Raw genomic sequence first — 72,089 nt, forward strand, 5'->3', positions numbered from 1 at the left:
GGCAATTGGGCACTTGACATTTTGCCAAGCTAAACCAAAACAGCCCTCAAATGTACTTTTGCAGAATGTCTTGTTGCTTTATTCCAGCTGATGGGATGTTGTGTTTCTTACTGTTCTTGTAGGGTTTTGTCTTTGATTTTTGGATTTAAGGAATGTGTAAGACAATGGAGTAGACAAGGAGGTGGGTGAAGAGTTGGGATCCAAGTTTTCGTCAGTGTTGGGTTTCTGTGGCCAGGTTTTGATAGCAGGGGAGTCCAGGGATGGCTTCTATGAGAAGCTTCCAGAAGCTTCCCCACGTCTGGCAGAGCCAATGCTGGCTGCTGACTCCAGGGTGGACCTGCTGCTGGCCAAGGCCAAGCCAGTCAGGAATGACAGTAACACCACTCTGGTAACATATTTAAGAAGAGGGAAGAAAATTACTGGGCAGATGAAAATTGCAGCCAGAGGAGAGCGGAGTGAGAACATGTGGACAACAATGCAGACAGCCAGGCCAGTGCAGAAGGAGGGGCAGGAGGTGCTCCCAGCACCAGAGCTGAGGTTCCCCTGCAGCCTGGGGTGCAGCCCATGGTGCAGCAGCTGTGCCCATGGAGCACCACGGGGGTGCAGAGATCCACCTGCAGCCCAAGGAGGAGCCCACACTGGAGCAGAGGGGTGCCCAAAGGAGGCTGTGACCCCCTGGGAGGCCCCTGCTGGAGCAGGGTCCTGGCAGGACTTGTAGAGAGAGGATTCCACACTGGAGCAGGTTATCCTTGTAGGACTTGTGAGGGTCCCAGCTGGAGCAGCCTGTGCCTGAAGGACTGTACCCAGTGGAGGAGTGACCCACGGGAGAGCAGTTTCGTGAGGAACTGTTGCACATTGGATGGACTTATGCTGGAGAAGTTCATGAAGGACTGTCTCCTGTGGGAGGGACCCCATGGGAAGCAGGGGAAGGACTCCTCTCCCTGACAGCAGCAGAAACAACCTGTGATGAATTGACCATGACCCCATTTCCACCTCCCTGTGCCCTTGGAGGGGAGGAGGTAGAGCTTGGGAAGGAGGGAGGGGTGGGAGGAAGGTGTTTTTAAGATTTGACTTTTCATTATCCTGCTCTGATTTTGTCAGGAATAAATTTAGTTAATATCCCCACTCTGAGTCTGTTTTGCCCATGACAGTAACCAGTGAGTTACTCTCTTCAGTCCTTATCACAACTCGTGAACCCTTCATTGTATTTTCTCTTCTCTGTCCAGGTGCAGAGGGGAGTGAGAGCGGCTTTGGGTCCAGCCAGGGTCAACCCACCACCATCAGGAGCACTGAGTTCCATGTATCCTGTGCTTGCTGACACCCATCTGTCAAGGAGCAATCATTTTACCCCTTTCAGTTTGTGTGACTTAAATAGAATTGAAGCTGTTTTGTGCCAGGATGATTTCTTACTGAGCTGTACAGAGTTTTTGTCTGATGTACAAGGCCCTTGGAGCATAAATTGTGCCTTGATTATAAAATGGCCAACACTGTTGCTTGATTAGTAAGAGAACCACAGCCTTTTCTCCTTCACAATATGAAGTAGTGAAAATTATCTGGTTTTTGTTTGAATGGTTTAATTTAAAAAGAGAAGATTATAAACACATAACTTTACTATTAGAGAGGTTGAAGGTCCTGGCCAACAGTATGACTTGCAAACAAAGTAGGGCCAGAATTGTCTTGCAGAATTAAACCCTTACTGCTAAAATCTAATCTTCATTGTTGAGCCCATGTTGGACTAGGTTTTGGCCAAGCAGGCCTTGATTCAATTCCTGTCTTAAGTAAACTGTTGCGAAGCTGCTTTGCTTTTACAGAGTACTTTCTGTGGGCAATTAATCAGTATCTCCTGGAGAGCTTCAGCACAGGCTGTGGTTGTAGTTGCACAATCACTGGGGTTGCCAAATAATCACAGGCATTTGTTTTGTTTGGGATAACTTTCAGTGATGATTTGTTTAAAAAAACATAACCAAAACAACCACAAGACCAATCACGGGGGGTGGGAGTGAGGGTAGGGGTGGGATGTAGGACCAGAACCCCCCAAAAACCCCTTTCAGAATCCAGATGAGTATAAGTGAGCAACTTGTAAACCACTGGGTGACTGACAGCTAATTTACTGTAATAATTCTGTGAGACTAGTGAGCTTTTCTGGTGTGCAGGGGAAGGAGAAGAGACTTCCCTGTGCCAGAAGCACACTTACCTGGTGCCTGAGGTAACCCAGACCAGTAGGGTGCAGTTCCTCTGGTGCTGGCACCCGCAGTGCCCCCAGTCCCTTAGAGACAGCAGGTGCAAAGGGTGCCCATCATCCTGGAGAGCAGGGACAGGACACACATTTCAGGTCAGATCCTTCTCCCAGAATTTCTGGAAGAAGCTGCCCAGCTGTCTGTGGAGCTGTGCTCGGTGCTTGCGCTGTGCCTGGCGGCGGCTTAGGGAACACTTCCAGTGAGAAGGTGATCTTAGCAGGGGAGGAAGAATCCTGGGCCAAGGCTCATGACCAGGAGCAGCCTTTTCAAGAGAAAAAGAAGGCAGCTGGGCTTGAGAGAGTTTGAAAGAAGAAAACTTAGAGGTGAACAGAGAGGTGGGGACTGCACACCAGCAGTGCTTTGCCTTCAAACAACTGGTAGGTCCTGACATAGATTCTGTTCTGTGGATTATGTGGAAATGCTTCACTGGACAAACCTACAGGCTCACAGATACCACAACCAGTGAACCAGAACTGCATTTTATGCAGTCCAGTGATTGTATCTTGCTAGACTTATGATCTTAGCCCAATATTTAGTATCCTTCCCTCTGCTTTCCACTTGGACTTAGTTTAATGCCCAGTTGTAATCATCTTTGCTGTCAACTCCCTGGTCAGCTCTCTCATGATGCTGTTAATTGCTACAAATGCAGACACTGCTTCTATTAACAGTTAAGAAGATGCATTTTTATGATCTCTTTTTAAAAATTGGTAGATCTGACATGAGTAAAATGAGCTAGTGTTACATCTTTGGGGTATAGGAGAAAAGGTTCAGCAGGGCTGGTTATTGCATAACCAATAGAGCTCTTTTTCTGAAAGCAGAAACCCAATTGCGTCTTCACCTGGAGATGGCAATTTTCATCAACACATGGAATATAATTTCTTGTATATGCTCTAAGTAGCTCATGGAATATGGTTAGCCGAAAAACAAAGGCAACTTAAACATCAACGCTGTGAGCAGGATTCAAGTGCTGGGATTTTTGAGGGCCTTGGGAGAGGAGAATCCACACCTAATCTTGGGAATAATGGTTAGAAATATGTTACTTGGTGATTTCTTTTTTTTTTAACAAAAGCAGTTGATAACAGTAATTTGACAACTCAAATGCTACTATATAACTTCATATTGACCTGTGATGCTGAGAGCTGTAAAAGGGGAGGCTCTTGTCACTTTAGTTAAATGAACTGTAGCCATGATGAATGCCAAGTGGGAAAGAATTATTTTGAAAGCAAGCTGGAGTTGCATAGAATAGCAAAGAAAGTTATCTTGGAAAACAGTCATGTAGAGCATGCCAAGAGTAAGTTAAAAACCCAGCTAAGGAATCAGGGGAGGACAAATCTAAATTTAAAGCAAACACCTTAAATTGAAGGTATCAAGATAGTGATAATCTAGTGCATTTTGACAGACTACAGACTCCTTTACTTGCTGTCTGCTTCACAGGAGTTACTTCCATTAACACAGTTGTATCTGAGCAGCAGAGCATCAAGCTCCTGTATCCAGTATTGCCACCTTGTTTGGTCCCCACTCTTGTTTGGCCTGGGGCTTTCTCTAAACCTCACCTGCAAGAATGGGAGCAACTAACTCTTCAGTGTGCTGGGGGTTTTCTGTTTTTATATCCTTGGTTGGGGGTTTCTGTTGGGTTGTTTGCTGTTTTAAGTGTTCAGCCCCTGAGGCTGCAGTGAAAAGTCTGTCTGAAGGACAGTTCCCCAGAGGTACAAAGCCAGAAAAGCAAATAAAAATGAACCAGAATTTACTGTGTGTCAGAATTTCCAATTCGAACCTTCTGGGTTCGGGTTTTGCTGGACTCATCTCATGTGTTTGAATGGTTAAGATGGAAAATGAGCAGGGAGACAGCACAGCTCCAGGTGATGAGTGGAACAGCATGTGTGCATTTCTCTTCCTTTATGGTGGTTCCAGATTCAAGGCAGTTGTCTCCCCTGGGCTCACAGCACAAGCAGCAGCTGAAGAGAATTGAGGGAGGGGAGGGGACTGACACCTGAGGCTGAGAGGCAGAAACCCTTGAATAGAGCAAAGGAGACAAGGAGAAGGAATGTGGATTACAGATACAGAAATACAATGTTTTGGAGAAACTCCTGAAGTCTCCAGAAGCAGAAAAATCAAGAAGGAAAAACAAAAAGATGAAATAAATCTGTATGAAATGATTACCAATTTGATAAAATGAGAATTTGAAAAGTGGTACTTAAAAATATTAATTGGAGACGTTGGGAGACATTTTTCTCAAGATTTTCATGATGTGTGTTGCTGGTTTGTTTTTCCCACACAGATGTATTTCCTGCATCAGATCTTACAGCTCACATATCTAAATTTAAAATGCTAATTAAATGGGTTACTTTAAGTGCCATATTGAGAAAATTCCCATGTTGATTTCCAAATTTCTTTTCCAAAGATGAATCAGTCTAATACTGTCATCAGGGAAAAAAATAGCACAGAAATTTAGAGTTGGATCAATTACATTCCTAACTTTTCCCCTACCACGAAAAAAGCAAGACAAGATTCATTAACTAAAAGTTGAAGAAAACTTCATTTAAATAGGAAATAAGGTGTGAATTTTTAATAACGCCAAGTAATGGCAAATCAGTAGAGTAATGCAAATGATTTGAACTTCTAGCAGGTCTGGCTATCTAGACATTAGTGTTTCTAGGACACTGCTGGAACAGGAGGTTTGGCCTGTTCCACCAATGCAGTTTGAGGCTGGGTGTCAATGCCCTATCAAAAACCAATCCATGTATTTAAAGTTTGGTGAACCAAGAGACACCTGTTAATGCTCCTTCTGTCCTGGGACAGCTGTGCTGTGCCTTCACATGGATGTGCCCGGGCCTGGCAGAGCAGAGGGACAGCACGGTTTGTGTGCAGCACAATTATGTGCTAATACAGAATTGGGGCACATTTTATTTCCTGTTATGTGGCCAGGTGATTTGGGTGAATTTTGGTTATCTTCAGACATCTAAAAGTTAGCAGTCTAGACACCCTGTACAGGCCCATGGACTGGCATCCCCAGAGGGCAAACCATCCCATACCAAGGTAATTATCCAAGGCAGGGGGGATGAGTCACTTTGAGGAACCTGTTTCTGGCTGTTGCCTGAGGAGGGTGTAAATGTCTAGACACCCAGCATTTGGATAGTCAAGTGAGGGATCCCACCCAGCACAACAGGAGCTCAGACATTTTCTTTGTTATTAATTTGAATTATTTTCCAATTTCAAAGTAATTTTCCCCTCTCTTTCCTCCCAAGAACAACCAGTAGGATCAAGTTTACATGAACCTTGATCATACGGAGCAAGTGAAAGGGAGATTTCTAAGAACAGGCATGGCAACAATCTACCAGTTCCCTTCTTATTTTTGCTTTTATGAATTTTTTTGTTACATTTAGAGGGTTTTTTCCACTTTGTATTTTAGGTCTTCTACTTCAGCAATTGCCAACAGCAAATTTTGTTCACAGTGTCAGCTAAATTTAAGGATTACTTCTTGTGGATCTGTGAAAGTACCTGGCAAATAGTGTCTGGGAAATCAAGGTGGAGCTCTGGGAGGGCCTGGGGTGAGCACACAAAGACAGCACAGGACTGCCCTTCCTCAGTGCCCGTGCTGACGGTGTGGGGGTCTCAGGCTGGCACGTGTGAGCCTGAGCTGTTCCAGTGCCTGCACTGGGGGCTGTAGGAAGCCCAGTCCAGTGTTTCCAGGGTCTAATTCCTCAGCTGCTGGCTATGTGTTTTACTGCACAAGGAACAGCTGCATTACCAGGATTCAACTCAGTCTTTAGTGTCTGAGGGGTTCCTTATGTAAAGATGAAATCCAAAGCTCTTATGATGCCAGAAATAACAGTGTTATGTGGATTTCTATTGTTTAATCCAAGGAGCATCCTATTTCTAAAGTAAGAGGGAAAGGAAGAGTTTGAATCAGTATTTGCTCTTACAAACCAGATTAAGTTTGTAGAGTCTTCAAGATTATGTAAAATATTAAATCAGTTACATTGGCTCACTTCTGAATTGATTTCTCCTTCAGTCCTTCATGAAGGTTGCTATGGAATTTGCACTGGCAATTCCATAGGGATAGCTGATAGAATAGCCTATTTGTACTTATACAAGTGATGTGTTTTATCAGAGACATTCCAACCCCTGAACTGCTGCAGTCCATGTGCTCCCACTGCTTCCAATGTGCCTCTGCAGGTTTCACCTATTGCAGGTGTGTGCCGGCCTGCAGAGAAGGGGGCGGTTTGGGGTGCTCCTGCATTAGGGGCCCTCCCTGCATTGTGTAGCTGCAGAGATACTGATCTAACAGAATTTATGAATGGCCTTTCATCACAGCTAAATACCTCATGGTCTTGAAAATTACATTACATCAATTCTATAGATGGAAAACTATGGGAAATTGGAGGTAACCATGGAAACATTCACTGGAGCAGGAAATGAAACTGCTGTGTCGATAGAGTGAGCCATCTGTTATCTGCAGCCCAAAAAGTGCAGTGCACCTCCCCTGCCCCTCCTGGCCTCTCCTGCAGCCTGGCTGGGGCGCTCTCTGCTTTAAAGGTGTTCTTTGTATGAGCTCACAGGGCTGTTCTAAGATGGCAGCTGCGCCCCAGTGTGGCTCCTGGTCAGTACTGGGAAGGGGGTTAGTGTCGATGCTTCTACTGTTACTCAGAAACTGAAATATTAACTCAGTGAGCAACCTAAGCTTAAAATAATACAGAAAAGCCCTGGGCCTTAAGTCCTTCCCCTGCTTTATGTCTGTGGGAAGGAATGCAGGGCTGGCCTAACACACGTGCCTGGTGCCTTGTTTGTTACTCTGCTGTGGAGGCAACTGCTCTCCAAACAGCAGCTGGGAACTGGTTCTCCAGCGTTGGATTTGGTGATGTCACCTATCCCAGAATCACAGTGGTGGTGCAGCACCACAGGAATCGGCCAAGTTCATTGCCCCAGAAGGCAAATTCCCAGTACAAAAGTGTGTTAGACTTTGGGTTTGTAATTTGACTATTATATAGGAGAATGTTGAGGGATGTTCATTCCAACGAAGTGTATTTTAAGCAGACACCACGGCCCCTGAGCTGAGGCAGATGAGAGCCCTGGCTCAGAGCAGGAAACAGCCCCTCCCACACTGAACTCTCACCTTGTGTAACTTAGCATTGTTGTCAACATCTAATTCAAAGCTGCGAGGTTCTTCTCCAGGAAAGGCCAGGCACTCAGCATTCTACACTCCAAAGTGATGAACTCTTCAGCTGCCCATGAGAATAAGCAGTCATTCCTTACAGAGTTAAACAAAATCACCACAGAAATGCAGAGCAAGCCTTCTCCCATATTTAACTCCATGTACTTGCTAACTTTTCCTTCACTTCTCCAATTTCACTTTGTCCTACCAAACCCATCCCTTTTCTAACAGAACAAACTCTATAAACTTCATCCTCCATACACTTTATGAAACCAGTTAAAGATTGCTTTTCCTTTCACAAACGTGTTTTGCATAGCTTCTTAGATAACAAAATTCTGGGAATACTTCACACATCATGTCCATCAGGCACTTCCACTGCTAACATAAACAAAAACTAAATATAAGATTGACGTTGTTCTAAACTGCAAAATATTTGAAGATAAAAATCCCACTCAGATGGCTGCTTTCCTCACTCCAGCCATGTATTTATGCCAAGTGCAACTGTTGCCATGGTTGCTTCGTCAACTCATTAAAAATAACAGTTCCCTGGTCTCCAGCTCCCCTCTGTTAAAGGAAATGGATGTGGGCGCTCTCTAAATTGAATCCAGACAAGCCTGTGTCCCTTTGCATCATGACTTGAGTACCACATTATTCAAGGAACTCCTACCTAAAAAGTCTTACCTAGTCCCTGACTCTCAGGTAAAGGCCTGGTTCTGTTTTAGAGAATTCCTGGTCATTTAGAGGTGAAGCTTATTCTGGAATGCCTGGATGAGAGTGCATCCAGGGAGATACTGAACTGTCTTTTACTAAAGAACAAATGCAGCTATTTTTGAAGCAGTGGAAGCTTTCTTGGGTATCTTGTCCTGGAAGCAGATGTAGAACCACTGTGCAGAAACTTAAAGCCCATATCGATACAGTGTCCTTTCAATTACTGTTAGACCCTGATGTCTCCAACTCTAACTGTGCTTTTTCCTTTCCTGTTGCAGTGCACAGCTCACACCCAGCTGCAGAGGCTGTTCCTGGTTTGCTTTTGAAGATACATCTGAGGAACTGCTCCAGTCCATAGATGCACCTTTAATGATATCTTACCTCTCTGAACTGAGCCTCCATCTGCCTTTGAGGCAACACTACTGCTGAGACTTCTGCTCTCTGGCCAACATGATTCCAGATAAAGAGCAGCAACACAGCTACAGGATTTGGCAATTCATGTGAGGTGAGGGGAAACGCAGTGTATGACAACCTGACCCCTTCTACCACTACTCTTGATGAACTCTAACTGCCATTTCCCACATTCACTCACAGCCCTTGAAATAAACACTGTAGCAGCCAGTCAGTAAGAGGAGGTTCTCAGGCGCCTGTAAGGATAAGCTCCCCCCTTCACTGCACTGCACCAGCTCTCTGGGAACTCATTTTCGAGAATTAAGCATGAATTGGCAATAAACTCATTTTTCATCAGTCACTGCAGCTGCCAGCCTGGACTGCAACATAAGCTCTGATAACTCATGTTTCAGATGTATTTTAAAAATTTGTATCAACTATTCAGGACTGCTGAAATGATCAAGTAGGCTGGATTTATCCATTGCTATGGGGAAAAAAACCCTCCAACTCCAAACAGCATTCAGATGGAAGCTTCCATATAATAAAAAAGATCAGCTCTGTCCCACTCAAAGATTTTGTTCTGTACTCAACACCTGCACCCAAACCTCAGGCAGCTTCTTCCTGCGATTTTTCCCTCAAAAACGCCTGTGCGAAATTATGTTTTGACTTCTAGGAACTGATGTGATTGGAATGCCTTTCCCAGGAGGAGAAGCTGAGAGTTGAGGTTGTTCAACCTGTGAGGTTCTTCTACAAGAGAAGCAGAGGGACTTTCGATCCTGGGCAGGTAATGGCAGAACAAGGGGTAACAGCTTCAAACTGAGAGTAGGATTGGGTTAGAGAAAAAAGAAATCCTTCACTGTGAAGGTTGTACAACACTGGCACAGGTTGACCAGACGTGGTTTCCCCAACCCTACAGTGTTGCAAGGCCAGGATGGATGGAGCTTTGAGCAACCTGGTTGAGTGGGAGGTGCCCCTGCTCTGGCCAGAGGGCTTGGAACTCTCTGACCTTTCTAAGGTCCCTTCCAATCCAAACCATTCCATGATTCTATGATTGGAACATGTTCCTGAAATACCCAGATTTAATACCAAAGCACCCCTGAACTTGAAAAGGAGAGTGTCTTCAACTGGTATAAACACTGATAAGGCAGCAGCTGTCCACCTATGCCACTCATTAGGAGCAGGTGAGAATTCACCATGACAGGTCATTTTCAATAACCAACCCACAGCTTGACAGGGTGAAGGTACCTGTGTGGTAACTGCCACCTAGTTCAGAATTTCAAAGCTAAACTGAATTGCTGTAACGGGCATGAAATGTGCTTAATATGAACTTTCCTTCCCTCCTCCTGCCAATAGTTACACCTAACATTCAAAAAATATCACTATCAATAAAAGCCATTATCACTGATCAGTTATGATGGTTTAATTTTGACTGTGACTTTGCTATTGGAGTAGGCTTTACACTGAAGTACAATGCAACTTGTAGGCTAAAGAACACAGAAGTGAGACCAACCCACTACCCATCCCATTCCAGATTACTTAAGCCAACAGCACTGCCCTTGAACACTAAAAAATTTCATAAGCAGCTGGAGATCTCCTAAGGCAATACCACTTTGATGTACACCATAAGCACCATTTTTATACCGGTTTCAAGAACCCAAGTCTGCTCACACTAACTACATATAAATTTTGCAAGTGTTTCATGATGGCAGTAAATCATCCCACAGCTTAGGGGTATTTTCTACTGTTTATGTTCTCTTTTGTATGTTTAGTTGTTCTATCCTATAGGAATTCTAACAGAATTCCCAACACAGCCATGAGTTACAAACAAGCCAAGCAGCAAAGCCTCCATGCTAAAGTACATAAGATTGTAGGAATTACATTTTAGATTGGACAATACAAAGCTTGGTTACACTATTCAAACAGCCCACTGCTGCCAGCTCAATAGCCAAAACCAGGCAGAAAAGCTCAGGTGCAGGTTGTGGATCTACTCTGAATTTTTGACTAGAAATTGTTTTACTTATACATCCTTCTATTGCCTTTTTCTCTCACCTCTAGAGTGAATTTGGTTGGAAGCTGCAGGTTTGCACTACTCTTTCATGACTTATGGTTCCTCAGTCTTCAGCATTGCAGCACATGGGCATGAAGTGCACTGTTTATCTAACAAAAGTTGTATTGTAACAGCACACACCACTCAACCCATCAGCTGTGACAGCAAAGTTTAACAAACCTGAAGGAACACAACCCTATTACTGAAACGTGTAATTTCACTTCACTTTTATACACTGAAACTGCAATTCTGAGACAGGATTAGTTTTGAATTAATAAAGAATAAATTAGTCTTGTAACTACTTATGTTCCTCCACCCTGTTAAAGGGTATTTTAACTGCAGAGCCTTGAGTATGGCAGACATCCATCTGAGACACATTCTCATCTCTCTGAGACCCCACGAGTGAGGAGTGAACTCTGCAACCCCCAAAGTTTAACACTGACATTCCTCTAGAGACAGGACATACCGTTGTGAACTTCCCATTATTATCATGACTGGGATGTACGATAGACCATTAATATATTTTGGAAGCCCCAGGATATCAGCGATTCCGTCACACAGAGTTGCAGCTGCATCACAAGCAGCCAGCTCTGAACCATCAGCCCTTGAAGTGCAATTGGAGCTTTCCTGTCTCAACTGAGAGAGTCCACAGAAATATCCTGCTACGTGCACCAATCTCTGAAAGGCAGGGTCATGGAATTTTCAGCAGCAATTCATGTTGAACACCCTCTGTGTGGGTCACTCACTTATGGCAGCACAGCACCTTCCATTACTGGGCTTATACAGCAGGATACAGAGGCACCTGAAGAATTAACTTCCCTGACAGGCCCTGCCCTGGCCTAGTGTGCAAAGGCCAGGGATCCAGACTGTCCTTGGGAAGCCCTGAATTGCAAACCAGGACCTGCTCTCCCAGGCACAGCTTACAAGATGCACAAACTTGAGCTATCCCTTTCCTCAAAGCAAGCCCATTTATCAGTTCTAGCCCATTTCTCTTGCTCCACTTTTTCATCTCCAGTGGTGCAGAAGAGTTTACAGGCTAAAACACTTTCATCACTGCCAAACCCAGGAGGCCACAAAAACATGACCATTCAACAGGTTAAGTCTTTAGTATCAACCAGGACAAAAAAAATTCACTAGGGACAAGGTTCTAGGAAGTAAGGTATTTTGAGTATTTAATAGATGACATTTCAAGCCTGTACAATGCAACAACATTGAACTCTTCTGTAGGGATTTTTTTGCCAATTTGATTTGACCAACAGGCAGCTAATAGACTGTGCCACTTGATTTGAAAACATGCATGTGGCCTGGGGGAAGCTCAAAGCATTACCAAGGTAAAAAGCACATACTCACTGATAAAGCATACATTGGACCACAAGGCAAACCCCTACCACTTCAGCAGAATTACATCATTTATCTTCTCTCATAAACATATCTGTAGTGTCTAATCTTGTCCATGACCTTAACTAGAATTCATGTTCAGACAATGAATATAAAACTTCAGGATGGTCCCAGTCTCAGTCACCTCCCATTGGTATTACCTTTCTTAAACAAACTAGTCATCAGACAAAGCTTTTCTACTGGGAAACATTCAGAAACAAGTCAAGTATCACAATGTTTATTGATAGATACAAGTATATAAAATCAGGGCATGAACATGTCTTGATAAATTAAGTAGACTTAATTTCAGTACTGTAAGAGGGACCAATTCAAATTTCTCACCATGTCATGTTTCACACCCACAAAAACCTCTTCCAAAGGGCATTAAACCATCTCTTCAGCCGATCAGTTTTTGTGCAAGTAAACTGTTCCTTTTTAAAAAGACTCGTGCACTTGCCCAGGCTCAAGGATATTAAAACCTAGCACATAAAGCCCATTACTAGAGGTAGAAATACAGGCAATATACTATTACGGCAACAACCAACCATCGATTACAGTTAAGGATTCTCTGTAACAACCAAATGGATAATCAAATATTGCAACAACTCAAGTATTACACTGAGCAAAGTGCATTTCTACAGTATTCAGTGTTGCTATTCAGTTTTTTCTAACTTAAAAACAGCCTATGATAACTGGCAGCAAAGAAGACCCTTGCAACAGACTGCTTCTGCTCGAGAACTTATGATGTAATTATTGCATGCTGCTAATACACTGTTATCTAAACATTAAAGATACTCTAAAATATTTTTATTGTAGACTATTAAGACATACTACAAAAACCTTTTGCAGAGGATATCCTACTGACATACTTCTGCTTTAAATATTGTGAAACATTACAGCGGAATGGATTTTCGCAGTGGTTAGGTCAAATGCAGTTACATCATAGCAACAGTATGTTTGCACAATTTAAGGCTTTGGCTGGTTCTTTAGTCAGCTTCTTCTTCAGATTCTTCTTCTTCAGCAGTTTCCAGCCAGGTTAACCACTGGTTTACCTGCAGTCACAGAAAACTGGTTTAAGGGAGCAGGAATTATTTTGCCACTAGGTACTTCTGCAGAACACAGCTTTGCCCCCCACCTTGTTTTTATAATCTTTCAGCCCCACTTGCACTACACACAGGCCTCTAGTAAGTAAGATGTTTGATTCATATTGCTTAACTCTTCCTAGTGAAATACTCCATGAAGTTTCTGAACATTAAGAACTCTTAGCACTTTGAAAGTGTTCTCAGGCACTCCAGTCCAGCAGAGATCACAAAACCAAATCCCTACTCTCATGTTAGCAAATTTACCTGGAATAATGCTTTGCCTTTCCCTGGAAACTCTTGAGTAATATCTTCTTTCCATGCCAAGAAAGCTTCTTCTTCAATGATCTCCATGTCATAGAAATGAACAAAGAAGCGCAGTAACATGCCTGTGAAAGTACAGTAGAACTTTCAGCTTTAGAACCTTCTAAGAGCTTACCTGACCATAAGAAATGCAGTGACAAGCCTAAAAGCCACACACAAGTTCTCTTCCCTTAAGATCTTGATGCACTTACCTTTTGGGAAGTTATTGTTGTAGCAGTGCACCTGGAGCGCATATAAAGCGCTCACTTGCAGATCAACATGGTCATGGAGAAACTTCTGCATTACTGGCTTGAAGGAAAGAAGCAGCTGTTTTTCCTGCTCTAGCTGCTCTTTAGATGGAGCAGATGAAGAATCCGATTCATCGCTAGGCGGGTTTACTTCACTAGAAATATACTGCAAGAAACTGGACAGAAAAAAGCAAAGCTAAGTTCTGCAAACTAAGAAATCTAGCACTTTAGCTTTAAAGTTCAGCCTGCTAGTACTACAAATACCCTCCTGCTCCCATCAATAGTCAGATACATACATATGGTTTGCACTGTGGTTGATGGTGCACAATAAAAATCCTTGTTTTGCCTCTACAACGTTTTAGAAAAACACACAGGTCTAGATTTCTTCCCCAAGAAAAGATCTTACATTGATATAAGCCTGGAGACTTGACCTTCTTTTAAATACAATGGGATTTTAAGAAAGGAGGTTCACTTGGAACCATCTGTTTCCCTGTGTACTGCACAGAGCTGCATGCCAGGCTTTACACAGCGACTGACTTGGTAGCTTTACCAAACAGGTACTACATCAAAACCGCATCTCACCTGGTCATCAATATATTAACAAATCCCTTATCTACATGAAGTTTGGGTGAAATGTTATCTTTAATCCACTTATAGATGGTTTGAGGGGATGGATCCGATTTTATTTGCTTTAGCAGTTCCTTCTCCAGTTTCAGAAGCGGGAACAAGAAGCTAAGCCCCTTCCCTTCCAAAATCTCCAGCATGCGGTCCTTGTTCTGGTCAATTTCTGGCAAGTGAAGAGTAGAAGACACAGGTTAAAGTCCTTGTGCTACTCAAGAGCTGCAATCAATGTTTCGTGGCTCTCGCCACCTCTCAGGAAATGCCATTCCTAACAATGCTGACAGCTGACTCCGCCAAGGTAACCTGGCAGTATTTCATTTTACTATGGCATTAACTAGAAGGGAAACATCTCACATGCACTGGGATCAGGTGTCAAGAGAATTACATGGCGACTCTTACCTGGTAACATTTTCTGCATATTCACTTTGCTTTGTTGGAACAATTCTGTCAGCCATTCACGGTCTTGTAACTTAGCTAACTGCTGAAGACAGAGCAGGAAGAGAGGGAAATGGGTGCCACTTTCCAGTGGTTGAGCCAGTTCGGAAATGCTCACCAGGTCTGAAATAATGGCACGGGCTGCAAACTGTGCTAAGTAGGATTTCACCAATGGGATGTCCACCTCCAGTTTGGGGCACTGGTCCAATACATTCAGGAATGCCTAAGGAACAGTACATACACAAGCTGAGGTTCTGAAGTGATTTTGTTCCTGTTGACAGTAAATATTACTTGTACCACACAGCAGCCTGAAGTTTCTTTTCTGCATCAAACACTTGCAAAGAGGCTCGTGGTTTCCAGTTTCCCAAATACTACATTTCTTCCTTTTAACACTTCATTTGCCCCTCACAGATTTAAACATTATTTTTGCCGCCTCAGATCAGTGTGACTTGTACAATGACTTTACACAAGCTACACACCACAAAGAGCCAAGAAACATGGACTGCAAGACTGTAAAACCACAGTACCTGCATGAAGTTGTCACTGGTGGCTACTCCCTCCTGCTTGAGCAAGCTGATCAAAGTGCTTGCTTTCTCTTTGTCTTCATCTGATCTATCCAGGGACTGAATGATGACTTTGCTCAGCATTTCAGGAATGAAGTGTTTCGGAGCTCTCATTTCTTTCACAGTATTGACAGCATCATTAGCGTTTCCATTGTTCAGATACTCAGTCACAACAGCCTCCTGGAAATGAAAAAAGTGTAATTAATGTTCTTTATAAAGAGCACATACAAGGCTTTAATAACCACTGTTACACACAAACTTACGGTTTGTTTAAGTAGCTCTTCTTTAGAAGGTGGTGGTTTCTTGGTTGTCTTTGCAGGCTTCTCTTGTATAAGTGGTGGATTTGTTTTAAGACCAAGTTGAGGTGGCTGAAAAAAGAGATACCAAAATTTGTCTTTGCAGCACATCTACCTACAGTTTTATCATTTAACATAACACATACAAAAGCAGATGAAGTCAAATGAGGTTTGTTTTCATACATTCTCTCCTTAAGTCATGCTCTGTGTAATTTGAAAACCTCTCTCCCTTCCCACATTAGCAATTAAGTTTTGCAAGCATGAGGAGGTAAGTATAGCCAATAACATGCCCATGTTTATATTTACCTGTCCCAAAGGCGGTGTCTGAGTGCGTGGTGGTTGAGCACTGGGAGGAATCATAGTTATCTGGGGCTGAAGCTTTGGCACTTGGTTTTTATTCATTAGAAAAGTCTGAGCAGGTCTCAGGCTAATCTGTAAACAGATAAGTCAGAAAAAACTCAAACTGTTTTCAAGTATTCTGACCAACGAAACACTGCCATGGACTCAAACTAACTGATCTCACTGAAACGTGACTTTGTTTCTACAGTGTTAATACTCAAACACAGTGTAAGCCACATGTGTCCTGAAATTCCCCCAAAAGCAAGTTACTGGTAATTAGTTCCACTGGTAGTAAGAACTGGAAATGCTCCTTTTAGATGCAGTATGTTAGAGACCCAAGAAGATAATCAGCATCTTTGCTGATGTATTTTACAGCAAAGATAAGACTCTACCAATTGCTCAGAGATCAGGATACAAGTCTGGCTAACACTCAAAATCACAATGCAATTTATTTTGCATTTGAAATTTTGCCTATTAGCCAGTTCTAAACAAAAGAAACAAAAAAAAAGTTGCCTGGTCCAGCACTTTAGGGTTTTTAAAGTTCAAGATTCTCTGAAGTTTCAATTAAATGTATTTATCACTATGATGCATGGGAACTGATGTCAGAGTAGTGTTCTTGTACATGTGGGGGAAGGAAGTGACACCCAAAAAAATTGCCCTCATATCTCAGTCTTGCTCATAGGACGCTGGATACCCTAAGGAAAGTGAGAGAGGGTAGGGTGAAAGACAAAGGGACAAAGGAGGAGCAGGAGAAGGAAGAGGAAGAGAAAGAGTTCCAGCATTAGTCCTCATAATAACGCGTCTTGCTATAATCATTGGGCAATATTTAGAATAGGCTTTAAGTAATGTAGGCATGTCATGTACCTCATCTGCATTAAGCTGTCCTTTCTTAGAAAACCGAGGTGGCATATCCTTCGACTGTCCTTGTTGCTGGGATAAGAGTCCCTGATTCTGGGTATGGTAGAGCTGGCTTTGCCCCTATTTCAGAAAGGGAGATATAGAGAAAGAAGTGCAGATGATGGAGTGGCGTACATCATATGGTAGGTAGTACCAGAGGGACCAGAGGAACAAAGATTCTATCTGCCAGGAAGGGAAAAAGAAGGAGCAGGGGTGGTGGGAGAGTAGCAACTATCCCTAAAAAAACAGGGCTATCTTTTAAATAAAACACACCATTCTGACCCACCAAAGCCACATGCACCTTTTCTTGCAGTTTAAAAAAAAAGTGTATTCCTTGCATCTTCTGCACAATTCAAAAAGGGGTTTAGAAGTTTTGTATCAGCTGAGCATCAGTTCTTATGAGAACCAAATCTAAGTTTTTTTAACATAAGCAGACTACAATCCATAACATACGCATCTGAGGAAGAGCTTCTAAACAAGCAGAAGTCACTGTGGGAGTATCTTCCTTACCTGACTTTTCAGAAAAGATTTGCCTAGGTCTCCAAACTGGGATTGAGCAGAAGGCATGAGGTGACCCCCATGGCCATTGAAGAGTTGGTTTGAACGATGGCGTCCCATGGTGGGTGAAAATCTATCCTGAATAACCCCTGGACCAGTACCAATTCCGCTACCTGTGTAAGAGGAAGGACAAGTTTAGTTCCCATTCAGTACAGCACAGCCATCCCACCACACTTGCCACTGCAGCCTACCTGGCATTTGTCCAAACATATCAGCAAGCCCTCCGAGTGGGTCCCTGTCCAGTTTCATCCTGGGTGGCATAAAGGGTCCCTCCAGAAAGAAGTCGCTTCTCATCCCTTGAGACATAGGAGCAGGAATAAAAACTCCCAGATCCTTGAAAACAGGAATTGTAAATTTTCATCAGTATGGAGTAATAGTCCCTGAAAAAGTAAAGTTTTTAGCCCTCAACTACAGAAATACATCTTAACCCTTAACCCAACTGTCAGACTCTGCTGTGAGAACTACTCACAAGTGCAGCGTAGGTTTTGTGACACAGAGCAAAGCCAAGCACAAGACCTCACAAGCAACACTTACTTTTACTGCATCTTGACGGATTTGATTGATAGTCTTTGGTCCATTGTCAAGAAAAGCTTTGCGAGGAACCCAGTTGTGTTCTCTCAACTCCACAGTATCCTTGGAGCATAACAGATTATTAGTAAAGGACCCAGGACAACCTCACAAGAGAAAAGCAACAGTACAAGCCATTTTATCATCATACCTGCAGCAGGAAACGAATCCTTGCTGGCAATTCCTTACTTGACATCAAGGAGCGCATACGGGCAAAGTACTGATCCATTAAGGACTGGGGGAACAAAAGTTACAAGTTGGAGTAATTGTATCAGTGCTTCCAGTATTTTCATTCAGGACACCTAAGGTCAATAGAACAGGCTGCCCTTTCCTGCCTTCTCTATCCTCCTTTGACAGCAGTCAAGTGTAAAGAAAGCTAACGCATCAGGACATCTGAGTCAGAGATAAAAACCCCAGCCGAAGTGCATTAGTTTGACACTGTTCCAAGTTTACATTCAGAACTCCCATCTGTAAAATCAGCTGTGTTCAGATAGTTCACTTGTTTTCAAGGGGTGTTTAGAGAAGCCACAGTCTTGCATTTATGACTTCCTGATGGCTCTAACTACATCTTGGGAAGATGTTTAAAACTGTTGCAAAAACTGGCTGCCTAAACTATCAATTGCTGCAGGAGCCATAGCTGGCACACCCCTCTGAAAATCAAACCTGTTTTGTACTTATGAATACAGTACACAGAAGGTTCAGCCACTCAAAGTGCTAGCCACATAATCTAATTAGGTTAATTGACTGCATTGGATGGACACATACCTTGGCTTTCGCATGATCTAATCTAGGCCCCACTGTCCTCATTATCTGACAGAGGCACTCCAAATCCTCCCCCATATCTTTGAGTTGGACTCTCTTCTTCTTTTCCAAAAGCTGAAAGGAAATTAAGGATTTTAACATGCCATAAATGACAACTCCTGAGCAACAAACTGTACACTGGCACATGCAGAAACATTTCACCTTGTTCTTAAACTAATTTTCAAGTCTTTTTGCCTTCAGAACTGCTAATTCAAGCACTTATTCCTCTTACGTGTAGGTACGTTGAAGTACCTTTGGTATTTCTCTCTAGGCCAAACTTTATCTCTTGGAGACAATTCCCACAGCTTTAAACAAACCCAATTTTACTTCTTAATCATACCAAAAGACTGATCACTTTCAACAGTGGGGTACAGGTGATTGTCAGGAAATATTTCTGTGGTATCTTATGCTCCAGAATTCCCAAAGCAGCATAACCATTTGCACTCTTTTGCTCCTAGCTCTGCCCTAGTGTGAATACTTACTGTTTTGATGCACTTATGAAGGATAGATTCATGAATAAGATCAAGCTTGCCAAGTTCTCCAATGAATTTGATGTTCCCCAGCATCTTGATCTTGGCAATGGCTCTCTGTTCCTCCTCCTCGGGGAGGAGGGGACGATCATGCTTATCATAGACTGGAAAACAAAGAAACCTGTTTAACATGGCTGTGGAAAAGACGACAAACTCTGTATTAAAGTGGTTTTAAAACTTACTATCAACATTTCTGGTTCGGTTTTCAAATTCATCTTGAAGTTTAGATATTAGGAGGCGTCTGAATGTCTAAGAAAAGAGAACAAATAAAACAATGAATCTTATCAGTGCAACTACATATGCCAGCAAAAGTTATCATTCCAAAGTGAGATACTGACTGTGCTTTGCTTCTGTCCTGGATGACTCTCTGCTGATGGGCCATCAAAATTGGGTGCATCTTCTGCCAGTCGCAGACATAGTTGAGCGTACAGCGAGCTATACTTGGGCTCTTCAAGGGCTTTGTCTACGATCTGAAGAGATGCATTTTGAGTAAGGCAGCACCGCAGGGGGATGCAACTGCCATTAGCAAAAGTGGGATGCAAGACTAAAGGCATTACTTCTACCGTAAGTATTTTTGCTAAATCAAACCCAGAAATAATGTAGTTTAAGACTAGTCTTAACACTGAAAGAAAAAAGGTGTTCTATGCTATTGAAGAGCCTCTATAATCATTGGCCAACAAAACTGAAGTTGGTAATTAGAACACCTATGTTAGTATTGCCAACCTGATCTCAGACTAAATGAAGTGACATAACAGCTACATCAGTGTCCCAGGAGGTCACCTGTGGAAGCCTTTCCAAGACCAAGACGCTTTCTCCTCAGGAAAATGGGAATGGTGGGGGGCAGTGAAGAGGCACAGAACTAGTACTGCTAACTAGCATCTTAGATTTATTAAAAACACCTGATAGAATCCTCTATCATATATAATGATTCTTAAAACTTGAGGAAGTTAAAGCATTAAACCTACTTACTCCTTAGTATACCCTTCTCACATAGAAAGCAGGTGTGAGGTGGTGTTTGATAATCCAGAGAAAGACCATGACTAAAATGCTTTTGTGTATCATCCCCCAACCTTCTGATTTTTAACATGCAAGAAAACTGTAGTTTCAGTAAATGCAGCCATCTTACCAGCAGTATGACCCCTTTTAGGATGAGCTTAGATTCTACACCCACATTGAGGAGCTCAAGGCATAGCTTGTCAAACTTTTCAGGAGTAAGCTTATTTAGTATGCTAAAGAGGAACAAACAAAAACAAAAATCCAGAATACAGATATTGTAACCATGGTTCAAGCAGTTTTAGACTCAAGTTTATCTTTACTTTTGAAGTCTACTAAAAAGAGAGAAGTGCAATTTTCCTTTTAACTATTTTTGGGAGATCTTCAGAACACATTGTTGGAAATACTAATCCTCTTAGAAGAATTAGTGTGTTTCAAGTGTTTGCTGCTTTTAGATGAAGTTTGTCTTCTCCTCTCCAAAGGACACGCCTCCCCCAAACTCAGCCCATGTCTTCCTTCCCTCCAGCCCATTTATCAGAGATACACATTGCTAATGACAGCAGTAAGGAAAGAAGTAATCTGGTGAAGAACTTACCCTCTTACTTTCCTGAAGATTGCATCATGTCGTTCTTTGTCGTTTGCGGAGTCGTCATCTCGTCTAGTGCTTCGTGAAGGAATCCATTTCTGAGCGTTTTGCCCTGGGTTTTTCCCCAGGAACTCGCTGTGAAGTTTTCAGTAGGATTGTTAAGCAGGAACAGGTGATTTAAAGAACTGGCCTCTTAACCTTTCAGTTTTGCCTAATTCAGCCCAATTCTGCCACTTACAGCAACATGTGCCGCTTAGTAAAGTACCCACTCAACAACACTGAAACCCCACACACCAAGGGAAACCCTTCAAACTTTTTAAGTAAAATGCATGAGCAAGCAGGTTTGTGCATGTCCTATCACCCATGACACACACTTTCAACAGCCACAGACTGGAAGCTATTAATTAAAGGGTATCAGCTCAATTGTACAACTTCAAAGCAGCCTTATTTTCAATTCTGTGTTCACCATCAAGCGTGTTCTGCCTTTAAAATCACGCCAAAGTGAAGGGCAAACTTACCTGTTGCTGGCAGTCTTGGGATAGTGCTGAGGTGCACCCCTACCACCTCCTCCGCCTGAAGAAGCACTGTCAAAAAAACCCCACGAAATCCTGGGTAAGTTCAAAACCGCAACGCTTTCAATTACGTCTCAGTGCTTGTATAAACATTGCAATGATTTACATTCTGCTAAAGGAGTTTCCACTGCTAACTGTTCATCAAACAAAGGCATTAATACCTGAAACGAGAAGCACCCCCTTCTGCAATCGCACTCTCCACTTTGGCGGCTTGACAACGAAGAATCTTCAAAAGAATAAAATTAAATTGACGGGGTAGGGAAAAACAAAACCTAGAAAGACAAACCAAGCATTCATATTATAGCTGTTTTGTTATGAGCCGTAGTGTCTAACTTACAATAAAAGCACAAATTTTAAGATTGAGAACCCCTTAAACACGGAGCTTCCCAAAAAGGTAAGGAAAGTCTTATTTATGCGATACTTGGGCTAGTTACAGAAAGGCCAATTTGATCATTATAGCCATGTTTTCCAAGGGGGGTGAGGAATGAGACATAAGGGAATTCCGGACTCAAACAGCAAGAGCCTGAAATTCACAGCCTCCCTCGAACAGCACTTGCAGAAAACAACGGGAAGTGTGTTATTCCGACAATACAGGATAATTAATAGCTTATTAACATGACTTACAAACCACGGTCAATTATGGCAAGACAAAGTAGCCAAGTTTTAAAGTGGGAAGCGCCACACCTCAAAACGCACACTAAACATAGTAAAAGAGCTGCAGTCTGCGTCCAAAGGGCCTGCTAAGGTACTAAACAACACAGAGATGTCCTGTCCACACCTTCTCTAACTGCAGCTCGCGGAGCAGACAAAGCCCGGCCGTGCAGCGGCGGGGCCGGGAACGGCCGCGGGGGGAGCGCGAACCCCGCGCGCCGCACGCGGAGCGCACAACATGGCGGCGCCGGCGAACAAAGGCGGCGGCGGGCAGAGCGCCCCCCGCAGGCACCGCCGCCCCCGACCCGCTCCGCCCGCCCTTTGTTCTCCGCCCGGGATGCGATGGATCACGGATACCATCCGCTACTCTCAGCCCGGACACAGCTGCCGGCATTGCCCCTACACCGCTCCAGCCGCCTGCGGGACACACGGGCGAGGCTGCTCCCAGCCCGCTCTGCCCCGCCGCGAGGAGCCGAGAATACACAATAAAAGCACCCCGCATATTAGAAAGGCCTCTCTGTACGTCCCCCTGGCAATGCGGATCCTAAAGGACCCTTAGACCGCACCTCGCTACGTGTACCGAAATAATTCCCTGCAAGGGGAGCCCGTGGGGCAGCGCGGGCGCCCAAAGACCGCGGGCAGCCCACAATTCTGCAGCCGACCCACCCCGCGGAAACGAACCCCACCTTCTCCGCTCTGGCCTCAAGCGCTGCTGCTCGAGTGGCCCCTCCGCGCCCGCCGGGGGCTGCCGAGCTCCGCCCGCCCTGGCTCAGCAGCGCCGGCACTGCCCGGACCGGCAGCGGGAGCGGCCCCCGGCCCGCGCCGCCATTTTGTGCGGCACCAACAGACAGGCGGCCAACGAGAAAATGGCGGCCGCTCCGGGCCAGCCGCCATTTTAGGCTGCTGCAGACCCCGCTCCCTCCCGGCCCCGGAGCCGCGTCTGCCCCACCGTCCTCGCGTTTCTCACCTTCCCTAAGGCCTTGTCAGCTTCCCCGGGTCCCGGCGGCTACCAAGGGCAGGGGAAAAGGCAAGAGAAGGGGGGGGAGGGGAAGGGAGCCGGGGACCGGGGCTGGGGAGGGGAAGGGGGGAACGCGCGGGGCAGGGCGAGTCTCCGAGTCACCACAGCAGGAGCAGCACCGGCCCGACGCCTCCCCCCGCCACCTCCATAGAGCGCCGACCGCCGCCGCCGCGTCTCGGCCGCTCCCCGGCAGCCCCACTAACTTTATCGTCCTTCACGCACCCTACCCCACCTCCCGCCTCCCCCCGCCAATCGCCGCCGACCGCTCCGCCCGCGCCGCCAATCACAGCCGAGGAGGGGGGCGGTGCCAGCGCGGGGTGGGCGGTGGGGCGGGCAGGGTTGGTTGCGCCGCGCCGCCGCCGCAGTGCAGCACCGGCATTCACGAACGCAGCTACGCCGGGGGCCGGCGGGGCCGCCGCGCGGCGCGCCGGGGCCTGCGCTAGTGGCGTAAGCGCTGCATGGCGGCCGCTTGGCTGCTGCTCCCTTGCCCTATTCGCTGCCCAGCCGCGGCCCTCACACAGCCCCCACACAGCCCCGGCCCTGCGGCCACCGAAGCGGGCGTCAGCCCGTTCTATCTCGTCCACAGAACGGTAGTTTAATGTATATGTGTTCTCATAATGTTTTGGTTTGTTTGGTTTTTCTTTTTTATTTAATAAATTCATTTCCTCGGCTCCCCCCCGCCCCCAAACAGACCACATTTCAGATTTCGCTGAGGTAAAAAAGCCGAGCTGATAACAGGCCGTAGCCCTGAGCTTCCATCAGGCCCGGAGGAGGAAGGCTGCCATGTGAGCTCCAGGAGCCTGCACGGATCCAGTTTCAGGTTTGCTTTCTGCGTGTGGAAAGTTTGTCCCTGTGCCGTGAGCTGTGGGGCGGCCTGGCCGGGGCTGCGCGGCCCTGCCACAGACAGGGCTCTGCAGAGGCGTTTTCATGTGGTTACCGTGCTGAGCACACAGCTGGGGCGATATTCCTGCTCCTCTCAGGCACATAAAACAAAGATGGCCAGGCTTCCAGCTGTAGGTGGAACTTTGAGTCATGGAGACTTCCAGAGGCTCACCCGGGAGAGGTTTTATCCTTTAACAGCAGGTCTCCATCCCAGGTGGGTGCTGAGGTGGCAGCTCCCCCGACTCACCAAAGGGTCGAACTTGGTTGCCCTGGATGGGGCCAAACAGAAAACAAGGGATACCTAAACGTGAGGAGAAACCCCATAAACATCCACATCTGCTTTCTTCACACAATCGCCTTCCACTTTCGGTTTGTGTGACTCACAGTTCAGATGCCTGGGAGAAAGTGATACATGTAGTAACTCTTGCACCACACAGATGGCAAGTCCTAACAGAGGGTATTGCAGAACTTCCCGTTTGCCAAAGCCAGGCTCATTCCTGCTGCTTTCAACACAGTGCCACAGTATCACAAGGTTATGTAAGGCCTAAGGGGGGGCTGTCACACAGCAGTTCTTATCTTGGATCTTATCTGGGATGAAGTTTGTTCCAGATATATTTCCTCATCTCACACCCCTAGGCGTTAAGGACAGTTTACTGAGCGGATTGTGTGATGGTAAATCTTGAATACAGCTACCTGAAAGTAAGATTTGAACACATATGTGTTGAATAAAGGTGAACATAACTGTGACAGATATTGGTCATACCAGAATTTTTATATAATGACACTTTCCTGCATGTAACAATAATCATATTGCTGCAAGAGCTCAGACCTTGTGTGGATCTGCAAGAACAGCACTGTGCAGGACTCCATTGAGATCCATGGAATCCAGTTTGAAAGAAGGCAACAACGGGCACAGAGGAAACAGCAAAGTCAACAAGATTTAAACTAATGTTAAAACCAGTTAATGATATTGAAATGAACATTTTCAGAGTAAAAAGTAATCAAAATATTTGCAAATTTAAAAAAAATAGGAGTGAAAGCAAGGATTTTGTTTTACATTGGATGGCCGAGTATTCTCATGTAGTGGTTCCAGCATAAGCATTCCAACACTGTTAGCCTGTAGATCAAAACTAAGGAGATTTTACATATATATATATATATATATATATATATATATATATATATGGAGATAATGAAAAACCTGGTGGGTACATATTGACAGTCTAAAATATCACCTTTTTTGGTTTATTTTAAAGCATACTATTAAACACTTATTCCCATAACAACAGAATATCCCCCAACATTTGGTCAATAAGAGAAAGCAGGGAAGGTTTTCTTAAAGCTGTGATTGTTTTTTTGGAACTGAATCCTGCATTTTGTTAATGCCAGGAGGTTCTATGCCACTCCACAGGTCACACTGACTTTGGCAGGTGGGAACTGAAGAAGTTTCTGTGCTTGGCTGCTCGTAGCTTCCCTTCGTGTGTGCCACGCTTTGTCAGCCCTGCACGAGTACAATTGATTAAGGCAGTGAACTGCAGTGCAGAGGACAAGAAAGATTGTGACATGCCTACTATTTTATGTATCACCTTTTAAAATTCCTTGACTTCTTGGTGTGGAAGACACTGTAATTCATGTCTGAGAATGCAGCAGCCCAGTTTTGTGTATGATTATTCAGTTACAAATTTACATGATTTTTTTTCAGTCAGTTCCCTTGACTTCACCAAAAAACCAGAAAATCAGCAAATGGAATTTAGTATCTACCAGTTTCAGTACCCCCTTGCATCCCTCAATCACCTGAGTGACTTGTCCAACTTCCCCTTTGTATTTTCCCCCTTGCTTTCTTCTGCTTGCTTTGAACACCAGTGATGCTTTAAGTCAAATAAGGTGGTTTACACTTGGCACAGTGGTAGTTCTGGATTTGTTTCTGCAAGCCTGAACTTGCAGAATCTATGCATAATTCCAACTTGAGTGCACTGCCCCTGGTTATTTGGAGAAGGGATGTCTGTAAAGTGTCATGAGGAACCTACTGCTCTGCCGTGTGGCACAGGAACAGGAGCTGCTGCCACAGATGCAGCATCTGGCTGAGAGGAGAGGGATGACTCTGGCTGTGCACATGGCATAGCTCAGAACCTGGACAGGCTGCGCTGTCTACTTAAACAACCCACAAAATGTGGTACAGTTTTTCCTTACTATTGCCAAGCTGGAATCACTGCCACTTATCCATGTAGTGGGTTGTGTTTCAGTGATCACAAAGCTGAGCCCTGCTGGGTAGGGATTGCAGACAGTGCTGATGACAGGACAGCTGTGCTAGTGTGGCACTGAACCATCCCCAGGACTTCCTGCATCTCCTCCCTGTGCTGGTTGTGGAGCTGGCTGGGCTGGGTTTTATGCAGAGTGCCCTATTAATGCACCATGCACATGCATATAATGTGAAGCAAAGCATCCAAGTAGAGAATACGTACTGCAGAGTCAGTAATTCACTGAAAATTCACACTCTCCTTTACTCCATGTTCATTTCTCCAGCATAATCACCTCCTGCATCGTCTTACTTTCCAAACAGTTTTTCTGCTTACCTTTCCAAGCAAGTCTAATTCTTCTCCAAAGCCATCCTGACCCACCCCATGAATGAAGCAGCTGGCGTGCACATTTAACCAAATGTGCTCCGAGTTTTTCCTGTGATAGAAGGCTGTCTCAAGGAGAGCTGTACTGTAGAAAAAAGGCCTGGGGGAGAAAACCAACAAACAATGAAATCCAAACTGAAAAATACACCTATATTTTTCATTTAAACATTTGTTTTGGCACTTGTACTGAAACAGAATGCGCTTAACAGGAAACCCATTCATACTCAACTCAAGCTGTCCTGAATTTCAAGAAGGGCAAGAAGCAGGACCCCAGAAACCACAGGCCTGTCAGTCTCACTTCAGTGCCAGTAGAATAATGGAAAAGATTATTCTGGGAGGTATTGAAAACCACCTGGAGGACAACGCAGTTTTCAGTCACAGCCAGAACGGCTACATGAGGGAGAAGTCCTGCTTGTTGAACTTGATTTCCTTCTATGGCATGGTAACCCACCTAGCTGATCTAGGAAAGCCAGTTGGTGTAATCTCTTTGGACTTCAGCAAAGATTTCGATGCTGCCAATCACAGGAACCTTCCGGACAAAATGTCTGGCACGCAGCTGGATAAGCACGTCATGTGGTGGGTGAGCAATTGGGTTGAGCACAGAGGGAAATAGTGAATGGGGTGACATCAGACTGGAGACCTGTCCCCAGTGGGGTTCCTCAGGGCTCCATCCTGGGCCCTGTGCTCTTCAGCATCTTCAGAAATGATTTGGATGCAGGACTGGAAGGGATACTAAGCAAGTTTGCTGATGACACAAACCTGGGAGGAGCTGTTGACTCCCTGGAAGGCTGAGAGGCCCCACAGAGAGACCTCAGCAAATTAGAGAGATGGGCAATCACCAACCATAGGAAGTTCAACAAGGGGAAGTGCCAGATTCTGCACCAGGGATGAGGGAACCCTGGATGTACAGACAGCCTGGGGAATGAGAGGCTGGAGAGCAGTGCCATGGAAAGGGCCCTGCAGGTCCTGGTGGAGGGCAAGTTGAACATGAGTCAGCAGAGCCCTGGCAGCCAGGAGGGACCACCCTGTCCTGGGGGGCATCAGGCACAGCATCGCCAGCTGGGCAAGGGAGGGGATTGTCCCTATCTGCTCGACAGTGGGGCGGCCTCACCTGGAATGTTGTAGCAGTTTTGGGCACCACAATATAGGAAAGATCCTGAGTGTCCAAAGGAGGGCAAGGGAAATGGTGAAGGGCCTGGAGGGGAAGCGTGTGAGAAGCAGCTGAGGGCACTTGGTCTGTGCTGCCTGGAGAAGAGGAGACTGAGGGGAGACCTCATTGCACTATAACTTTCTCAGAGGGAAAGCACAGAGGCAGGTCCTGATCTCTTCACTCTCATGACCAGTGACAAGACTCGTGAAAACAGCATGAAGCTGAGTCATGGGAGATTTATGTTGGATTTCATTCCCCCAGAGGCTGGTTGGGCACTGAACAGGCTCCCCAGGACAGTGGTCACTGCACCAAGCCTGGCTGAGTTCAAAAAGCATTTGGACAACACTCTCAGGCAAATGGTGTGACTCTTGGGGTGTCCTGCACTGGGTCCCTTTCAACTCAGCATATTCTGTCATTCTATGGTTCTGTTGTGCAGATTCACTGTTATAAGAATTGTTTGCATTGCCTCCTAAAGAAATGCACTAATATATGGGGTAAGTGCCTAATTTGCAAACTATAGCATGGATAGTATCAAAGCAGTGCAGGAGGTTTTGTGGTTGTTCTCTACAGGATTTTAATTTGCAGACTATAAGTTGGTATTAAACTTCTGAATATATGTAGGGATGACTTTTAGTGAGACAGATTTAACAAAGCTCACTGATACAAGAGCATTCCAACCCTTCTAGACAGTGGTGGACTTCTGACCACCTGGGAGATCACTTCTCTCTTGCCTTTCTTTGGAAAATCCTTTCCAGCAGATTTCACTGAGCCTTCTGTCTAATAAAACAAGTTGTTTTGCTTTCATCCAGTTGTCTTCTGAAATGCTGCACCCTATACCTTAACTCACCACCTGGCTTTCCTGCTACTCAGAACCAGACATACTAAAAAAAAAATCCACCTTCTTATTCCCTATTTAAGACCCAGAGGGCTTGCTAGATGTCTCAAGTATAACAATTCGTCTGGCAGTTACAATTGCACAGGATCTTATGGTGGGTCTTTGTCAGGTATCTGGACAGATATTTGGGGTGTGACTTAAGAGAGCCAGTGAAAACTGTGTGGAATACTCAAGTGTCAGAGACACTGATATTTCACCAGGGACCATTTAAACTGGCTGCTAAGAAAAGTGAGGCAGTGCCCATGGCAGCACAGCTTGCTTTGCTTTCAGAGTCCTGTTCAGAGCAGGGAATATTTTTAGCCAATATAATTGTACTAATGCATAATCATCATAACTTTCAAAGAGGAAGATTGCATATGTATTCCCAGAAGGGTTTAGGAAAACAAACCAACCAAAAAATAAACCCAACACTGACTGTCTTCTCAGCAGGTCTTTTTCAATGAAATATGTAAGCTGCAAAATTTTTACATCCTCCAGTCTTCTAAAGCAACATATTTTTTCCCTGTTCTCTCACTCAGCAGAGTGAGTGTGCTGTTCCTGGCATTGGTTAGCACCAGCTTTACAATAAAGTAAGAAAGCTTTCTAATTTACTATTTTTATTTGCCAAGAGAAGAGCTTTTCTTTCTCCTAAACACTTCCAGTTCGTGTTCGAGTTACCTAAAAGCATGTCTAGAATTTATAATTTTTATAGTAATAAGTATTTTGATTTTCTATGTTAGTGTCTAATTTTGACACCTTTTAGGCTCTCCAGTATCATGTCTTAGAGAGTTCTGTTGTTTAATTGTACCATGTTTAAGAAGTGATAATCCTTGTATCAGTTCTACAGGTATTGGCTTGATTCCATTGTAACCTGCCTCCTTAAGTGGCTTTGTGTCAGACATCTATGGGAAATACCCATATCCAGAAACACCTACTGCAGCTGAGCACAAAGTGCAGTTGTTTGAGCTGGAAGAGCACCAGAATGCCCTACAGCTGCATCACATTACTCTTACCTTTGTAAAATATATATTATTGATGAACTCAGCAGCATGGGTAGGAAATTACTATGATTAAAATGCTGAACGTGGTCTTATCAAGCTGATGTTGTATTACCTTTTCCATTGCAGAAAATGCTGTGTCACGGTTTGTTTGTGTAGGAAACAGTAGGAACACACCACAGAACATTCATATACATTTAGCTGATCTTAGAAAAGGGCTTTTGTTGGATGTGGTGAGCTACTCCTTGCTGTTTGCCTTACTTTTCCATGGGCAGAAATGCAGCAGGTCTTCCTGCAATTTAAGGTCATATTCACATATAACAGTTATCAGTGGTTGCTGTTAATGAAATTTCTCTTAATGAAAAAAAGAGAGCATTAATTCTCTGTTAGATTTCTGTAAGGACCACATTTTCTTTTACTTAGGGATGAAAGATACTCTTGAGCTAGAAAAAGGGTAAAGAAAAGCTACTTAACATTCTCAGTCATCAAGAGGAAGAAAAAACACAGAGAAATCAGGCAAATAGTTATAAATCCATGTTACCCTTTTGGAAGGCAGTGAAGTCCTGCTGTTTTCCTTTGTTACCCATTTGAAAAGTTCAAAACCTTTTTTTAATTAAAAAAAATACTTGTACATATGAGCATGTTATTACAAACCTGTATTTTTAAATAGGTTTAAGAACGTTAAACCATTAGATTACAATGAACAACATTCCCATTGTTTGACCTTTGGTTCCCTTTATTAAATCCAGTCCACTTAGAGTGTGTTAAAATTGTTTTGCATTTATGTAGATTATTTTATATTCTCATTCCTTAGTCCTTAATCCATTTAAAACAAGTGCAGCTGCTCAATGAAATGATGTAATTTTTTCCCTATTTTGGTGAAATCTTTTTTGTTTCCAAAGAAATTGCATAAAAGAGGCTTTTTCCCATTCTTACTCAAATTGTTGCTTATACTTATTTTGAGAAGAGAAGTGGGGGAAGAGAACCAAAACCACTACCAGAATGTGATCTAAATCTGGACAAACGTTGGGAAACTCCTAGATTTAAAAAAAAACCCCAGGGCTAATCAGGCATTGGAATGGGCTGCCCAGAGAGGGGGTGGATTCCCCATCCCTGGAGGTTTTTAAACTGAGATGGACGTGGCACTGAGTGCCATGATCTGGTAAAGGGACTGGAGTTGGACCAACGGTTGGACTTGATGATCTCAGAGGTCTCTTCCAACCCAATCGATTCTATGATTCTGTGATTCTATGTCCCTGCTCATTGCAGAGGGGTTGGACCAGCTGAGCTTTAAAGGTCCCTTCCAACCCAATGTATTTTATAATTCAATGAAAATGTTAAATGTATTTTGTGGATTGAAAGCACTTAATTCCCAGTGACAGTTCAGGCTACTCTGGCACCATAGATTTATTTCCCTTTATCCAGCTTCACAAGTTTAATGAACATAGGAAACGAGTAATCATTAACAGAAGGCGAAAAGGACTTCAGGGATGCATTTGAATAACATGATCCCATTTCTCTGGGTTCTCTCTTGTGTAATTTTGAGTGAAAATGAAAGGTCTGGAAAGAAAGGGTTCTGCAAACCTAGTTCTTTTGAAAGTTCTGAGCTAGTATGGCCTTTGCCACCTGGCATAGCCTGGCATGGAACTGCAGGCAGTGCTGTATTGTGTTTGGTGAGTGATCTCAGAAAGGCTTGCAAGGTGCATGGGGATGTGTGGGAGAGGTAAACTCTATAGTGCTCACTATAAAATACCTTTACCCAGAAGAATCTCCAACTGGGGCACGTTTTTCTGGATTTTCTTGGTAAAAAGGACGTGGATTTGTTTCTGGTTTACTTTTTGTTTTTTTGGTTGGTTGTTCGGGGTTTGGTTGTCTGTTTGCTTGGGGTTTTGGTTGGGGTTTTTTTGTTGCCATTGGTGTTTTTAAAGAGGAAATCACACACGTAAGCATTATTTCCTCCTAGGTAGTTATTCTGGTTAACAAAACTGTTGTTTTACTGAAATGATACTAATTTTGCCAGGCTTTCAGGCTTAGCATTCACATGCTGTGTGTCTGAAACAGAAGTCTAACATGCCGTGAGCCCAAGCTGACACACCTGCCCAGAGTCACATGTTTGTTTCACACGTGAGTAGCTGGATGCCTACACTGAGATGATATTGGGTTGAATTACAAAAGTTTCTACAGATTAAGTTGTTAGGTAATTTCTGAAATAAGCATTGTTCAGATAGTGTGAGAGCTGAGCCTCCTGGGATTAAAGTATTTAAAAGGATGACATAAAACCCACTCTTGAGCTAATCAAAAGCTTTTATTTCTTCTACAGACTCTTAGTGTGTTTTTAGCAATGGAACTCAGCTTAAGTCCTAAACAGACACAAAAGAACATAGCTTTGTAACTAGTGACTTAAGGTTGGTTTATCAGGTTTCAATTTGATCCAGCATTTTGTCCATATTGTATATTTTATTGACTCATATTGAATGCAGCACCTCTCAGAGGATTAGCTGAGAACAGAACTGTAGGGTTCTTGCTGCAAATACTGATTGCCACCTGGCTCTATTAGTAAATAACTGGTTTGTTAGTGTTGTTTCCTAAATAACTGGTGGAAAAGCTTAAGAAAAATGAGTCAGTAATTTAAATTTAAAGCCTGTTTTGATTAGAAGAAACAGTTTCGATTGTCCACCTTTGCAGATTAGAAGCTGAACTGGGAAACCTCAGCAAGAGCTCAGACTCATTCCTCTTAAGGGCTAAAGTACCTAGGGAAGCCAAAAGCCAAAACATACATAAACAATGTCAAAACTATTCCTCCCAGTGGGTATTTCCATCCTCAGTTAGCTTGGTAAAAGCTTTCTGGTGTCCTTTACACTTGTCCTGCTCTTCCTTGGCTTTGATTTTCTTAAGTAATAGATACATTCTTAGCCAGCTTCCCATTCATCTCGCTCCCATGTGAGCTGAATATACATCTGCGTAAATATACTCACATTGTGTTTTTAGCAAAACAGATATAGAATCACAGATAGCACTGTGACAAATAGTGCACGGCTGAGGATGTGTCAGCAGGAGAACACTCTGGAGGATGAGTCCAAATGCATGATGTTTATGGATTAATTGAAATTAAAACTTGAATACGTTCAGCCAGGAGTCTTAATTAGATTATTAAAGCACTTTCTTAAGATATTAAATTATAAAAACAGTTAAACAAAAAATATTTTGAGCAGTAAAATGTCTGATTAGAAGTATAGCACAGCTTGACTGGTCATTTGAAAAGATAATTAAGATTACTTTTCCCATATATACCTACATAGAAACAGCAGAAGATTTAAGCAGAGCAGTTCACCTCATGTAGGTAAATGAGGGCTAAAGCTGTCTGCCCTTACAGTGGAGTGAAAAAATAGTTATATTCTGAGAATCTTTATGAAACTATTTCTCTTTTTCAGTACTCTAAGCTGTGTTTCTGTTTCACCTTTCATGGCAAACAGAATCCATAAAGGATTGATTTTCCAGTAGAGTGTGTACAGGAAAAAAATATCTTATTTTGGTAATGCTAACTTTTGCAAAAAGGAAAACAAATAATACACTTCTCCGTGGTGCTGTGGTGCCAGGGTATACTAACCATTAAAAAAGATAATTTGTAATTTCTTTTGCATAAATTTTGCATTTTTTTATGTGTTCTTTTGTCTATTCCTGACTTGTATTTTCCTCATAAACAAAATACACAGCTTCCTTATTTTCATATTTGTAGCCTTCAAATTAATAGTAAAGATGAACTGTTTCTTTGTGTCGTGTCCTTAAAGTTTGTATTTTCTGTGCACCACACTATTAATTTTTTCAATCTAAATGTTATTTTCCAGGGAGTAGATAATGTGGTTTGGTAGAAACAGGTGCAGTCACATCCGTTGGCTGAAATGATGAAGAACTCATATGAAGCCAGATTATGTTACGGGTAAGAGATGATCCATCCTCCTACCTGTGATCAACCAGCATTGTACTTTCCTGTTCAACAGCTGTATCTGCAGATAATGCATTGCCAAGAGGGAGACCAGCTGGGAAGATACTCTCTATAAGAAGGGTACCCTTCAAAGGAGTGACAGGCGCTTTGCAGTGTGAGCTGTGAGCAGCAGCACAGCGTGAGCAGCAGCACAGCGTGAAAGGTGCCAGGAGCAGTGACACTCCACTTGCACTGACTGCAGGTGAACTCGGCACACAGTGCTCCCTTCTAACTGCATTTTTCTCTGTATTGTGCTCGCAAAAGTTGCAAAGCAGTAGAAGCCAAGCTACAGAAGACAGATTTTATCTGTAACAAGCTTCATCCTGCCCAAACAATATCACAACTGCTACAAAAACAACAGGCAAAGAAACCAGCCCACCTGGGCAGGCATTTTGCTTTCTACCAGGTATGTTTTGGATACTTCTGAGATCCTTTCTCTCCTCTTATCAAAGGTGGTAGACACTCTAAACCTCTAAGTGTAATCTTATCTAGTTCAGTGCCAGTGGAACAGGAAATTTATACTTGCTGGAGAGGGTTTCCACTTCTCAATGGAAATAAGAACAAAAAGCCTTTTAAAAGAAATTGGAATCAATGTTTACGTCCAGTGACTGCCCAGATCCACAGAAATTCAGAGTAAGACATGGCACTTGAAGATCTTTGTGTTGCTAATATATGAAACTCATTAATGACTTCCTCCACTCTGATAGTGGTCTCTTTCCACAGATCTCTGCAGGAAAGGTGGATTTTACAAGTTGCAAGTCTTCATCAAGACCAAGAATATTTCAACAGAAAACACATCCTAGTTGGCAAAATTTGATTAGTGAATTATTGCTTCTTTATTCAAACTGATTTACGTTGTTTTACATTGATTTACATGTTTTAGGCAGAAAGAATCTGAAAGAAGTCTTCAGGCTTCTTTAAGAAAATGCAAAACATCATCATGGTGTTTATGTTTACAGATGTTCAATCTCTGTAACTATTACTGAGAAACATCCACTGTTTTCTTTGGGGTTTAGCTGACTAACAAGGAAAAACAAAAGGAAAAAAACCCAACAAAACACTTCAATATTTGTACTCTAGGCCAGCAAGGCCTCAGAATCAGTGAACCTCAGCATTCAAAAGTGACTTTTGCAGCTACAAACTTTACTGGCAAGCAAACAAACAGAACTGATGTCTGAAATCTCCCTCCTCAGTCTTGCTAGAGCTGATCTTAAAAGGGTTGGCACTGATGTTCCAAACCGTTTGTTCTTTTACAAGATGCACAGTTGTCACTTCTGTTGTCCCCTCTAAGACTTGCTGCTGCTGAACTCTTCAAGGGAAATTGCTACTAATGCAACTGGTGCTGCCTGGAAAAAGAGAACTGAGAACGTGTTGGGCTCCTTTTCATGTCAGTCAGTGATCTGAGCTCATATGTTGCCAGCTCCTCTGTATGGTGTCATAACCCATTACAAATAACAACTGGAATTAACTGTAATCTGAAGAATTATGGCCAGGCAACTCTAGTATTGATTCTTGCTTTTGTGGTCTGTTTTCAAGAGTGAGAATTCAAAGGACAACATCTTTCCTCACAGACAGGATGTGTCTGAGGTGTACCTGGCTAAGAGGACAACAAACACAGAGCAGGATGGATGTTTCCCACTCCCAGTGAGGGAGTACACACATGCTTTATCTCAGGATTAAATATGGTTACTTAGGAGATGGAAATCTCCAAATCTGTAGGTAAAACTATACAAAATACACTTGCACCAAAATGTGGGTTTCATTATTCAGTAGAAGAATTTATGCAGGCCTTAAAATTCCTCCTTTTTGAGAGGAATTTTAGAAATAGTCAATGAAAGCAAGGTTTGCAGTTTGGGAGCTAAAAAAGGAAGAGGATAAGGCCACCTAAACCAGTGTACACCACACTGACACCTAACTGGGGAAGGAGTGGCATTAGTACCTTGCTTGCAATACTGTGACAATTTATGGTGCATTTTTCTTGACAACTTTTAAATATTTTGAGCTACATATATGTGTTACATGTTTTATTGTGAAATTTATTTGCTAAGACAATTTCTTGGCTATTTTCTGGTGTATAATTTAGATAAAAAGATAGAAAAGTGTAGTCACGATTAATACATAAACACTTACAAGAGCATCTCTTCCACATTCTCTGCACTGGAGTATCCATAAGTAACCAGGATTACTGGTTGGGAACATGAACTATTTTGGTTCATACATTCATAAACACCAGTTCCTTTCAATTTGTATCACAAATCAGATACAATCCTTGCTACGTAATTGACAGAAGATATCTGAATATTGTTTCAGACAATAGTGACATGGAAATATGGAGTAGATGATGTACAACTTTCACAATGAAACATGTTACTTTTCTTGTAACTTGTCAAAAGAGATCAAACTAAAAAAAATTGAATGAAAAGCAGAGCTCAAATGACAGGTGCAGGGTGCTGAAATTAACAGCTCAAGCAATTATTTCATATGACATAGGGAAAAAACCAAACCTTGGATTCTGTACTTAGCATATTAGAATAAATGCAAAAATGACCACAGCACCCCATATGAGGAAACTAATTACTTCCACCTTGGAAGTTTCTGTTCAATTTGTTCTTTTTCAGAAGCTCTCTGAAATCCCTGTTCATAGCACAGAATGTGTATGAAAGTTGTGAGAATCAACACGAGATCAGAGACAACTCTCTCTCCCTCTACACTTTTTCCCAAAGAGATTATGATTTGTTATGCTGACCACATGGATTTCCTTTTATTGTGGTAGGCACAGAAGTGATTAATTATTAGAAATTAGTGAAGTATTAATATACAGAAAGTACTGTAATGAAATCACCAATGATTTGCATCTCAGTAAGTTAACACTGGTTGAATAACTTACCATGATTCACATGTCAAAATCTTCACTTGTGTGTCCTTCATTTTTATCTGTTTTTGCATTTCTAGGTAGTTGAGTCATTTCTATCACTACAGTGTCTGAACAACGTGGAATAATCATTAATGTAACTTCTTTTTTTAATGAGACCTTTCATGTAGTAAATACAATTTATGTCCCATTTGAGGGTGTTTCACACTGCTGTAACAAGGACAAAGGAGCCACAGTACAAGACCAAATTAGGATGCAGTTAATTGGACTGTGTGACAGTTTTTGCAACTGGGGAAGGAATATTGAGAAATAAAGGCACTGTCTGCATGGAAAAATTAGTGCTTTTTAGGTACAAAGTTACTGACTATTCTGTACAAATGTATCTTATAGTCAGTGAAAGGGTACTTTATGCTTTCTACAGTATGTAAAAGTACCTCTACATTGAATAAGGGAATGTTTGAGAAGCTGCTTCTGGTACTGAAACTACTTTTGTAAAGCACTGCATTGTAGAATGTTATTACACCTTTGGATTTTACTAGGACAGTCTTTGCTCAAAATAGTTTGATCTATACTCAGAGTAGAAAAGCTGCCTTTCTTTTCTCTCTGGTAAGAGTGTTTATATTAGGAGTTAGTCCAGCGTTAGTACTGTGCTCCAACTGAGGACAGTTTTCTGTATGTTTACTTCCTTGTGCAGGCAAACCCCAAGTAAGTGCGTCACACAGGAAGTCTGTGGAGTTACTCGAGATTTATGCTGATGTAACACGACATGTGAGAGAAATTTTATGACTGTTTCTGCCCCAAGCAGATGGAATACTGTTAAGTGACAACTCCAACAGGAACAGATTTTGGGAAGTACTGTTATAAAGGCTTGTTAAAGAAGAATGTTTTAAAGGTTAGAAATAGCAGAAAAAGGAGTAGTTCTTTTTTCAAGTTTAAATAATGCATGAGTAGTGCATTACAAATCCACACTGCTTGTAATGCTGGAATACTATGCAGTGGCTTCTGTTTTCCCAGTGTTAATGTAGACTAATCTACTTAAATTTAGACTATAAGGTGAAAAGGTCAGTGTCTGTACTGCTCCAAGAAGTGAGTACTTCTGATCTCTGCTGGACTTGTACTATGCTACCTAACCCTGGATTGTGATCTTCCTGTTCTTCCTCTGAAAGAAAAATATTTGTAATACTGAAAGATCTGCGAGAAGAGACCTCATGAATGTGTTAAAAGGCATCAGTTCAGTTTTAAAGCTCTTAGTAAAAGTATAACACAAGTGTGAAGTTTTGCCTCTCCACTGTGTAGTAGATGCCATCAAACTTTCCATTAGTGCCATGCTGTGTTTTCCAAGAAGAGAAATGCCATCATGTTCATCCAGTTCAATTTTTAAACTATCTCTCTGTCTCCAGCTTCCAAACGTTGTTGAGGGGGCTGGACAAAGTTAAACACAGCAATTCAAAAGTCAGATCCATTAGCCAAGATGGAATTAGACTTTCTGCTAAAAGCAGAATGATGAAAATTACTGACAGAGTGAACAGACTGAGGCTTTCTTTTATTTAGATATTGTAGCTTCTTAATAGCACATATTTCCTGAATAGATTTCACTGGATAGAATTTATTTTTTCTGGCCTAACACTTCCCTTTCTTCAATAGCCTTATGTTCCTTTTTGTATGATGCATTAGATGCAGTAAATGATTCTATTCTGTTCTCTAATCAGTATTTGTTAGCTTCCAGGAGTCAGATCCTATTGCTAGGCAACTAAACAGGAAATCTCCATCTTTGTATGAAGCAGTTTTCTGTATCCATGCCTGACCCTGTGCTTATCTATACATACCTCTGTAAAATTACCTAAGAGCAGCTATAAACGTCAAATGTAAACATGCTGCATATATTACATATATTGAATTTATCTTGAAACTGAGTTCTCAATAGCCAAAACCGCTTGGAAAAAGGCACATTTTTTCCCTCTCTTTTTTTAGATGTATTGCCCCCACATGCAACTACCTTTAAGAGCAGCCTTGGTGATGAAAATTACTTCTGTTTCTTGAGCTACTAAAAAAATAGGGATTTATATATTAATTACTGCAGCCTTTTTACCTTGAGATATTTCCCTAATTTTATTAATGTCTCAGTAAGATTTTGATTATGGTGATTCTCTGTTTGCAAGTTTTCCAAAGGAATTATGAGACAGAGGAGTTATTTGAAAACCAGCAGGGCTTCAGTGGATTGTAGTGACAGCAGTATTTCTGCACTTTCAACAAAACTTATATGTTTAATAATTGAATGAGTTCCTATCTGCCATCTTGGTGCTTGATTGCATTCCCACTGCCATCCAGCATATTTTGCTGATCTAATAATATGCCCTCTGTAATAGTGTAGTCTTGTTACTAAGGATTTTATCTCATTTTCTTCAGTGTAATTTTTGTTGCTAGAGCATCACTGTTCTGCCATGGAAAAAAAAGGCTTCTGTTGTCACACATTGGCATGACTTTTTTTTTTTAATATTTTCTATTAATTTTTAACTGGATCAGGTCATGCTTTTAACATGTATATTCATGTGTGTGCTGTGTCAGTTTTGGTTTCAGAAGTGCAGAATTAAGATCGGAGGGGACGTGTGGAGGTCATCCAGTTCACAGTCCTGCTCAGGGCATGATTAATGCTGGGGGTTCAGGGCCCTGTGCTGTTCGTTCTCTCTGCTGTGCTGCTGTCACAGCTGGACACAGGATTGCAGTGGAGGGTGTTTTGGCTGCCAGGAGCTGAGCAGAGGGGAGAAGCAGCTCATGCTGCTGCCCTGGGGTGTGTGGTTTGCTCCCTCGCTGCAGGACCACGGTGCTGGCTCGTGCTCAGGTCACTGCCTTGTCCTGCACTGCTGTCCGGCACCTCCCACTGTGCCAGGGGCTGGCTGTGCCTGGAGCCACACAAACACCCCGAGGAGACCCAAGGCAGGGACAGGTGACCCTTGCAGGCACCGCTGCTGTCACCACCCTGTGCGTGGTGACTTGGCTGGCAAAATTGGCTTTCCAAGTAAGAACTTTGGGGAGAACAGGTCCCTTTCAATACCCTTTTCTGTGTTTTTCATTAGTCTTTAAACCAGCTTCTGATCCTCTTCTGAGGATCTACCAGAGGAGTTTATGGGTACTCTTTTTTAAATTCTGATTGGCTCATATAGGTACACCTAAAGTTGGTGAGTATAAATAAAGGAGCTGAACTGATCCATTTTCTGTTCTAATTTTGGTTCAGCTGTGATTGAAGTTGTTCTGCTGTCCTTCCTGTTCAGATCAGAAATAGATTTGCAACTGACTCATGTTAGAAAATACAGCATTAAAAAATAGAACTGATTGCATGCTGTGGGTGATCCCATGGAATGGGGCTTCAGGTGAAGGTGGGGTTTAAACTCTTTTTTCTGCTTTGCTGTCATAGCATTGCTATTATTTATGGCTCCCACAAGGCACCACTGCTTTTCTCACCTCTTCAATCTCACTTGCTCTATTTAGGAACTGAGGCAATCTGGCAAGAACAGTTGCGGAGATGGAGAAATTTAGTTATTGTGTTTCATGTTGTTTGTTCATTATAAATTTTAGTTTAAATCCCAAGGTAGAGTCATAGAAGCATTATGGTTGGAAAAGATCTCCAGAAGTTCACCAAGTTCTAGCACCACCACAATGTTTACCACTAAATTACTCAACCATGTCCTCAACTGATACATCTGAGCAATCTATATCTACTATAAATATTATTTTGATTATCATATTATGCTCATACACTGGCTATTTTCTTTTACTGATTCTAGCCTTTTTTTTCTCATAATAGGAGAATTTTGTTGCAGAGTAGCTCATTCTAAAGTGTTACAGATGAAAGCAGGAAAATGGTAAGTTATTAAATAATTAAAAATAGTACCTGCAATGTCAATAGTATTTTTGGGGTTTAAGTAATTAAAAAATCCTATATTTTTGTGAATTTATCTTGTTTTCACACACACAAAAAAGCTGTAGGCTTTGATTTCTTATAGGAGAATTTCTTATAGGACAACTTTCTTAATATACATCACCAAATCTCTTGATTATAAAAACTTGTATCTACGTGGTCAGACAATTGGACTAGATGATCACTCCAACTGAACTATTCTAGTCTAGTCTAGTCTAGTCTAGTCTAGTCTAGTCTAGTCTAGTCTAGTCTATTCTATTCATTTGTTTTTCATTTTTTGACAGAAAAATTGGGGTTATTTTCATAAAACAGTTCAGTCCCCTAACAGAGCTGGTTTATCCACCCTCCTCAGCCTCTCCATAGCAAACTCCATCTTAGTTGTGAGTTCATATCCAGTCTAAATAAGTGCATTTTATGAATCCATCAGATTTTTGGTTCTCTCTCTCTGATTTAGCTCTCATTTCCAAACTTGTGTTTTTTTACAGTGCTTCAGTGGAGACTTGAAGTTTGCCACAAAATATTCTGAAATGAATACATAGATTTTTAAATTTAGCGTAAAATGTGTTGTATTCACAGGATAAACATGGTAGCAGACGTGATTAAAAGAACTATGTAAACCACACATTCAGTATATTCATCTTTGTACATGCAGATAACATGCTGTGGTTTGAATTTCCATTTTGAACTTCCTGACATACATTAATCTACCTTGCTCCATTCCTTCTAACCAAACAAAAATATCTATTTTTAAAATCATTAAATCAAAGGAAATTTTATTAAGAGGGAAGCTGAGATGGAGAAAGGAAATACATCCTGCCGTGCATAATTTGGCTCCAGCCTACCCGCCACCCTGAGCTAATATTGTCTGTGTCTCCATTAGCGAGTGGTGCAGTGCAGTCAGAGCCAGTTTCTCACTCCTGCCAGGAACCTCATGTCCACACTGGATGTGAGTGGGTGGAAAGGAGGGAATGTGCTTTGAACTGGGTCCAGTTTGCTCCTGAGAACTGAAAGTCCAGTTAATAGCTGCAGCACGTGAGATGCTCGTAATTTTGTTTCATTTGGGGGATATCTGGTTGTGTTCTCTGATCTGGGCTGTGTGAAACAAAGTAAGGTAAGAGGAAATGAACAGAAGATTCCATTCAAAAGCACAGTCCTGATCTGACCTTGCAGAGTCATGAAGATGCATCCATTGATTGGATGGTTTGCAAAGCAAACATATACAGCCTGTAGGGACTGCATATACAGCCAGCACAGACTGTAGGGAATTAGTACCTTCTCCCCTTATCTCTGCATTCACTGGTGCTGAAAAGAATTATTCCAGGATATATTCTCTGTGTTAGGATGAGAGAGAGGGAAACATGATAGCATATACGGGTGTTCACAAGGGAAGTTGCTTGTTCATTTGATAACAAAGGACTAACCTGGTGAGGAATGGCATCCTGTTTCATAACTAATATGGAGTGTACATGGACAGAAACGTGTCTTCCACGGATGTGATTTTACTATTTGAAAGTCTTCACTATTCACCTCTTCCTAAATCGACAGCTTAGAGAGCTTTCCCTGATTTGAAATATTTTTATTCTTCATGAAATGAAAACTGATAAATTGAAGACCTTGCATGAAATCTGCTTCATTCTATAGCATTACTTGCAGGCCATACAGGAGGCTGCTGCTACCTTTATTCTTCTGAGGCAGTACTGTAAAATACTGCAGCAGTGAATACAGAGAAATGTGATAGTTCTGTAATAATGGTGGAACTGAGGAAGGTTATGTAATTCTAACACTTGTGAAATTAGTAGAATTATGGATTTCTTGCCAAGGCTTGTCTTCCGAGACTGTGGTTGTTTACTTGAGTTCTAGCACAGAAGCCCGTGAGGAAAGACGATATGAGGAGTCTGATTCTGCAGCCTTTTATTCAGATGAAGCAGGACTTGCTCTGAGCAATGAATGCATTCATTTTCATGAGGCAGCCCAATAAAGCATTACTACAGCAGGGTGGAATCAAACCCTACATCTTAGTGTTCAAAGTCTCTTTAAAACTGTATGCACAATGCTTTATTTCACTTGTGTCTGGGGTGGTTCTCAGTGAAAATCAGTAACACAGTACGTACCACCCAGATAAAAACACAGGGCCCATGGTACTTTTTACAGAGCCTTTGCTTAAAAAGGCAATTGATCCTGTGAGCAGAGGTAATGAGCCATGCAGAAATCTGTTACCAAAGACTTTACAAGCCTTAGCATGACTGCTGCAGCATTTATGTAGCTTTAAACATGAGTATTGTTGGCTTTATATAAATACATAACTGAAAAGCTGTATTTTAAACAACACATGTAAAATGAGCATTCTTTTAACTCCAGCTTTCTCTCCCCTTTCCAGAACTGCTGTGTGTTGGTGTTCCCCATGTCCTACTTCTCCAGCACTACGTCAGCCCGGCTGGTGGTCAGCGGGAGCTTTGCCAGAGCACAGTCTAAGGCAGGTTTTGGCAATCCATGACTGCAGATTATAAAAGGCTGGCAGCAGAGTTATCATGGGGTTAGGAGCCAAAACACTCAAAGTTGGCTGGGAGAACCAGTATCTCTTCAGAACTCGGCAGAAGCCCTGGAGCTGGGCATTCCTGTCATCATACTGCTGATTGTAAGGTCATGTGGTGAGCAGCATTTCATTTGTTTGAGTTGGAGGCATTTTAAAATTCTGATAAGTATCTGTGAGCATCCTCAGCCTCTCATTTGGGAAAAAAAGAGTACAGCATGGCATAACACATTTGAAAAACCTCTGACCACTGACCATTTGAGGTTTGATATCTTACTGGACATCTACTTTTTAACTGTATTTTGGGCCTGAGTAATTCTAACCATTGCTTGATTAGTACGTGTTACTTGGTCTCTTAGGGTTTTATCTGTTTAAAGAAAAAAAAGGCTATGACATATGTAAGAATTAATTAATTCCCTGCAGGTTTTTGTATTATATTTAACTCTCAGTCTGATTTTCTGGATCTTTCTGCATGTTCATATGTATTCAGGAGCTAAGCAACTATGGTTAAAAAAAAAGCCACTGAAAAAAACCAAATTCCTATTTGCCTCCTCCAGGCTTTCTTAGGATACCTGCAACAGAGAGGGTCAGGAATTTTACTAGCAGCTGATTTGAGACCCAGGAGAGAAAATAACTATGAAGCATTTTTGCCCATGTAATCTTTAGTCATTATTATTGATTGAAATGAAACTTAAAAATAGGTTCCTTCTGAAGTCTTCTGAAAAATTGTGTCTGTCAATATGCATTTAAGGCTGAAACATCTATCAGCAGCACTGTAAAGATGTGAGTTAGTTCTACTGAAGTACCTGTGACACCTGTGAGAGCTCCTCAGTGTGTCTGATGGTGAATCAGGGCCTGCTTTCAAATTCTGGATACAGATGGAGGAGAAGATTAACAAGTTCTGTGTGATGTGTCAATTTATGAGCAATGAGTAAGTGCAATGTGCAGGTTAAAAGCACCTTTTCTCAGAAAGCAGCAAAGAATGACTTTATGTACTAAGTCTGACCCCGAAAATACTCACCCTTACAAAAATTATTCACTGAGAAGACCTGTAGAACTCAGAGAGAACTTTCCTGGGGAAAAATTATTAGTACTTCAGTATAACTTCACTAGTTTCATAAGGCTGTGATCTGACTATTTATTTCCTTGAAGGTTATTTAACTTCAAGTACAATTGACATTATATTCTAATTGGAATCGGATAATTACAAGTAAAAGCAAAAATAATCCCAAAAGTTATATGATGAGAAAAAGAAAACATTGTCTGCAAACTGTAGTATTTAAAAATAGGAAATGCCTCAGAATTTGAAATACCTGAGCTGAATTTTTTCATCTGAACAGTAGGCATTGTAACTGAGATCCAGAAAAAAAGATTTCAAGCCAGAAGATTTCTGTTACTGACTTATGTGTGAGTGCAGTTGAAGAGAGGACTCTGAGATCCCCCCAGGGCAGTCACACACCTGCCAGGTGATGCCCTGGACTCATGTGCAGGGCCATGTGCTGCACATCAGTGGCTGTATTCTGGACAAAGGAAGTCTTAAGACAGGTGTGACAGATAGATAAAAGGAAGGGCCAAGTAAGTTTGTTGCAAACCAGAACACATTTGCTAACTGTTCTACTGTGTGTATCTGGAAAAAATAAAAAAACACCCACTTCTGGAAGTGGTTACTTATTGGGGAAGGAGGGTCTAACACTGATGTCATTGTAATTTTAGAAAGTACCAAATAGCCAAGATCATGGAAAGCTGAGGATTTTGAGTAGTTAAGGAAACTCTCTTGATATTTTTGGAAATCAGCTCTGGTATATGAGTCAAATACACTTTAAAATCCAAATTTCAAATTTCACTCACCTCTGAATGTTTTTTCCCCCTAATCTTAACAGAATGACCATAGTCTGTTGTTTCAAAAGAATATATTCTGATGATTGAAGGACTCATGTAGACAATATATTTTTTTCTCAGTAGACATTATGTTGTCAAAAGACAATGTATTTTGTGCTTCCTTTATTTTATTTTCCTTCAAAGTGGTGTTTGACATCTGTCAAGTTGAAGGTCCTGTACAAGAGTGAAAGTTATTTTACCAAAAATTAGGTGTTGTGGGAATAGTTGATCTCCAAGCACATGGTCATGTTTATGAAGTCTTGACAAGAAAATCTGCATTAATTTCTTAGCAGTACATATTTAAATAAATTTAAAAAGAACACAACAAACACAAACCAGAAAACCCCAAACCCAACAAAAATCCTCATGTGTTAAAAATGAAGACAGGTATGTTCTGGTTATTCATACAGTTTATTCTTAAGTAGATTACGTACAGATAATTTGTGAAGTCTTGTCAAGCAGAACAATGGCTTTAAAGCTACTCTTAAGGTCTAATTGATGATATTTATAAATGTTATCATTGAGGAAGTAGAAAGCAATTTTTCCTGAACTTTACCTCCGTGAATAATTACAGACAAAGGGTTCTTCAGAATGAAATGTCACATCTCTTTCCTGTGGCTTGTGATAAGTCATACAATCAAAATGCCAGGGTGACTAATTTTTTTGTTAGGAAAGAGTTTATTATGTCTACATGTCCAAAGGTTTTCCAGTTCTCTGTACCTCTGATGGCACAGTATGTGATGGAAGTGAAGGAAATTGAGGTAATATTTGTGCCTGCTCACACAAACACACCTGTAGCACCTCTGACTAGTTTGGTAAATGCTCTGTCTGCAAAGCTCAGATCTGGAAGTAAATATCAAAGATGACCACTGTTACAGCTGTTGTTTAGATTAGGTCCAGTGTTTAGTTTGCTTCCTACCATAGTGTTATATGCTGACATTGACAATCCACATGAAAGCAACTTAAACAGATAATTCTTTTGCTTCTACAACTCAATAAAACAAACTAGAAAGCAATTTTCTCAAATACGGTTATGTCTTCATGGAGTGAATTGCTGCATAAAACTACTAAGTAGGGTTGTGTTTTTCTCTTTGTCACCTTTTTAGCCAGCCTTTCCAGGATGGATCAGACCCTACTGAGGATTTTTCAAAGATTGGATTAATTTATTATAGTATGTAAAACAAATGTAATTTTGACTCATCCTGTGTATAAATAGCTCCTCTAAGGTAATAGATTTTTCTCAATTACTCAGATTACATAGATTACTCATATGTTTCTTAGGTTATCAACACATTTTTTATATAAAGAAGGATGGGGATTGATTCTGACATTTTCTCTGTGCAATGACACTTTTGAAATTGTAACAGTCTCCTGCCAACTGTGGATATTGACTCAGGCATGAGATTTTCTGAAGACATGCTTACTTTAGAGACTCGTTTATCATGTTTCCATCTGTTGGATAAATATTTTTTTGACTAAGTGTAAAACCCCAGATACATGTCATCCCAGATGCTCAAGAAATTTTTCATCTGACTGCTGAAAGGCAACAAGATGAGATGCAAAATCCTTTCAAAGCACCTGCCACACCAGACTGTGCAATCCTGTCTCAGGCAACTGGAATAGTCACCTGAGATTTGGAACTCCGACAATTCTGAGATTGAAAACAGCAACGTGTGAGACAGCATGGACAAATCTTACCACTGGAGAGCATGTGATTGCCCAGCAGGTGGGGGGTGTAAATCAGTGGCCTGGAGAGACTCAGGAGACCCGAGAATGGCAGAGGGGTGTGCTCTCCAGTGCGTGCCCTCTGCAGCCAGGCTCCAGGAAATCTGACCTCGGGTTATTTTGGATACTGGCAGATAAAAGCTTTTCCTTGCTGTCTGAGCACTGTGGCTGAAGAAATTTGCTTTCCTACTTCTTGCATTTTATCCCACTGGCTTTACCAGAGAGGATTGATGAGGGCAGGTGAGCCTGAAATTCCATTTGACAAGCTCTCTTGCTGGCATGCAGAGATTTCTGTCCCTCATAGGGAGTATTTGTTGGATAGGCCTTGGGAAGTGTTTCTTCAGGGCTCTAGAACAGTATGTTCATTTGTAAATGCTCTTCCCCTTCCCCCATTCACTGAGGTAAAAGAATGCTCTGGTGTCTGTAATCTCTTTGTGGCTTCACTTGAATAGATGCAGAGGGACCTGTTGCTCAAATAGAAGCCTCCTCTGGAACACCAATGTGCTTTCATTGATACCATTTTTTCCTTGTTTTAAATTATTATATCTACTAATGTATTTGCCTAGGAAAAAACAAAAGCAGTTAAATTAGAGAGGAAGCAAGTATGACAGTTTGCACTGTTAACTACTCAGCAGCACATTTGATGAGAGCGGGTAAAGACAATTTTAATTTTTTTTTATTCACTTATGAGTTTTTCTTACTGTAGCCACTAGTAGACTTGGTGGCCCTATGACCCATTTTATATGGTGTGATTTTAGCCATGCAGTTTTCCCCTTTCCTCTGTCAGGGTAACCTGATAAGGAGGTTTCTTTTGTATTTAAGTTTGATTCAGATCAAGGCAGTGAAAAACTATGGTCTTGCTGTAAGTTGCTGCTTTTACTTTCCCAATACTGTCCCCATCATTGCCTGCAGAATAGGAATGTGAGACTGGAAGCCACTCACTGGATCACAGAATCCATCTCTCTGCAGCAGCAGGCATCACATCTCAAAAAACCCATTTACAAACAACCAAACTCAGTCTTGAAACTGCTTTGTCACCCACCTCACCTGCACTGAGATTATCCTACACTGTTTGAGAAATGCTGTTCATGAACTTGAAAGGCCTCAGCTCTGCTCACTGCTGCTGGATAAACACATGGAAATACAGTGTGTAGGTGTTTGTTTCTTTCCTGTTGCTGCTGCCAGAATGCTGTTCTGGGACCCCACTGATTAGCAACCTCATTTCTTTGTTCAGCCTTCCTGCCTAATCGGCCTGTGCTTGGAAGGTATTACCAGCTTATGGACTTGACTGGGCAGTTTCTTGGGTTGCCAGAACTCTTCTGGGAAGGTTGTTGCAGATATGGCTAAGATTGCTTACTGAGGTGAAATATGGGAATGCACAAACGTATTTTGTCAATATATATTCTGTAAACTATGTAGGAAGAGGGTGGAAGATCCAGGGCTGCTAAATGATGCTGTAGTAGGGGAAGAAATGCTTAACTTTTCTGAGTATGACAGGCTGAAACTGATTACAAAATAAATATTTCAGGATGTCTCAATTGTGTGTTTAAAGTCAGCATTACAGAATTCTTCTCATCCATAGGGAGGAGTTAATTTTAGAATGTATTGAGAAGTAGTATTAGTATCTCTGTGATAGCTTTTCTAATTCAGTGAAAAAAGGACTTAAGAATGATTTTATGATTTTGTGAAAGGAAATAGCATGACCCAAGCCTGTGTTTTCTGGCTAGAAATAGGAAAGAGAATAATCTCCTTAGAATTTTCCTTTTGCAGATTTTTTTTTCCGATTCAGAACATCGTTGTCTTCAGTAAGGAAATTCTAACTGTGTACATCCTTAACCATGCCTTGAAATTGCTCTTTGTTCTTCCAGTTCTGTGTTATTACCTGGACTAATTCCCTAACAGTCTGAATTGATTCTGTAATTTATGACTAGTACAATTAAAGCTGATTGCTTTATTTTTAATATTTAAAATTAAAATATAATTAGATTCCACCTTCATCTAATATTCTAAGGACTTTCTATCAGCCTCTGACAAGGGAAATCATATGGATTTTTTTTGAAAAATGCAACACAAACCATGCAGTTCCAGAAATACCACTCTAGCAATGTATTTTTTCGTTCACGTCCTAGTACTCATGAAGTTGTTCAGGGGAGATTTTACTGATGAAGTAGGATGGGGCACTCTTATATAATCCTTGGTGTTCCTTATTGATGCTTCCAGATCACATGTGCACAAATTCCTGCTTTTGGTAGGGCTCTGGCAAAGACAGTTTGATCTAAGTGCGTGGCAGGATGAAATTCAATCCTATAAATGGGACTGTGTCCTTCCAAAATTTTAAAATGGCTGCTTAGGCCTTGGTAACTGAGGAAACCTTATCTGAGTCCAATCATTTATCCACACCTTTGTAACAGAACTGCAGATCATTTATTAATCCTTTTTTGTTTCCTAGGCTCCAATATTGGACATTCCTTCCACATGCACAGAGCCTGTCGACAGTAAAGAATGTTTTCGGCTGCAAGAGGCAGCAGCGGTAGGAGGGGTTTCTGTGTGGGAAAGTTACAGGGTCTGTTCATATATTATTCTGCCACATGATGTCCTCCTAAGCCAGGTTAGAATCACGGAATGCTGGCACTCCAACTAAAACCCGTACAGTTCTGCAGCACTCGGACATGCATTTATATCAGTGGTATCAATCTTGTTATAAACTATTACTCTAATCAGAAACATCTGTGTAATTTGTTTCAGTTGTTGTATGCGAATTGTGAACATTTCTTCTGAGTCTGAGCATGATAAATACAGCCTCATAATCACCTGTATTAAAAACCAAAGCTCAAGAAACTTAAGCATTTTCGATTTGTTCTGCTGTAGTGAACATAGTCTAGCTTAGTGTTACTGGTACTGCTCACTACTTTGTACAAAATTTTGTGCTGATTGTGTATTTTTTGCACCAAGGCACATTCTGAATGTTGCACACATTATGTGAGAGTTGTAATTAATTTAATGAATAAATGACTTGAACAAAATTTCTAATGCTTGTACTTAAGGCATGGCACAAACAGACTTTAAATTCAGATAGATCATACTGCTTGTCCTTTAATTTGTGTCATGTTATTTCTTGCTTTAAGTAACTTTTATGTCAAAAATTAGCCTGCTTTATAATACTAATGTGGGGTATTTTTGTGTACTTAGGACTTCATGAATGTTAGTTCTTTGCTAGATCATTCGGTTAGAGTGATAGTCTGCCATCCAAACAAAGGAAGGTATTGAAACCAAAGAAGCATCTCGGCAGCCGTGAGGATCTCGGCGATAGTGATTTCGGCGATAGTGCTGCCCACCTGAGCCCCGGCGCGTCAGGAGCGCAGTGTGTCCTTGAGCACTGAGCCATCTCAGCGGTGTCACAGGGCGGCACTGCTGCAGAATATTAACCAAAAAGGCGATATAAAAAGACCTCCGCTTTGTTTTCAGCACAGTCGACAGGTCTGTTTTCTCTCTGCATTGTATCTGTCTGTGCACATGTATCTATGGATGTGTATACACGTGTTTTCTCACCAAACAACAGAGCTACAAGAGAAACTTCGTCTCTTCCTGCTTACCTGAGCTTTTACTATGGTAGGGATTTACACAGGGCATAAACTATTTCCAGGAACACGCCTTTTACAAGGTGGCTGGATGGTAGCAAAAGGACATTTTTTCATTCCATGTATCTCAGTTTTTGAAAGCTTCCTTGTAATTATGGCTCTTTCTGTGCCCACTAAATCAGACACCAAGACATGTCACACTGCAGATCTTTCTCCTCCTGTGGAACTTCAGTTTGACCTAAACTTAGGATTTTAAATGAACCTGTTCTTCAGTTAAAAAAGGAGGAAAGTGGTTACACAAAATATTATTAGGGAATGAAAGGAACTCTTTTCCATGGAACAGTCAGTAATTGGTCCATCCCTCTCCCTTAAATGCATCCAGTACTATTTAAAGTAATTACACTAATCATCACAGTGTTTAGGCACAGATTACATTCATGAAGAAAAATGAAAATGCTGTTCTAGTGCACCAATGAAATCTGCTTTGACAAGTTAATCCAGTATTTATTTAATTAAACAATGGTAATAAAATATTTAATTGCACTTTTAAGATTTCTATTTCTGTCATCCAACCAGGCAGAAAATTCAGAATTCGATGTATGTCAAACAATGAAAATACCCCAAGCACATCAAATATCACCCTGTTTTATAGCTTAATGAGAGAAACTGAGCTACAATGTGCCTGGGTATGAATAGCCAAATATTTAACTCCCTTTCTGCTCTTTGAGTCTGAAGCAAAAGCAAAATATCCCACTCCTCCCCCAACCCAGCCCTGTTTGTTTCGGAGGAATGTTAATCAGCTTCCTAGTGCCAGCAGGCTACAATCACCAGCTACTAATTAGTTTTAGATAATGATATTGGTAATGAGCCTCTAGTTTCTCAGAGGCACCAGACTGAGCTTGACTCAGATTTATTCAGTTATTTATCAGGAATGTTATTGTGACAAGCAGTGTGAACAGTTTGAGCATGTTTAACGCCAAATATTTTTCTTTCATTTGATTGTATCAACACACCATTTTTAAACAGATTTTGCTGATATAGCAGCTGATTTTAAATTAACTTTCCATTAAATAGTGACAGTATTTGTCTTCTCGTTATTCCAATTGTTTGATTACTCTCTTGGACATCTTTATTGCTCAAGCAGTTATCTAATCACCTGTGGTTAGAACACTTAATTGGGGAAGTTTTTTAAATGAACTTCCTGTCACATTGCCTCTCTAGGAGATCTGGGTCTGGTCTAATGCCAAAGGCTGCTGTTTTTGTAAGGCATAAAATTCTCTGATAGGCATCCCAGGAGCCAGGTTATAATTTACTGGAGCTGCCAGCTGTGAGGGGTGGAGGGAATAGTTCAGTCTCCCCTTCTGGAGAGCTGTTGCTGCAGTTGTCAGGTGTGGGGTTGATTTTTGTGTCCCAAAAAGTTGTCCTCAAAGTATTTTTCACCCTTGTCCAGCAGATAATACCAAATATTGTGGAATGATTTCATGCCTAGAGCTGTAGCAGGGAGGCACAAATGAGACCTTTCAGCACCTGCTTGAGTCTCTCAGGCTGGCACCATGTTCTTGCCTGGTAAGTTTGCATTGGAGGAGGATGGTGTTCAGACACTTGTTTCGTTGTAGCATTGTGTACTGGAAGTGAGACACCAGCAGGCAGAAATGTAACTTACTTTCATGGTTTTTGGCATCCTCTCTCTGCTCCTGCTAAACGTTGTGAGATTTATTTGACCTTTAATCCCTTAAAAACAGCAACCCCCTTTCAGAAGGTTAACAATGGAAGACTGTATCATATTGAAACATTTGGATTTTGCACTCTTTTTGTCTTTCCATGGCTCTCTTCTGTTTATACATGTTCAGTATCTTAGAGTAAAAGCCTGAATCTTATTCCTCTTCCCAAAAATTAGGAATTTAAGAGCATAATTTTTGGAAATCTACTTGTTTAAAATGCAGTTCTGAAATTGGTTGCAAGTGCTTTCTCTTGGCATGTGGAGTCCATTTGTCTTTTTCTTTTGTCATTGAAAGTTCCCCAGTGTGGCCAAAATGTTCTCAGTTTTGACAAATTGAGCATTAGAAAGTAATGGATTTGCTATTCTTTTGTGTAAGTGTGTGGTGAGCAGGCTTCAAGGCATATGCAATTGTATTTATGCCATCAAGAAACTGTGTGATATTTTTATATTCCACTCAATAGAGCATCTGTCTGAGAAGAGGAATATCTTGAGTTTTTGTTTTGGCTTCCAGTAAAGTTTCTATCACTAATCACAAATGTAAGAATCATTAACGAGATGCTGAGCTACAGTCTCATATGTGATCCTTCTACCTGCCCCAAGAAGTCTCGAATTATTTTCCTCACAGTAGTGCAGCTTCAGCTGAATGTTGTAGAATGGTTTCCCCTTGCTTGTTAATACATTCTCTGGGAAAATGGAAGCTATCAATTTGAGCTCCCTCGTTCTGAGGAGGAAACTAAAGTTGAGCTTTATATTTCTTGGGTGACTGCTGGTCTCTTCCATGAATAACAGTAACTTCTTTTCTTCAAATAATGTTTTGCAGCTCTACTTCCAAATAAAAAAATAATTTCTGAATGTTTCAGCATCATAATCAAGCCTGCTAAAGACTAAGGATATCAGGATGTATCAGTTATAATGAAAATGCAGGATATGTATAAGTGAGAAGGTAGGTTCTTATAGGGTTCGGGCTGACTCTGTCCTTCTCCTCTGCTCACCAGCTGTATTCCATGTGAAATTTGTTTTAAAGTATATTTTCTGTGTATTAGGATTGTGGAAAGCATTTTTTACATTTAATATAACGGGGGGAAAAAACCTATTCAAAGGATTATATTTTATAAAGTCAAAGTTGTCTACAGTAGGAAAAATTGTATTTGAGGTTAATGTATCAGCACATGATAATACCTGGGTGACTGTGAATAGCTGTGAACTTTGGCAGATAGGAAGAAACCTTGAATCGGGAGCAGGTCACTTCACATATTTTTGTTCTGCATGTTCCCAAAGCTTGCTTATCAAATATGGGATACATCCCAGCTGTGAGGTGCTGGAATCTGAGTAGTAATATCCCAAGATCAACAGAAAACTTTCTCCCTAATATTGCCAGGCACTGGAGTGAGACTGACAGGCCTGTAATTACCAGGGTCTTCCTTACTCTTCTTGAAAACTGGAGCAACATTTAACGTTTGCCATTTTCCAGTGACCTGAAACCTCTCTGGACTCCCAAGGGTTCTGAAAAATAATGGAGAGGTACCACAATAACAACAGCCAGTACCCTGGGGTGAGTCTCATTGAGCCCCACAGGAGATGAGGATGAAATAGAACAGTTTGGTTCTACTTCCAAGGGTCAGCTCACTTTCCCTTTTCTGCTTGGAAGCTTATGATGCACATGGGCATTGTTCCCATTTATGCCACACCAATTTTCTGCTTCCTTTTATCATGGAAATGTGGAATGGTTGCAGCTCACCAAGGTGACAGTGAGTGTGAACTTGTTCAGTGAAGAGCTGCTGGTTTATCATTCAGGCATGGCATGTTGTGTGTCACACAACATCACCCACAGGAGGATTATGATGTGCTTAAACGACAAATGCATCACGCTGTGCCAAGCTCCTCACCACCTGAACTTCTATACTTGTTCATCAAAACCCCTTGATGATGGGGATTTATATTTCAAGCCTTCCTTCAGTCTCAGTTCTCTTCAGCCTCTCAGCTGTGTGAGAAGTGCAGATTGTGAATTTGTCAGTCAGGCAAAGGCAATACTGTTTTACAACCTTTTAATTGAAAAAAAAATCAAAACCCAGAACAAATTTCTGTACACACATTTGGCCCGTGAACTTCTGAGGGTAAAGTTGTCTTTGGAGTCAGAAGTATGACAGAGCAATGTGATAGCAAGTACTGTTACTTGGAGGAATTCTACTGACATTTATTGCCAAGAACCTACTTCAGTTGACTCTTAAACTTGCTTTAGTGGGAAATTAAAAAAAACACAGAGTGTAGCCGGAAGCATATTGTCTAAATATGAGAAGACAAAGGTAATAATACATTGCTAGTCACATGAATTTTGCTATCCAAAAACCATTCCTCTAACAAAAAAAAAATAAGATCATAACAACAGGGTAAAGTTTGCACTAATACTGAAGTTGCTGAGATGTCTTTAGTCACTTTAGCAACCCAAAATGAAACACTGAAATTTTGCAAACTGAACATTTGAACTTTAATAACAGTTTTCTTCTACAGAGAATCTTGATGCAGATGTTGTAGAACATAAGATACTATACCTTTTTTAATTGAATAAAATTGAATCAATTAATCCAAATTAAGACCAAGGGAGTAAACTCAGTGATCACCTGTAATTTGTTTTGGAATTATATCCTGAAGATCTGTTACAGCTGGGTGACACAGTAAGTGTTGCAGTTAAAGGCAGGTTTGTGCAACCTTATTTAAAGCATTTTGAAATGTAATTTTAGAGTGGCTGATGTGGAGATGGATGGAGTTCATTTGACAGTGCAGTCTGGAAGATACAGGAATGCTCAAGCTCCAGTTCAAGTGTAGTAGTTGTGCCCAAGTTTATACCATGTTCAAGTATCAGTGTTGGTTTTATGGACCTGTTGAAGGAAGCCAATTTTTCAAAACATCCTCTGTTCAACTCCTTCTGCAGTTTGTAAGACAACTTTTAATGCGGCCTCTTTTCTTTCTCCTCTCTATTCTTTGTAAATTTTATAAGCAGTATTCTCTTCCCTCAATCTTTATACCCCAGGAGTTGCAGATATTGGAATTAAGAGTTGTAAAAGAACATTGCTTTGCTATCCCTTAAAAATCCCAAAACCACACCGAAAGCAAAGCAAAAAGTGTCTTCACCTTGTCAGTTGACTAAGAGAGACTAAATAAATTAGGACTTTGGCAAGTGTGGCTTCCTTCTTGCAGAAGATAAGATGTGGTTTTGGTTTTTTTTCTTCCATAGTAAACAGTATTCAAATGCAGTAAAAATCTAAATCAAAGTGTAGTGCAGATATGCACTTTCTACACCTATTTTCCAGGAACTCCTGATGATTCAAGTTGTTTTGCTCTTGTATGCCAGAATAGTATGAAATGCTTTGACCATTGTCCTGAAACTGGGTAGTCTAGGCAGAATTTCAGCTTTTGATTTTGGGAAGAATGCTTGTCTATCACCAATATGCACACCATTCCCAGAGCACTGCCACAAAATGTGGGAGATGTAGATTTAAATTTCTATTATTCTTGGTTCAAAACAATTTATCTTGCATTACTCAGAGGAACGCAGAGCATGGACTTGAATATGTATCCCCTGTTTTAAACCTTTACCATTAGACAGGCTTATTAAGTGTATGTGAATATATTCATATGTATGCCTCTACTATGGTATAGCTCTGTGCAAAGAATGCAGCTTAAAGTAACAGTTATGCTAAAACTTCATTTAATAAAAAGTACTCTGTTCATGTCTATGTGTATAAATAGCAAATAATTAGTTATACTCAGAATAACTCATTAAAATTCCATTTAAAGCCATTAAGGTTAATCTGGGCATTTAAAAGGTCGTTATCAAGCAATTAGCTTGCTTTCTGTTGAATATTGGCTTTTCTTTAATTGCATCTGAAAGGGGAAATTGCAGTGGAAGAAACTTGCAGACAAAGCAACAAAAATAAATAAAATTACTTGCTGTCTGGTGAAAGAACCCTTCAGAAAAGCAGATATGAATTTCCAGAAGTAGAGCATTCTTTCTGATAACCTGTTCTTTCCCCTCCCACCCTAACTCTGCAGAAAAGTTTTGTTTCTGTCCCTTTTCCATTTTTATTGTGGTTGCATCATGGAAGACCAAATTATTTTCTGACTGATCAGATGGGGGAAAAATTTACTTGAAAGACAAAGTCTTTACTCAAACACCAATTACCAAGTTCCAGCATTCTGTGCTGGAATGAAAGATAATGTCTTAAGCTCCCTGATTCTCATCATCATCATCCTCAGGGAGATGTCCCTGCCCATTGCAGGAGGGGTTGGGGCTGTGAGTTTCTAAGTCCCTGCTAAGCCTGAGCAGTCTGTGATTCTGCAGTGACTACCCTGTACTGTAGTGAGTGTTCTGCAATGGCTGCACAGTAAAAACAGCCCAAACAGTGACAGCTTCTCAGTTTGGCTTTTTTCCCCCCTAAAATAACTAGCAGAAAAACAATGATACTAATATTTTAATTGTATAAACCTTCTGAATTATCATGCTATTGCAATAACTGGGAGAGTGTGAAGTCAAAGGGACAGACATCTTGGGGTCACTGGAGACTCAGTCCATGTGCCATGTTTCAGCATACTGAATATGCTTGGGGATAATAAAGAAAACCCCAACTCAATGCTTTAATTCATAAACACATTTTGATGGTAATTTGCATAAAAATAAGATGTTAAAAGCAATTGTTATGAAGCAGTTTAGGTATTGAATGAGGTAAGAAAGGAGATAGACTGTTATATACTGATAGTGCTTTAATCTCACCTTCCATTTTTTAAAGAGGGGTTAAACCCTATACTGAGATATTTTTCTCATTAGTCTCCAAATTTTGTTTATTAAAACACTTCAATTCTGTAAATGTTACTGCTTTGTACTCTAGAGTTACAATGAACAGGTCTCTCAATAAAGCATTTTCAGTACTGTGTTCACAGAATAGCATAGCAATATATTCTGTTAACATTTCTAAGAGTTTCAGCCTGAAGAAAATGCTGGAGGTCCTTGTTATGAGATAAAGAGCACTCTACCTGACACTTGGACCAAAGTCAGAGAGTAATTTGGGTTTGCAGTCTCATCACTTGTCATGAAATCACTGAAGCATCAAATTTTTTTCCAGATCTGTTACTCTTCTGTAGTTAGTGCTGTTGTGCTGCCCTGACTGGTGTGAGAGAGGGGCCTTTGGGTGGTGCCCCACCATTGCTGGTGTCAGCAGCAGTGCCATCCTTGAGGCCTGGTGCCATCTTTGAGGTCTGGCTCACTGCTGACTCTGGCAGCCTTGGCTCTAAACTGCATCATTTGCTTTTGTTCCAGTTATTTCCAACTTGCTGTTTTCAGTGGTTTTAGTGGGGCATGAGATGAACTGGCAAGTTAATTGGAATGGAAAGGCAGACTTACATTTTTAATTCTAGGGAAAGGGAATTGCTGTAGCTGTGAAAGATGAAATCCTGTTAATAGCTTTGAATTGGCATCTTGGCCACTGAGATCAAATGGATGGGTAGTACTTCCCCTGCTTTGCCCTTCCCAAGGAGATAAGATGTGCTTTGGAGAACTGAGTCTGGCAGCAGAGAGGTGTGGGTAGGCAGATCCAGGAGCCATGGGTGACCATGGCACGGGCAGGACAGTGCCCTTGTTGTCTCCAGTGAGGTCTTTCCAAGGTTCCTGGGCCCTTGGGGAGTGGTTGTTTCCCAGGCCAGACTGTTCAGGGCATTTAAGGACTCTTGGGGTACTCAAAGCCCTGATGGAAGAATAGATGTCATTGGTGAGTTGGCAATTTTAGACCACATTTTGTGCAGCTGGCCTCTGGCACAGATTGGAACAATTTAAAATAGCTTAAATTCTCCCGAAGATAAAGGAACGATTCCCATATACAGATTAATGGAATACACTTTTGCCATTTTCTGATACAACATAATGTCTATTCTCACTGGTGTAGAGTGGCTGAGTTGATAGACCAAATATAAATAATTACATCTCTTTATCAATATTCTTCAGTATGACATAGTTGTGTTCTCTTATGCAGACCACTGTGTTAATACAGTCAGAGGATAGAATTATGTATCCTATTTAGCCTTTAGAGCTTTTGGATTCAGATTTTTATGAATCACAAAACTTTTGATTGCAGCATGGACCTTCTTTTTAAAAAAATTAGAACATTTTATGTACTAATTTCAGTAGTCAAATACCAACAGACTATTTGAATTCCTTACTGTGTAGGTTTCTCAAAATCTTGTAAGAAAAGAATAATTAATATGTAGACCTTGAGTTACTTTCTCTATGATCTTCATTTCTGCACAGTTTTGGGTCTAGATCTGATGTTCAGGCTCTAATCTGCTCATGTGTTTTATCCTGTTGTACAAATCCAGATTATTAATGTATATGGTTAGTGAGCTTGATCTAAGAGGAACTGGCAGTGTAAGGGAAACCCAGACTGTAACAAGGTAAATATTGAAGTACTGATCCCTCAAAAGATTATTAAGTACCAATTTAATTGCTGCATTCAATAGTTATATTAGCAATTTTTTCTACCTCATAATGTTTGTTCCATTCTCTAGTCATATCTTGTGTTAAATGTGATTAGGTATTTTTGAGTAGTGATTAAGCAAAGAACTTAAAAAATATTACTTAAAAACTTGGAATGTTTTGCTGAAGATGTCTGTTTTGTTATGTGTCTTGGCCAAAAATGAAACCTATAACTTTTTAAAGTGAAAATCTGAAATATTTTGTGCTTTTATGACACTTTTTCACAAGAGTGACTTCCCACACTGTCTGCTCCCCTTTAAGTCAACTCTGCAGGGAACTATTTCTATTTGAATGTTTTGCTCTGCTTGTCTAATGGAGCTCTAACTTCTAATGGTGCTTTTAGATGCTGCTGCAATGGATTTATAAAAGAACCCCTATAAAATAAAATAAAATACAACCCCCCCCCCCCAAAAAAAAAAAAAATTAGGCCAAACAAACAAAACCCAACAAACGACAAAGAAACCCAAAACACAAACTAAACCAAACAAACTCACTCCAATTGAGCTAACAGTTCTTGACACCCTCCTGATCCTCACAGAATCTGTTAACCTGGGCTGTTAATGGTGAGGCAAACACAGTGGCTCAGGGTTGTTCCAGCTATTTGGATTCATTTGGTGTAGTTCCAGCACAAGCAATCTGCACTGACTGTTCCTGTAATGGCATTTTCCAGAGAGCCTCAGAGACGCTCACTGTGATTGGCAGTGCTGTAGGACTGGGCACTTCAGGAGAATTTATGCTGTTATAGCAGCCACTCAGTGTTGTTACTTAATATGCAGTGTTCTATCAGGGCTATAATTTACCACAAATTGAACATATTTCCCGGTCCATTTACAGACTGTCCCATTGTTAAAGACTTGTGTCCTCTTTTAGATTGTGTTGCTACTTTTGTGATGTTTTCAGAGTTTTGCCTGGTACTAGTGGCAGATTTATCTTGCTTCTTCTGCATTTAATTATAGTTCCAGTGGAATTCTTGCTGTGAAAAAGCAAGTCTGACTTGCATTCCCTCTGAAACAGTTTTGACAAGTAAAACACAATGACTTTCTGCAGAGTGCTATTCACAGTGTTTCAGGCCACATTCCTGAGACAGAGAAAATAATTGAGAGAAATGATGAATACTTTAAAAGTTCTCCTTCTTCCTGTTTTTGTGGTGAGTAGTTACAGGGTCCCTGTCCAGATTTGTGTCTGCACGAGATACTGTGAAAACCTGGAGTTCTGGCCTCAGTGGCTGCTTGACCTTCAAAGCAGCATGAGTAGGGATACGCAGGTCATACATACCCAGAATTTCTGTTAGCAACAACATAAACCTGCCTTGGTAGTTATATCATACTTTGTGACACTTTTTCTGTTTGGGCAATGAATATTTGTACCCATTTTTCCTTTTTATTTTGTCAGTGTGTGCTGGTAACTTCATGGAAATGCCTTCAGGGAGCCTCATCTGTTCTTTTTACCAACTTTGCAGTACAGTTGTCTTATTTAATATACAGTTCCTTCTTTTGTTTTGTCCCCAGGTGATGTACTTTTGTCTGTGAAATTAAATTCCCATCATCTTTTAATATCAAGTTCTTTAGATCTGGTTACACGACCCTTTCTTCTAACTTGCTGCCCTCTGTCCCATATAGTTACGCTTTCAATTCTTTGCCAGCTCTTATTGACAAACCACTGGGTGTATAAAAGCTCAGCCCAGGCTGATGAGGTTTGGTGCAGACACAGTGACCTTTCGTCCTCTGCTCATTGCAGATTTTGGACTGGAGGGAACCTTTTAATTCTTCCCTTCAGAGAGATCTGAGGACCAGAAACATCCCTTAGCCTTTCTGATCAGTTTATTCTGTTTACTCAGGAGACCCCTGTCCCTCCTCTGTGCTGCCTGTGCAAGTTATTCCCAATGTCTTCACAGATTTCACCAAATATTCCGAGTTGGAAAGGTCCCATAAGGGTTCTGGAATCCAGCTCTTAAGTGAATGGCCCATACAGGGTCTTGTTGCTCTGTTCTTCTCTTTCATGCACTCTGTCGACTTCTTTGGAATGGCTGTTGGTTCAGTGTCCATGGGTCAAGAGCTGGTTGTTGTTGTATCTTTGTTTAATCTGAGGTGACTCTTGGCTGCTCAGGTGACATCAGCACCCTGTTTGTGTAACTTTTCTCAGTGCAGTTGACACATGTAAACAGTGGATTTGTAATCAAGTGCCTTCCTGTTTAAATATGCCAAAGTCGCATTTCAGCTGATGCAGATTTTTTGCTGTAAGTGGAATTATGTTGCTTTAAAGCAATGAAATAACTGCCTTCTGTTTGTAATATGTTTTTATGATTCTTAAACTGTACTTTCCATGTTGTAGCTACTTCCATAGCTGCACATAAAGGACTGGGACTGTTTGTAGAGCCTGTGGTTCAACATGTACTTGATGATTTCAGTACCAGCTTAATAATCTCCTTTTACTTTTCTGTAACTTTTTCTGGGTTTGAGAAGTAAGCCTGTTTTTTTCACTTTCCTGGCTGCTTTTAATTATGGTGAGACAACTGTGGGCTTTTGACAAATTCTATTGAAAAGCAGACTATGCTTCTATCCTTAGAAAGAGTATTTCTCAAGATGTTGCATAAATGTGCTAGATATTAAGGTTGATATATTTTCCACTGAAGGGAAGTCTCCCACTAAAATAAAAATGTAGTACAAAAAGAATAAATGCCTCTTGATGCAGCTCCAGCTGCAAGACTGAGTTATAAATGGATGGGGAAAAAGTGTCAATTTGCTTTCAAAAGATTCAGTAATCAAGGACTGTTTTTTCTCCTCTACTGAGAAAAATTCCACTCATAATTATAGTGTACCCAGTGCATCAGGGCATGCCTTTCTATTTTTATCTAAATTGTCTTCCATGGTTCCCATCAAAATGTTCTAAGACTTATAATCATTCCCAATTATTATAGCCACTATTTCTGTCTCTGAAAAAAGATCTTTCAGATATTTCACACTTCCAACCATATTCCTGGTTTAACCAGCTCCATCTACAATGTAAGAATCAGAAGATCTATATCCTTTCTATTTGTTATAGGGGCGTATTTCAGTGCTTTGTTTTTCATGTGTATTTTAAAATACACCCTGTTAGGCAATATTGCTTAGTTATGACACATCTTCCCACAGCTGGTTGCCCATTTAGTAATTAATAATGCTACACAAAGTGCACGCACTGATTAGACACGAGATCCTGTGCACGCAGATGTGCACCTCATCTGTTGTGACTGAGAACTTCATCCTTTATGTCTGTAGAAACTGTCTTTGTGGAGAGAAATTCTGCTTTTGGGTAGAGCCACTGATCATCTGGTTAGGCCTAGTGAGCTCCTACTGCTCTAAGGACACTGAATGAAAATGATTTTACTGTCTGCTTATGGGAGGAGTATTGTATGGAGCAATTTATTCTGAATAGTGAACACTCCCACAGGCACACTTATGCCACAGTACCTGGTACTGGGCATAGTTATTTTATAAAAAAAATTTGATTGAATAAAGAGTTTATCAGTACTCTAAGTCCTAGTTAGAATCTGTGAATGGAAAGCTAAGCACTGGAAAGGTGTCTTCCCTAAAATAAGGCAGGTACTTCTTGCTGTGATGTCTTACCTGTTTTGTCTAAGAATTTAGAGTAATACTCAACACTAATTACTTCTGTATTTTTTGATGCATTAAATCTACAGCAGAATGTTAGAAATAGCAATGTTATCTTTTCTTTATTAATGCTTATTTGATTTGGAAGCCAGGGAGTTAGGAAAATGAGGAAAATTACCTGAAGATGTAACCAGAAAAAAAGGTAATGCTTTTGAATATTGTAAAGATGACTAAACAAAAGAAAGAATATTCCTGCCATACCTTATAAGTAGTTATTATTAAGCCTAAGAGTTAAATACTGTCATTTTTTTGGAGAAGCAATATTGTATATAGGACAGTGGTAGCGAGCAAGTGAATGAGAGCTTCTGATTTTGGATTTATATTTGCCTAGCTATGTCTAACTCTAGCCTGTCTAACTCTAGTGAGTATGGATTTACTTTAAAACTGGGATTAGAACACACTTGGAAATTCTTTCAGGAGCACAGAAATCCTACAAGAAGCTTCATACAATCACAAGTGGTAATTTGCCTATTTTGTCTTCTATCAGTGCCTGTCAACTACTTAGTGCCTTTATTGATGGGGCAGGGAGACTTTGCAGTGTCTCACAGGCTTCTGCAGCACGTCTTGTCTGTTTAACAGAGAATTTAACTGATTTAAAAATGAGTTTGCAGAAATGAGACCTGATATGGTCAGAGCCAGTACCTGCACGTGTATGATGGAAAGCAAAAGCTCTGTTTTCCCTCAACCCTTTCCCTCAAGCCATGTTGAATCTGAAATCAAGCAAGGTGGGAGACAGAGACAGTGAAAATAGAGCCAGAGTAGTGGGAAGCTTTCTTCCCATTCTGGTCAGAGAGTAATGGAATGAGAACCAGTGTGTTGGAACAACTAGGAACACTTGACAGGGAGGGATCATTATGGATGTCCCTCCTTATGTGGACATAAAAGACAGTAGAGGAAAGGATGCTGGTGACATGGAGCACATCTCCTTTTGCATGAATATTTGCATCTCCCACAGCTCGCAAGTGCAGAGAAATGTACCTGGGACTCTGGAGTGCATCTCCTTGGGGTTTTTCTTCGATCAAGATGAGTGGATATCAAAAGTGATGAATTGGAGAGACAGTCTTTTTCACATACAAGGGATTTGCTTCAGTCTTGTACCAAAAAATTCAGTTTGTCAGCCTTTACCTACATTGTTCATTGTCCAGCTCCACTTGATCAAAATGTAGCAGCTTTCATTGCTATCTCTCCTATCTCATAATATTAATTGGCATTAGGAAGTTGGATAGAATATTATCAAAATGGCTTAATTGGTTATTGATGACAATGAATACCTATGCTACCTATATGTACCTGTGTACAAATGTATTGTTAGAAGCATGTTACTTTTCTTTGTGCAAAATCTTCAGTTGCTCCCTCATTTAATGGTGAACTCTGAGGCAGAGGATTTGTTTTGGTGAAGCATTGATAAGAATTTTGTGTCTTAGGCCAAATGAATGAAGGTGTGGCACAACTTTCAGCTCTGTGGAAATCCAGTGCTATTTCTTGTTCTTGCACACCTTTGCCTTCCCAGTGACATGTATAATACAAGACAGACAAGTCTTTCTGAATATTTGTAACATAAATGGGTTATTATAGGCTCTTTCTGAGGTAGAGCTGTCTCCTCAATAGCATGAAGAATGAAGAGGATATAAAATCTTTCCACTGGATGTCACTCTTAGCTTAGATCTGTAGTAGTTCAATCCTAAGGCGTCTCCATAAACCTGGTATCTGTTTTGCTGGGATTTTTTTTTAATGTGGTGTTTTAAAGAGGTTTATTTAACCTCATGGCTTTAAGATTTTTTTTTAAGAGAAAAAGTGCTGAAAAATGTTAATGATGATCTGTAGAGTTAGGTTTTAATCGTGTGATTCTGGTCTATTTATGAAGGGGGATGAAACTGTGAACTGTCATGGTATAAAGAAGCAGTGGGGTGAGATTCTCAGGTATTAAGAGATAATGTATTAATGAGTCTATTTCTATCAATTCCTGTGCTTGGTAGAGGTAATTCTCCAAAACAGATTTCTCTCTTCCCCCCCCCGCCCCACCTTGCTTTGGTATCCAACCTTTCCTTATTTAGTCTTTTTGCTTAAAATTGTGTAGGGGCTTTTTGTCTCTCCCCCATCCCCCTTTTTTTCTCCCCCCTTTGTTTGTTTGCAGTTGTAGCTTTTCTACAGTCCTAAGATAGAAGTGAGTTGCATGGAGAGGACAAAATTGCGTTCCTTTCCATCACTTGCTGCCCATTTCATACATTGAGTATACAAGAAGCATTTGACCCTAGTAAATACACTTCCCAAAGTAATTTTAGGTTATGCTAATGAGCTAAACTGCTTATTAATTGGTGTACTATAATGCTCCATTAGAATCAGCCATTTAAAATACATCACACAAGTTTTGTTTGCCTGCATTCCATTAAGTTGTCAGAGGATGCTTCTGATCCTGTGATGGTTTCCTTTATAGTGCTCAGGGTCACACATAACAGCCCAAAGCTGCCCCTCTGTCATTACATTTCAATGGAACAATTCAGAAGTGCAGCTCTTTGTTTTGATGCTTACCATGTCAGCATATATTGGTCACAAGTGAGATTTGAAATTAATGTTCCTCTAAGGTGATTTGTGAAGTTCCTGTATTTGATACTTAAATGTGTCATTACTTTGATTCAAAGTCAAAACAGAGGGGACAAAATTTATATGGATGCAGGAACTTCCTCTCCCTTCCCTGTGACCACATATTAAAATAAACATTTAAGTGGGCTGAAAGTGAAGCACTGAGGCTGAGTTTGAAAGTTCTGTACTTTGATGGCTTTTACTCGCACAGGGGCAGTTCAAGCACCTGATGCAAGTCTGAACTTCTGGAAACAATACAGAGAATAACTATTGCAATCTATTTCAACTTAGTTCTTCAGTTGTCTGTAGCATTTCCTCCACATGTCTCCTAAATGCCAAACCAGTGTGTTTGCATTCTAGTCTCATCTGTGATGTACTGAACAGGTGTAAGGAGGCCTAAATTATTGCAGCTTTTACGTGGGCCTTGGCAGCATTCCTTGCCTTGGCCTTTGTGTTGCTGGCAAGAAGTCAGCCTTGCCAGTGCCTGAAAGGGAGGGATGACACCTGTGCATGGTCACCTCGTCCCACACAGTCCCTGGAGTGGGGAACAAGTGAAAGGATAATCAAAGAGAAAATGGGATATGGGACCTGTGCCAGTAGAAGAAACAACCCACCCAGAGTAGTAACTTGGGTTGTTTGTTGCAGAGTGTGCTCTGCTAAAAACAGTAAGGAATCTAGAACCTTGTTCATGCAAAGTGAAGCTATTTGGTATTATTGTACTTTGGTTTTGTGTTCCTCCTATACAGACTTTTTGTTTCAATTTGAAAGAATATACTTTTGATTTACATATTAATTTTTTTTTAGATTTTTGTTGACAATGTTGGCAGTGATGATCATTAATGTATTTGATGATAATATCTGAGTATTCAGGGTCCACAATCACACTTCTTGTCCTACAGTCTGATTCACTTTTGGGAGGCTATTGGTAAATGCTGCAGCAGTGTTTTCATGCCTGCCCTCCTGCTAATGGGAATTTTTCAATTCAGAGGTAAGAGACAAGACAATCTGGTTTAAACAAACCATTTCCTCTCTTCTATCCATTCACTATCAAAAATGTTATTTTATCATTTGTAAAAAGCATAGTTCTTTGCATTCATTATGTAAATCTCATGTTTTCTAGAAGTTATGGGATGAGTGACTTCCAAGTTCTAGCTCTGCTCTTTGGTTTTTTTTTTTTCTTGGAGGAACTTTCAGCAAAATAGTGGCTACCAGAAGTTGAGTCTTGAACTGGTTTGAATTCTGAGCATTGCATATGCTCTAAGTACAGAGTATTTAAAAGAGAAGTTTAACTTCTGCTCTATTTCTAAGAACAAAATAAAATTTTTATCTTGAAATAATTGTATTCTGAGCAGCTTAAGCCTTCAGAGTTTTCTTCAGACTGCATTTGGGTCATTCACTACAAATGAGAAGCTGACATAGTCTGATCAAGCAGGCGTTTACTGGTGAGATGAGACACTTTGGATATTTAGGCCTTTATGTGCAGTTGGGAAAATTGCCCCTCTCAGTATTTTTCCATTAGATATGTAATGTGTATAATAGTAAACCCAAACCCCTTTTCTCTGTATCTATCCATAATTGCTTAATTTTTAATAACATGTGGTTATTCCATCTTATCCTGAACATATGTTTGCGTTAGGCATTGAAATGCAAATTGTTAATGGGTTTGGTTGTATGATTATCTCATAATATCAGTCATCATGATTTTCCAGTTGAAAGGCAGGAGTTTGTAGGCATGATTTTCCCTCCTTTCCTCACCTTTCCTCTGGCAAAATAGAAAGACATGAACACACTGGCACATTATAGCTCTATAGAACAGTTCTGGTACCAGTTTTTATAAGGAAAGCTCTCAAGGGTCTGTTTCCGTGGTATTCACAGCACTTGCTACATTCATTTATGTGCTCATTGAGATTTTTGTAAAAAATATTTCTTTACATTTGGTGTTGAAGACAAAATTTTGTACAACTGATGATAAAGAAAAAACGTTGCGATTTGAGGATAATATCACAGATTGTGATTAGTATTTGCTTCCGTGCTGGAATAGCATCCCTTAATGTGTGAATATTGTCTGAACTTTGCCTGAGGGAAGCCTGAGGACCTGATGGAGTCCTGCAGGCTTGGAGCTCAGCTGGAGATGCCGTGATGCATCAGTCGTTCCATTAAATGCTGCCCATTTGTTAAGTTCAATTGCGCTTCAGTCATAACAGGGTATTTAATGTTTTGTTTAGGCTGTAACTGATTTGCTGCTGTTTTAAACTGCAGGAAGTGCCACTCTGCTTACACTTGGGAATATGTCTGGCAGGGTTTTTGAGTGTGAATTCAGATGTAATAGTAGCAACTAATATCTAGTGTCTAGATATTGAAAAAATTATTAATATTTATCTGATAGGGCTTCTGAAGAGTAGTTGCTTCATCTAAAATAACCAGATAAGCAAAGACTGGAAGGGAAAGAGAGGCCTTAAATACAGGCTTAAAAGGTTCACAAATACTTGCTGCTTTAAGGAAGGAAAAACAATATATACAAAGGACTATGTCTTGTCTCTTACCCTGGAAATTAAAGGCAAGAATCTCCCTGAACAGCAATGGAAACAGTAATTTTTTCCCTGCCTCGAATCTTGAAACAATTCGGAAAGAAACCCTGGAGTGGCATTTAGGTGTTTTTGGAGGCTGGGAATACATGAATTTCCCTCCCATGGGTAGGGATCCAGACATGGATTGGTAGCACAGTGACTCTCTCTGCTGGTACAGGAATTTGTTGCTAAGAGTCAAACTGGAAGGGATTTATCCAGAATACTGTCCCAGTTCCCTGTGGGAATAATTTTAAGAATGAAACATACCCGTGTGTGAGAAATGATTTGGCTGATCACAGAAGAAAATATCCATATGGGGAAATGCAGCACAGTGTTGCTCACCACATCTGTGCCTTTTGTATCCTAAGAAAAGAACGCTGCAGAGGTAACTGAGGGCCAGGTTATTGCCTGAGTTGGAGGTGGGAAGTCATGCATGGTTGAGCTGTGCTTGTGGTGCTGTCCGTGGGGGCTCTAGGAACTGGGAAGCAGCAGGGAGCAAGGAGGTGTGTGTTTCACACCATGTTTGGGGAATTCAGACTGTGCATTTATTTGCAGACACATGTAATCCTGTTCTGACCAGCATTTTAAATGAATTCACAAATTAAACTAGGTATAGATGTCAACTTAGAACTTCTCTCTTTGGGCCAGGATTAAGACACATGGGTTAAATGAAATTGCTGCTATCCTGCAGGTGCTAATGGTATGAAGAAATGAAGAAATTCCCTCCCCATGTCTGGCAAATCTAGTCCAATTCAATTTTGTATTTTCTTGAGTCAAAATAGAAAATATAGCAATACAAATCAATATATTTCTGGTTTCATTGGCACTGTCTGTAATATTAAATATAGACAAGAGTCCAGTGTATGTTACCACTATACAATGTGAGCCCTTTGACAATTGAAGGAGGGCAAGATGGCAAAAGTAAAGGAAAAAGAATGAATCAGACTCCAAGTTCTGCTTGGAGGTTCTGAAGAGATGGAAGGATAGGACATTTTCATTAGAAATGGTGTCTGCAGCACCGTTATGTGTTTTCCTCCTGTGTTTCAGGGTGTGAGGTGCATTGGCTGTTCCATGTTAATCACCTTAGAACCACTCTGTCACTGCTCCAATTTACCTTGATTCTCCTTTGGCTGTCCTGACTGATCAAACATGCCATCTTTTCATTTGTTCCTGTATTTAAAGTTTGCATTTTTATTCTCTTTTTATTTCCTTTTTATGCATTCACTGAGAACTGATCTCTTTTATTTGATGACTCAATAGGAGCAGGGTTTTTTGGGATTCTTTTTTCCTCTTTTTTAAACCATTACCTGTTTGCTACAATTTTGGGTTATGATTTCTCTGTTGAAATGTCCTAAATATAGAACTGACTTATTTTTACATTTTTTGTGTCATTATTTCTTCTCGTTAGGTACTTTCAGCGTCTTATTGGGAGTCTTGAAGGCTTTCTTTTTTAAGTTGTCATCATGGAAATAGTTGACAGACTACTAATTGCTTCATGCCATGGGGAAGTTGGCAGTGGAAGGAAGAGAAGAGGAAACAGCTTCTCTCTTTGGAAGTGGGTGGCAGAAAAAAAAATGACAACCCAACTGTACCAACATTATTATTTTTTTTTGAAGATAAGAATTTGTTCCTCCCCCCTCTTAGGCCTCCAATAAGTGTGGAATTAAATGAGCTGTGTAGTAAGAAAGGTATGAAGGACTGCTACTGAATCAAGCTTTGTAAAATCAGTTTGCTCAGCTTTTTGTCTGTGTTGAATTCCTGTTATTTTCTTCATAAGGGACAGTAAACAGTTTTGTCGCTGCTTTAATATGTCATTTTTCTTGTTACTTTTCATCACATGTTCTGCAGAAAATACCTCAGCTTTTCTCTGGCTTTAGTCATTAAATACTGATCATCAGGGCAGTGTTGCAGAATTGGGATGTAACTTCAGACCTTTTTGTGTTTGGTCTTTTAGAACCGCAGAAATACCAACTAACATAAATTCACAAGTTTGATTCCCTTTTGGCAAAGCTATCAACTTCTGAAATTTCTAGTCACTTTTTTTTTCCAGGACAAAAAGAGATTGATCTCTTCTTTTTGCAGCTCTCCTGTTCATGTTCTTACAATATTATTCTCGGAGAATTGCAGGGAATCTTTGTCTGGCTCTACTTATTTTCTTTTTTTTAGCTGACTCAGGGCATAAAAAGAAATGGCCACTTTTCTGAGGCAAATGAATCCAAAGTCTATACCATCCATCCTATCTGCATGGTAGAAGGATCTATTAATTATCAAAACAACCTAGATATGACCTATCCTTTTTTTTTTTTTACCCTGGTCAGGCATGGGTGAAAATCTACATTCCTGTCTTGTGAGCTTTAAAAAAAAATTTATATCCCTATTCATATACTGTTTCTCAGGCAACTATTTTTCCATGACATGCCATTCCCCCCTCACTGAGTTTGTCACCAATTTTTAACCAAAAAAAAAAAAAAAAATCTATCAAACTGGAGATTCTCTGGGAAAAAAAATTGATCAATCCCTGCTGGATGTATGATGCACAGTGGAGGAGACTGTTTGGAAGTAAATACTGTTTGGCATTTCTGTTACATTGTGGGGAGATGATTTAACCACTGAGCTCTTTTGTCCACCTTCAACTCAAGTATTTCAATTGTCTGGTTCCCACACAGCTCCATGAACACGGTGGAGGCAGGAGTGAGTGAGGGTGGGTCACAGGTTGGTGCAGACAGATGGGGGGACACTTTGAAATGGTGGAGAAGAGAAGCCACAATCTATATCCTCACATATACACAAGAACAAAACTTCTCATAAAAAGGAAACCATTTTTTGACAGAAACTGTATTAAATGTATGGAAAAATATGAGGTTTTTTCCTCCTGTGTTTCGCTGCTACACCCCCAACATAACATTTTATGTTGAAATTTTTTTCCTGTTGAAAGTTTTCTAAGCATTTCTTATACCAGCCTTTCAAATGAAAGTGCATGTAGTGAAATTTAGGCTATATTATCTGCTGATGGGCAGCAGGAACACTTGGAAATTCCTACAGTGCTGTGGTCCTAATCTGTGGCTCTGGTTATAGAGAGGAGCATTTGTCATGCTGGGGGTAAATCCAGTGTCATTGCATGGGTCATATCACTGGTTTAGTGTTGGCTTTCCCCAGTGATCAGTTTGCTTGGATTGTGCACCTGGCTTGCTGCAACGGGATTCCTGAAAAGGACAGAGCCCAGCGGGATCCAGTGGGATACACCACCGTGCCTGTGTGTGGGGAGGAGGGTGTGTTCTCACCTCCCTGCCATGGAGGCCTCCAGGCACTGGGCAAAGCTCACACCTGTTCTAGTGAACCTGTGAGATTGCGAGTCTTGAGAACAACAATCAAACTCTTTAAAAAGTTGAACTTTGTTGCTGAAATACCTTGGGTCTTGCATGAAGAGGAATGTTAAATAACCTAAAATGTTTGCAATGAGCTACAAGAGAAACTTGGTGTCATGAGGGCTTTGTGGATATTCTTGTGCACAGTGATGCATGTCTGGATTATTGCTAATGCTGGAAGAAGTACTATTGAGTCAACTTATACTCTCCTGGTTTGCTGAACCAGGGGACATAAGCCTAGCTGCTGACAATAGCATTACAAGCTCATTTTTCTAGTTAAGATTTAACAGTATTTGTGCTTTTCCTTGCTACTGTATTAATTAAGCAACTGTGATGATGCTCAAGCTTCAGATCAAGTCCAGCAAACAGGAAAGAAAATGAGTCATAACTAGGCTATTAACCCAAATGAGAGTCATAAGTCATTCTAAGCCTATTTCCTATTTGAGTTCTGGGATTTGAAATTCATGTTGAATCAGAACGAGACTGCTCTGTAATCTATGGCCTGATTCAAGTAATTCTGATTCCAGTACAGGGGGTCCTAAATCAATTAATGCTAACTAGCACAGCTACCTTGGATCATGTTCTTATTTGAGACCTCACTAAAGCTGAGGCTGGAAACTGAGGAATGGCTTGGCCCACAGTGACCTGGAAATTGCAGGTGCTCCAGAAACTGCTTGTGGCATGAATGACCTCCTTTGTCCCACATGATCCCACAAGGGGTTACAGGCAAATGTAGAACTCAGCACTCAGCTAATTAACTTCTGTCAGTGAAGTTTAATCAGGTTGAAAGAGTGAAAAGCACAGCCAGGCCATGGTGGAAACCTTCCTTAAACTGTGAGATTCATTAACTTCAATGCTAATGCTCCTAATGGTGCCACTGACTGGAATGACACTGCTGAGATCACTTATTTTAGCTTTATAGAACTTTATTGTACAATTGTGGAAGTTATTAAAAGAGATCTCTGTCTCTTACTGCTTTGTAGTGGTCATAAATATGGGAAAAAAAGTTCAGATAACCTCTTTTTAAATTTTGACTTATATGAGTGGCCTTCATGCTGCTTTAATGGTTGTTTATGTGAACAGAAATCCTAAAATTATCAGTTTTCACATCGATCCACCTGAAATACATTTTCAAAAAATATTATTAGTTGACATCATCTAAGATACTAGGTATATTTGACAGAATGAGCTCCAGATTCAGTTATTTTCTGATACTTCTATATACAAGAATTTGTCTTTTTCTGCTCTGCTATCAGAGATCTTCTCAGTCCTGTTTTCTCCGTGTTGGTTTTAATGGAGACTGAAGCCTGAATTGTCAGTGTGTAATAGCCCATTTTTCATTCAATCAGGTGGTCTTGGTGTGATCAAGAAGTTAAAGAAATAGTATGGAATGGGAGAATAGGCCCCAACACACTGTAATATATGTTTTTAAGAGAAAGGGATTTTTTAAGTGTGATAATTAAAACTCATTAACCTTTAGACCATATTTGAATCCAGTGAGATTTGATTTCAAAGTTTCTTTAAAGAAAGTGCTGTAACTTAAAAACGTGTTTTGTTCATTTAATGGTTTAATACCTTTGAATTAACAAAGTAATTTGAAAGAAAATTACTTTGCAATCACTCTGAAACTTTCTTCCATTGGTTTCTAATGGGACTGGAGTTCCTTTAGAGATATAATCTGTTTCAAGAGGGTGGCATCATATTGTAATAATT

At 40.9% G+C, this 72,089-nt stretch overlaps 1 protein-coding gene, 1 long non-coding RNA gene and 1 other non-coding gene across 3 annotated transcripts; 1 reads left to right on the top strand and 2 right to left on the bottom strand.

The window, feature by feature from the left end:
- Positions 1–12,133: 12,133 nt before the first annotated feature.
- Positions 12,134–23,347, bottom strand: EIF4G2 (eukaryotic translation initiation factor 4 gamma 2). The gene is made up of 23 exons (XM_071559316.1): positions 23,342–23,347; positions 22,918–22,956; positions 21,461–21,525; positions 21,246–21,311; positions 20,737–20,862; positions 20,275–20,377; positions 19,487–19,618; positions 19,331–19,397; positions 19,101–19,252; positions 18,583–18,693; positions 17,969–18,052; positions 17,785–17,883; positions 17,442–17,583; positions 17,203–17,363; positions 16,660–16,773; positions 15,763–15,888; positions 15,424–15,528; positions 15,125–15,340; positions 14,562–14,820; positions 14,124–14,328; positions 13,506–13,717; positions 13,258–13,379; positions 12,134–12,963 (listed from the first exon to the last, which is right to left on the bottom strand). The coding sequence occupies exons 1-23, from the start codon at positions 23,345–23,347 to the stop codon at positions 12,898–12,900; spliced, it is 2,778 nt and encodes a 925-aa protein (XP_071415417.1). The 3' UTR covers positions 12,134–12,897.
- Positions 16,449–16,618, bottom strand: LOC139673782 (small nucleolar RNA SNORD97). The gene has a single exon (XR_011698207.1). It is a non-coding gene; the product is annotated as a small nucleolar RNA SNORD97 (small nucleolar RNA).
- Positions 23,348–23,656: 309 nt separating the features above from the next.
- LOC139673716 (uncharacterized) lies at positions 23,657–42,732 on the top strand. The gene is made up of 3 exons (XR_011698184.1): positions 23,657–23,788; positions 40,150–40,207; positions 42,641–42,732. It is a non-coding gene; the product is annotated as an uncharacterized lncRNA (long non-coding RNA).
- Positions 42,733–72,089: the final 29,357 nt, after the last annotated feature.

This window comes from Pithys albifrons, chromosome 6, assembly GCF_047495875.1.
Source record: "Pithys albifrons albifrons isolate INPA30051 chromosome 6, PitAlb_v1, whole genome shotgun sequence".
In the NCBI taxonomy this organism is placed as follows: domain Eukaryota; kingdom Metazoa; phylum Chordata; class Aves; order Passeriformes; family Thamnophilidae; genus Pithys; species Pithys albifrons.

What these genes read in the sequence shown, in the direction of transcription:
- EIF4G2 (XM_071559316.1), bottom strand. An exon ending in TAGATCATGCGAAAGCCAAG is followed by an intron (nt 18,053 to 18,582) that starts GTATGTGTCCAT and finishes TTGTTCCCCCAG; the next exon opens with TCCTTAATGGATCAGTACTT. An exon ending in TCCGTCAAGATGCAGTAAAA is followed by an intron (nt 17,584 to 17,784) that starts GTAAGTGTTGCT and finishes CCTGTTTTCAAG; the next exon opens with GATCTGGGAGTTTTTATTCC.